Source organism: Glycine max, chromosome 20 (genome assembly GCF_000004515.6).
Source record: "Glycine max cultivar Williams 82 chromosome 20, Glycine_max_v4.0, whole genome shotgun sequence".
In the NCBI taxonomy this organism is placed as follows: Eukaryota; Viridiplantae; Streptophyta; class Magnoliopsida; order Fabales; family Fabaceae; genus Glycine; species Glycine max.
The window spans coordinates 46,438,113-46,510,201 of NC_038256.2; the positions used below are offsets into that span (position 1 = coordinate 46,438,113).

The window sequence follows — 72,089 nt, forward strand, 5'->3', positions numbered from 1 at the left end:
ACGTGATTGATTGATTTACCTTGTGAGAACTTTATTGGTCCCCAAAAATCTGGATCCGTTTCATTGATTATTTTTAGTCTAGAAACAAACACAGATTTGCACATGACAAAATTGGAGTCCAATGCAAAATTTTATTATCTAACCGTATCACTGTCTTGTGAGAAACTCATGTGAAAGAGGACTTGTGCATTTAATAAAATGGATGTTTGATTACTTTAGAATTTAAGTTTCTTTGGATCAAGTCTCGACAGCAGAAGAGGCCAGAGAAATATTTAAACGTACAAAGTAAAAGAAAGAGAGCTAATTGTGGAATAACCAAAGATCAAAGAGATTGTTAAAGGCCACCCGTAACATTTACACGGGGCTTCTGTATTGTTTCGTAACATGAATTATTAACACTAACATTATTACACCCGAAACGTGAAATTAAGAAAAGGGATTGGACTTGTCGTTCAGATCAGAACCCACTTTCAGAATTGATCGCGGAGGAGATATTGGTTCTTCCTCTTGATCCAAAGAAAATGATTTTTGGAAGGACCTGCTCCACTTCCTCTTCAACTTCTTAGGTGGGGGAATCTCTTCCACGTTCTCACTTATGCTTACGGTTTTCTTTATAGACCGCGTTGGTGCCAAACTTGGCGTTGGCAATGTTAATGCAGCATTCTCTCCTTCCATTTTATCAACATTCATGCATGGCTTACTCTTCTCTTCAGCTTGCTGCTGTACAGAAGAAATAGAGTCACCAGGGACACCTTCAGTTGGTGGAAGCTTCTTGCCATCATCAACTTTGCATTGTGTCTCTGACTGTACCTCCTTTTTAGCATTAGAATCCGAACTTCTTACTGCACTTGAGCGTGAACTATCACGTCTTGAACACCCTAAAGTCACTGTCTTCAACGCTTGCGAAGCCAGAGCTTTCGTGAGGAAATGATAGAGCCTGTAACAGATGCCCATAGGTTGAAGATGGAATTCTCTTTTGTCCATCTGCCAAAACTTACCCACAGATAAAGATGTGAAAAGGGTGGAAGAAGAGTTAATCCCACCGTGAACTAGGAATATAGAAGTTTAAATCAGGAAGTAGATATTGAAATATTTGGAAGATATTCTTTGCTTTTCTTAGAAGGGATGTTATCCAAAAAGCTTACAGTCTTTATAAAGTTAATATTGAATCTGAAAGTAGAAAGCAAGAATATAAGAAGGCATTGCTTGATACTGCATCTCCCCCGCTCTGATCAAGTTTAATGCGTAGCAAGAGCACACTTTAGCGATACAATTAATCAGGACTAACACAAATACAAAGATTTATAGGCTTGTTTTAGTGTCTCTTTCCAAATTATTAGCAGGGTTGGAGAATAGAATCACTTTGCCCATTCTTCCACGGTTACTATTTTATTAATATTTTATGTTGGAGAATTCCTTTCCTGCATGGTTTCCATTGATCGATACATTATTTTCCAGTTTGCCAGCAAGAAAGAAACTAATGAGAACGACGGAAGGAAAAAAAAAACCCTCTCCAAATGAGTTTCATTCGAACAACAAAATTTGCATAGGTTTACACCTATATTTGATTTTATTCAGAGGACAAGGCTCCAGTGACAAACAAATGTAAGATTTCAGCTCAACAACATCGGAACATCTAACAATCATAAACTTTGGCTAATAAAAAAAAACAACCATAAACTTTGGTCTCTTTTTTCAAGGAGATAACTGTGATGCTTTTGGTGATATCCGTCCACACAGACGCCAGGTTGCACCAGCATGAAACATAGACTTCTCAAATACCCATATATCACGGACAAGAACCTGGAAATCATAGGAAACTGGCAATCTGGGCATAAGGAAGAAGACATTTATCCAAAATAAAGAGCAATGCACTGAACTTGAGTAAACAATTGATTTTGGAGGTCAAAAGGATGCATGCTTAAAACAGTATGAAGTTCCCTCGGCTAAAGCAGCTTGTCATTTCATAGAAAACGAATGAGTGGCCTACTATATAATTCATGCCACAGAAAATTGATTCCAAACTGTTTCCCTCTATCAATGAGCAAGAAAATAAAAGCCAACGAAGAAAGAAGTGACTATCTTTTCGTTGATGGTTTAATGCATTTTGAAAAATTGGCAGAAAGAAAAAGGAAATGAATATCCAGGAATTCCACAAGAATGGAATGGAAACAGAAATTAAGAGCCTATTTGATTCTCTTATCACTTTTTTTGTTTTATAAACTGTTATCTAAAATGGTTCCCCGCACTAGTCAGCAATTAATTTTTCATCCAAATACTATTAAGCTATGAAAATTGTTTCCAAAATAAGTGTTCTAAAAAAAGCAGAAATAGTTAGGAGATGTTTTCTCATCCTCTTCTGTTTTCTTCAATACTCTTGCTTATGTGCCCTGGAGACAAACTGTTGGAAAACTGAAATATTTTAATGGGACAAACACTTTCAAATGTGTTAAGAGACACATTTTAAAAGACAAAAGCTGTTGTTGAAAGCAATAAAAAAAAGCCCCAACTATCATTACCTCCTTGCTTTTATCTCCAGCTACCACAGAACCTTTTGAGTCATATGCTTCAAATTTCTGCAATTAATATAACATTAATTCACTGTTCTGAGATTTTGAAATTCCTTTTACTCATGAAACCATGGCATAAGTTTTCTGGGATTGGACTAATTTTAATGTTAAGCAAACCTGTTTAGCCAAAATCTCTAGTGTAAGTTGAATAAATGTTTTATTTAGGTCTTTCCGATCAACTCCAATCTGTAATTGAAAAGAAAATCAGCACAAAAATCATTATATTGATAAGCAAATTACTGATTTCAAAATATGTGCACACGTGAGTGCAAAAGAGTGATAGTACAATTCAGCATCATATATTAGCTGCTACAGGACCTGGTCAATTAATACTTCAAGCAAAAAAATATCAATTATATACAATGAAATTGTTTAAATATTTAATCCCAGAAAAGGTCTATGCAGCAGAAACTATGAAAAAGCTTCAAAATTAAGCTTTTGTTCATGGTGCCTACAAGACATAACCGGTAACTCCAGGGAGATGTCCAGAGAAACTTTACAAAGATACCAACAACCAAAAAGAAATTAACTTCAAAATTTTCACTTGTAAAATGGTCAGAACACCTCCAACAATACATCCTACCAAAGCAAATATTATTCCTACTTGATCCAATGGGACCAGATTTTGATCAGTTTTTTTTTTTTTGATCAGCAAAATAAATGTATTATATATATATATATATAAAATTGAAACAGTACCAGAGGTACCAATACAAAAGGGATATACAGTCCTTATATCTAGACACCAGAGATGAATGGTATTCTAGATATTAGGAGAACATCTAGTTTGTTCTATTTGTATCACCCATTACATAAACAAAACCCTGTCTAATATTGCTTGACCAGATTTTGATCAGTGATGCCTCAATGTTAGCAAGTTGACATGTCAGCTCTTTGATGTGACCCAAATGCCAGTAAAGGCAGATGTTCTTTCTCTTATTTCATATTTGTGCTACATTTTGAGTTGTCACATCATATCTTGACCAAAGTATAAACACAGTGCAGAAGAATACTAACCAGACGTGCACGCAAAGTCCGAATCTTAACAACAGGCTCAACCATTTCCCAATATACCCTGCTCCATGCAGTTTCTCTTTGTTTAATTTCATTCTTAAGTGCCTTGGACAAGAAAATGAAACACAAGATCTCATAAATTAAACTACATTCTCTTTAGAAATTATTGATGCAAAAACTGTACAAAACTGTATCAGAGCTCAGATTCACTAATAAAATCACGTAAAGGAACTGAAGCATACAGAAAACATATTCTCAGTAACTGCTTTCCTTAATGTTCTTTTGTCACCTTTAGCTATTAGAGTGTTTATCTGAGAAAAAGAAAAAGGAAACATCAGCATTGGGGCAAAAAAGACATCCCCACTGAAATCAAGGAGAAGAAATTCAAAACAGAACAAAACACATACTACAATGCAAAATAAAGAAACTGCCAGGAAATAGTGAAGATAAATGGTCGTTGCAGGTGAAAATTCGAAACACATCAAAAGGTCAGAGATCAATGTCTTCTGTTCTGCCCTTAATTTCTTCAAGGCATTTCTTTAAATTGATTCCCCCGAACACTATGTAAAGTGACAATATCACTACAAAACGGCCTCCCTTCAATTTCTTTCACAATGCACTCTCCTAATCTATTAAATTATAACAATCATGCATCTACATTCTGTCAAAGAAACTGCATGCATTGAATCCCGGTATTCACAAGGTGTGGCAGAGGTGCAGAGACACAAAATAGATGAAGTAAATTTGTTTCTTAAGAAAGGCATCAAATGCCATTTAGATATATTCTTTACCAGGCAGATAATCTGTTCAATTACACTGATGGATGACAAATGAGAAAATCAAGTACGTAAGAATTTGAAATCATCACAATAGTAACTCAACAACCAAAAGAGATTTCAAGTTTATATAAAGACTGAATGTTCTGAGCAAAGTATTCATCATTAATTATTTTTACTAATTTTCATCACTTGTATCAAATTAAATTAATTAAAAATTGATCCCTCTAGTTTTCAACAAATTGATGTAAAGTAGACCCATGTCATATGACACTCTTGTTGATTTGGAACTGATCCACATCATCACCATTGTCAGTAGAGATAGTGCAACACCAGCAAACATGAGCCCCAGAAGCAAAGATGTTGGCATGCCAGCTAGTTTTGCAAATGTGACACTATCTTTGCTGACATAGAAATAATGGGGCACATGGAAGACTGAATTTATTTATATCAATTTGCATTTTGAAAAATATGAGAGTAATACTATTGAAGTTGGAACTAGGGGGACCAAAATAGAACTTGTTTGAAGCTAGAGGGACCAAAAGTGTAATTAATGCACTATTTTTTCCTCTTCATAATTCCTTTTAGTTCTACAGTAGTACTGTGTAGCTTAAACTAATAAGAGGCAATTGATAAAAGATCATTATCAAATGGAAGAAGGAGTCGTAAGACAGAAAAAAAAATAGTGTAGTTTGATTTATTTAGCTGATACCACTTAGTGGGAAAATACTTCGTTGGTTGGTTGTTGTTTGATGTTGTCACTATGAATTTTTTTTTAAAAAAATCTTAGTAAAGGCTACAGATTACAGAATACAACAGGTACAAACCTCCTTGTACATATTGGCAGCCTCATTGTAGAACTGATTTTTTGAATATCCCGTTTTTCTTAACTTTGCAATAGCATAGGCACTTTTGAGCTGCAACAGAGCAAAAAACAAAGCTTGATTAAGGTTATTGATAGCATCCATTAAAATAAAATGGTCCAGGTTCAGTACTTTCAGTGTGATTTTATTTTTTTTTTCCTTTCCTAATCTCTCATAAAAGAGATATTTAGGAGAGAATGGACATCAAAAAGAGGAAAGGAATTCCTCCTTAAAAGAAAGCAACAATCTGCTGTAATTCTCCAAGATTGGGGTAAAAGAAAAGAATGGAAAAGAACAATTTCGATCAACAAAAATTATTACATTATAGTTAGGCCCTATTCTCTAAATCCGGGGGAATAGTGCAAACCAAACTTAAAATAAGTTATATACATCATCACCTCAAGAATGATGTCATTTTTTGTTCTTCTCAAACCACTTCTAGTGAACCATCTGATACATCAGAGAAATTATACATAAGATCATGATACATAATTATAATAGTTTATAAGGAAATATAATGCTATACACAGGTTGAAGGCACATCAAATTGGTGAAACAAAATACATAGAAAAAGGTGTAACAAATTCTTGGTTAAATATGTTTTGGTCCCTGCAAAAATTTTGAAATTCAGTTTTGGATCCTCTAAAAAAATTTGTCCGTTTTTTGTCCCTCTAATTTTGAAACGCACAACCTTTTGGTCTTCAAAGTGGTTTAGATAGAGCTTAATAGAGGGATGAAAAGTGGTTTAGATAGTGCTTGAGGAACAAAAGTGGTGAATTTCAAAATTAGAAGGACGAAAAATAGACAAAAAAATTTAGAGGGACTGAAACCAAACTTCGATATTTTTAGAGGGACCAAAGACATATTTTACCCAAAATTCTAAATGTTAAAACAAACCCATAAATAGCTATGCAAATTTTAGAGAGTATGCTAGTGATAAAAAGCCATGTATAAACCATGGAGATTTAAAACCAGAGATCTAACCTCTTCCAAAATGGGATTTTATCACGAGGTTCATAAGGTTCATAGATAAATCCAGGACTTGATAGGGATATTTGTTGTCCCTGCATCAATGATATGTCAGCAAAGCATCAAAGTTATTATCTGATCTGCAAAATAATGCCTTGTTTGATATCTGTTTCTGTTTTCAATTTTTAAAACTGTTTTGAAATTTGTTTAAGATCAATTTTTTAAAACTAGCTAAATTAATGCTCAATTTTTTGTTGTTCTTTTATCTTTAAAACTGAAAACAGAAATGGAACAATCTCTAAATGACCACAGACTGTCATCATAGATCAAATTTGGTTACATTATCCTTTTAAGAGTACTATAATGACAGATTTTGTTAAGTAGATAAATGCAAATTCAAATAAGAGGGTAACCTGAAATCCATCTAATCATCAACTCTCTAGGTGACTGTTTTAGAGAACAACACACAAACTAGGTGCATGTTCTTATATCTAGCATATCCAAGTTGTTAATGATGGACGGTTCTCATGTGGTCTGCCAATTGAAATGCTAATTTGCTTTGAATGTTGCAAAAATATTCTGAATTTACAAATGATCAAAATCTTTTTAATGCCTTAGCTATAGCCATAAACTGCATGTCTTAGGTTCCACTCATCATCCCATCGAAGAGTAGAAAAAACAGTTTTTTGAAGAATCCCTTTACATCAATTGGTATTTTTTTTCATAGAAAGGAAACATGAGATAATAAATCCAGTAATTCAATTCAAATAGTCAAATAAATGGCTATATAGCCCAGCATAAAAGAAGGGAATAAATGAGAGAGACAATAACAATTCAATTAAAAACACCAGAACATCAGAAGCTCCATAACTAAAGACTATACCTGAAAGATAAAGGAAACAGGTACTTTACTTCATACAACAAAACTCATCAAGTAAATTTTATAAATCCAATACAATAAGTATACATTGGACAATGCTAGTATATATCATATACCATGAAGAATAGCAGAAAATGCTTGAGTGTCATAAAAACGAAGAAGACACTTAAGAGAGAATTACCACTTGTCGCGCTTGTGCTGAGGCTTTGACTTGAGTACTTAACATCCTCCTATTGTTCATGAAAATGGACAACTCAGCAGCCTAAGAAATGTTAGAAAAGAAACACATAGAAAAAGACACAAGAAATTTAGGAACTCAAATCCCAAAAATCACTGTCTTGATAAGATAACACGTTCAAGAATATTTACCATTGTAGATCGAAGCGTCAAAGATTTTACACCAGCAAAGGGAAAACCATCTTGGCCCTTTAACAAATGGGAATGGAAGCTCCTGAAATTACCCTCAGAACCTGATCAAGCAAAAAAAAAACTCGTACTGTCAACAAATTGAAGCTCAAAAACCAATTCTGAATCATACGCATAAATCTCTCTTATAAAATCCCTTTCGCACCCAAACGAAACAACAACAAAATGTTAAAAGAGATTATTACCGTTTGATAGAGCAGAGGAATAACTCTTGCAGCTGCCGAGCCTGAAAATTCAAACACACCGAAATCATAGAAAAAACTGCATAATGACATTCATTTCAAGCTGAAAACAACCGTTTGGCTTTCATGAAGAAGATGTATTTTTCTCAGAAAGCATGGAAAGTAGTGTTACTCACAGATACGACGAAGATTCTCCAATCTGAGATGAACGATAGAGTGTCCGAACTAAGTGTAAGCGTTTGAACGGCGTCATCATTTTCAGCTTCGATTCAGAAACATTACAGTCACAGTTACACCTTTTTATTCACAGATGAATGATCGATCGATCTATGCTAGATTGAACCACAACACAGGTCTCTCTGGTTTTTCAAGGGTTTAAGCCTTTAACTTGATTAAAAAAAATAGTAGAAAACTAGAATTTACTCAGAATGAATTCGAGTGGGCCAATAGAATAGTATACCCATTTATCCTCAGGTTGGGCCTGTCCAGGAGGCTCCAATTTGAGTATTTTAGGCCTGGGCTGTGGTTGGACATTGGCACTTACTATTTACACTCCTGCTTCGCTAAGTACACCCAAATCTCCCTTTTTTACATCTTAATTATCCATTATACCCTTTTTACTTGCAGGATTATACCCTGAGAACCCATTTTCCTTTCCGGAAGTTCCTTTCTAAAATATTATATATCTATTCTGGAAATATATTTTTGGAACTAGTTCTAGAAATACATTTTCAGAATAGGTATATGATATTCTAGAAAGACATTTCTTGTAATAATAAATTTAAGATTGTTGAAGTTGTAAATGCTTATCTTACATCTTTATATTTGTTAGTCTTATTTTCATCTTATCATTAGTGTTCTTTAAATCCTATTTAAAATATTATTTTTGTTCTTTAAATGGGTTCTAAGGGGTGTACTCCTTTAAGTAAAAAGGGTATAATGGATAATTAAGATGTAAAAAGGGGGATTGGGGGTGTACTTAGAAAAAAAGGGGGGTATACTCCTTCACGTGAGGTCCAGTCCGTTTATTAATTGTTCAAAATCATCATCATCATAAAGTCATTTTGATAAAATTAATTTGTATCTTTTAATATTGGCACAAGACTTTGTTTTTTCTTCAAAAGAATCTGTTAAATAATTCACGAATCTAATTTTGCTGCTGGTTTGGCACATTAGCTCATGGGTAGCCCAAACAAGAAATAATTAAATAAAAGGATCAATATGTTCACACATCACAGCATATAACACAAACCGAGAAATGTGGACTTTGTTAATGCTAATGCATCTGTCTTTTCACTCTCATTGGATTGCATGGACACAGTTGTGATTGCTAAGTGTAAAGGCTCACGGAATCCATAGTGTTGAAGCAATATTGTCTCGTGGAGATGCTAGTTAAGACAAATTACACGCATCCAAATGCAAGACAAACCATCTCTTAAGTCTTAAACTTATGCAATAGTCTTTCAACAGTGCAATACCTAAGTCTGGTTTTCTTGAACGGTATAAGGATAGTAACATGGCAATGCAAAGCAAAAGGAACGGTTTCCTTTTGGATTCAGTTGCTTTCTTACTATCATAAGCAAGCTTTTCCTTTGTTATCGGGACTTTACTTTGAAGCAACCGATTCTGGGTGTGCAATGCAATGCATGCATAAAGCTAGCTATAATCGGTATTCGTCTACCTATGTTATAGGTGTTTGGCACAAATAAAGTGAGAGTTGCCATGGATTCTAAGAATGTTGTTGCTTTTCAAGTTGTCACATTTTGTATATGCTTGGCTGTGGCAAATTCAGTTGACTTTGGTTACCCAGCAGTTTTCAACTTTGGTGATTCAAACTCAGACACAGGTGAACTGGCTGCAGGAATGGGATTTCTAGTTGTCCCGCCTTATGGACAAAATTACTTCGAAACCCCATCTGGGTCATAGTTGACTTCCTAAGTAAGTTTCTAATCTTTCATGAATTTGTCTTATACTTATTTCAATAATCTTGATTAGTCTTAATGCTCACATTTATTTCACCTTTTAATATTCCTTCTCTAAAATTTAGGACCTTACATCTAATGCGTTAATGTACAAGAAAGTCCTAAGGCCAGTTAGGAACTCAAGAAATTTTAGTAAGCTCTTCTATGCATGATCTGATGTGACCAAGGGGAATCACACCCTATTTTTTTTTACTGTGCTTTCTAGATTCCACTATATTGGGCCCAAGGATCATAAGCGTACCCCTCTTCAATCGGACGGTCCTAAGCCCCTCAAGTGTCAAAGCCAAAAAGACGGGGGCGCTTGTTCGGACGATCCATAATCGGTTGGTCCATAATGTAACTTTGAGAGGGCATGTTACTGGCAATGCTCCTCACTGATTATTTTAAGATTATACATCGAATTAAGTTAATTATTGATATAATATATCAATGGTTCACTTCCATAATAAGTATATGACTTGCCAGACAAACCATCTAATGTTACATATGTGAGGTACCTAAGCCATAAGCATATGTAACAAGTGTTTTGGAACAAGAGGAAACTCTAGAAGGCTTGAAAATCATCCATGCTATGATGAACATGAAGCCATGTCCACCACCACCACATGTATCATTTGCATTGACATGATAGTTCCATGTGTTTTTGGTTGATCATTGCAGTGGATTCGATGAAATTTCCATTCTTAAATGCCTACATGGATTCAGTGGGTTTGCCAAATTTTCAGCATGGATGCAACTTTGCAGCAGCAGGTTCAACTATCCTTCCAGCCACTGCCACATCCATCAGCTCGTTTGGATTTGAGGTTCAGGTATTTCAGTTTCTGAGATTCAGAGCTCAGTCTCTTCAATTTCTTCAAGGTATATGACAAATAAATCAAGTGTCTTCTCATTACTTTGGTTTCAAAATCTAGTTTGCTGTTTATGACATTCATTCATTTAAAGGAAAATTATCACAATAAAGTTTCAGGAAAGAAATTTGATCAGTACGTCCCAACTGAAGACTATTTTGAGAAGGGATTATACATGTTTGACATAGGCCAGAACGATCTTGATGGTGCATTTTATTCAAAAACATTGGACCAAATACTTGCCTCAATTCCAACAATCTATTGGAATTTGAAACTGGAATAAAGGTTGGTTTCATTGTGTCTAATAAAATATGAATTAGTGCATTTTTATTCAAATTATTTCCTAAAAGTTTCTTTACTTCCAAAGTATAAAATAGTTCTACTGAGATTAGCATTCACTCTCTGATTTGTGTGCTAGAAACTGTATGACAGCGGGGCTAGGAATTTCTGGATACATAACACGGGTCCACTCGGATGCTTGCCTCAGGTTGTTGCCAAATTTGGCACTAATCCTTCAAAGCTTGATGAACTAGGATGTGTTAGTTCACCCAATAAAGCGGCCAAATACACAGCTTCAAGCTTTTCGTAGTAAATTTAAGGGCCAGTATCCAGATGCAAATGTTACACGTTGATGTTTTTACCATAAAATCAAACCTCATTGCAAACTATTCTAAATATGGTGAGAGTAACTTAAAACATTTATTGTTGCCTCATCTTAATTCCATTTTACTCTTGATTTTGCTATATAGTTTTGGATGATGATTGTTTCCTAGAGATTTTGATGTTTATTTTTATAGATTTTAAATTCCTCATATCATATTGTGATATGGCCTTGGCATCGTGTGATGTGCCCCATGCAGCAGCAACTTCTGTTTTACTCATACTTCTTACTATAGTCTTTTAATTACTCATCACTGTGACATGATTTGACAATGGAAGAATATAAAAGAACGACTTGCACATACACTACATAACACTCCATGGGAATTCATTTTCTTCTTCTTTTGAGCTTTGTTTTCTCCCGAGTCTCCTTCCTCTTTTTACCCTGTAATCATTGTGATTGCAGCACTTGTTTACAATCCTTAAAATGCTAGAAGTGTGTCCAAGTCAGTGGTCAATATAGGAATCAGGATAAACCTGGCATAGTTTCTTTTGTAACACATAAGTATTTGTTGGGGCAAACATTGAACTTTGACAGTCAAGCTTCATGCGGGCTAGCAAAGATCTTGGATGGAACCACAATAACAGCAAAAGGTTGCAATGACAGCAGTGTGTATGTAATCTGGGACGGGACTCATTACATTGAGGCTGCAAATCAATATGTGGCATCACAAATTCTCACAGGAAACTACTCCAACACTCTTTTGGGAGGCAAATTGCCCTTCCTTCTCTAGCTCAAGTTCTAAATCCCTATCCGTTTACTGTTATAATAGTTTTATTCTTTCTGTGCTGGTTAGTGAAACTACCAGCTGATTGTAACCTTGATTGACAGTTAAGGTCTTACAAACATATATGATTTAAGACTGATTCAACTCACTTTGTGACATAGTCAGTGAAAGAGTTTCTATGGAGCTTACTTGGACTTATCATAAAAGTATTTAAACTAAAAATTGAAAGTGTTTGGTTAAAATTAAGGAATCTCCCAAGTCCTGTAAGTTCATAATATTATGAGGCGGCATTAAAGTATATACATTAATGCAATGTACAAAGCTAGGAATTAGGAACCCCAGTTCTATATTAGATTTATTGAAGAAAAAAAGTACACTCAACAGGAAACTGAAAGAGGAGCAGGGAACTATAACTCGTTCTACCTGACTTAAGATCGCCAACCAGCATATAAAAATGGTCAAATGCATATATACTTCAGAATAGCATTTACAAGCAAAAACTGCCATCTTATTCTTCAGCTTTCGCAAACTCAATTGTGACATGAGCATGGTTACAACTGTACATTATACATCTGAATTTGAACAGTGAAAATTTGAAAAAGAGATCTAGTAATATTATCTTATTTTTTGGATACATAGGCATAGTACTGTGCCATAGGAACAACGAATGCAATGACCAACAAACCTCCAACTACAAGAGTGAATTGTCCACGCTTCTCTTCTGTCTCTTCCTTGGTTTTGAAATTAGACTCACGTTTGTTGTCTTTAACTGTTGGCCCACCAGGATCTGGAAGCCCATCAATGGCAGCAGCTAGCCGTTTAGCAGTGCTAAAAATAGCTTCATTGTACTTCTCATCCGTAGCCAATACTGCATATATAAACCAGACATAGGTAGTTTTGTACCCCTTCAAAAAGTAAAAATGATTATAGCTGTTCCTTACTGAGTAAAGCTTCAGAAGATCAACAAGTTTTATAAATAGAAATTAATTAGAAAACATTCACAATATAAAGGTTTTTATATTTTCGTTCAATCATATACTGTCATGATATATTGTAAAATTGTCATGGCACATGACTTTTGATCTCTATACCTGGATAATTTTTATGTTTTACACCTAGAAATTACTTGTTTTAATATCTACACATACACTTTTTAATCTCTTTTAGTTCCTATCCAAAATAGTATGTACTAAAATGGATTAAAAAGTATATGCATAGGGACTAAAACAAGTACTCCCTCCAGACTCATATATAAGCAAAAGAGTAATCTTATATGTTGAACTTAAATATAAGTAAATCTAACTAATTTTGTCATATTTAATGTTATCATTTTTAAAATACTTTTCATTTAATTCTAATTCTATTTTCAATGACTCTTTTTTATTCATGATAGTAAGTTTCAATGAAGAACATTATAGAAATAACTTTATTTTTTACTTAAGATTAAGAAAATTAAATCATGTCAACTAACTTTCTTAATTAGTGTGAAATTAATTATTTTTGTTTATATATGAGGCTAGAGGGAGCATGTCTTAGGTGTAGGACTAAAACAAGTAGCTTCTAGTGAAGAGACTAAAATGTAAATATTTGCATGTATAAGAATCAAATTAGTAATTAAGCCTAATTACTTTAAAAGTCGTAGATTCCTAATCCTATAGTATATTATAGAAATCTTTGTACTATGACAATTAAACTCTTGTAAATAATACAAACTTGCAAGTACCAGGAAGGTTCTCTGAGACGGTAGCATCAAGGATCTTTTCCCCCACAGCTTCAACAAAAGCCGGGCCACCAGTGACTGCTCCTTCTTTCTGACTCGTGACAAGCACCACAATACCCTTCTTGTTCCCTTCTTCTACAGAAGGGTACCAACGCTCCAAGACTTGGTCAGCATACTCAAATGCATCAGCTTTGCTCTGCATTCAACCACATTATACTATCAAAACATTTCATTTAGCATTTAGCATTTTGTTTGGTCCTTTCATGCTTCACTTTAGTTGCATGGCAGAGAACATGAACAAGTTTGCACAACAAGCTCAATGCTTCTTCACAGCACATCATGTGGAAACATATGAAAGAAAGTTTCATAATTCATTATTTAAGCACATAGTTGTGTAACTAACCGTGAGCTTTCGAACAGTTATAAAATTGATCCGGAAGTTCTTCCTTGATTCCAAATCAGACAACAACTGCTTCAAATCGGACCTGGTTACCCTACTAAGCACTCCTGCATCATCAAACACATAAGAATCTTTGGGTGGACCCTCGTTAAGTACATCAAACTCAGATGCCAGTGCATTGCCATTGAACAAAACTGGGCTAAAGTTGAGTGCCAAGGAGATAGCCAAAGCTGCTAGGCCTTGTTGAGCATGAGCCAACCAGCTTGTGCCTGATGAAGGTTTAGGAGATAAAGTTTGGTTCTTTCTGAGACTAGAAACAATGGGTTTCGAGCAAAAGAGAGAATTTGACTTGGGTTGCGGAGAGGGAGCCAAGAGAATTCTTGAGGGTGAAGGTTTGATGTTGAGGAGTGGAGAGAGAGAGTGAGGAGGAAAAATAGTTCCCATGATGGGGATCAGCAAGGATTCAACTTCAAGTGCAGAAGTGTGCTTCTTCTCTTCCACATCATTCCTTGTCCTATGATTTGGTTCGGATTTCGGGTGGTCTGGATTGGTTGGCTGTGTCTGAAAGCGGATAACGTCTATTAGCCATGTGGATCTTTTGGTCCACAACTATAAATTTTCCATTTTTCTTTCTATTTTCCCCCTAGTGAGCCTGCGTTTGTAGATAGATAAATATAAATAAATCTATGCTAAACTTTTGATATATTATTTTGCATGATTCATGAATAAAACTTATTATCACATATTACATAGATCAACCCATATATAGTTGTTTTAGTTTAACTAGAATCTCTCTCAAATTAGAATCTAAAATGTATTTTGATAAATACTCAAAAGAAAAAATATTTTGTCATATACAATAATTCTTTTATAATATTTTTTTTTTCTTTAGATGGGACAATCTCATTTGAATTGGATAAAATCAATTAAAGTTTTGTGAAGTGTTGAACATTAGTATGTTTTTGGTGGAGATCTCTAATTAAACTTGACAATCTCACGCTAGTGGATTCAGGTGTATAATTGTGCCTCATGGAAATGATGGAAGATACAAGAATTCCTAAAAAGAAATAAATAAAATTTACTTATTACAGTGACTTTAAGTGCCCCTGAATTGAGAAAATTTCAAAAGCAATTTATTTTAGCTGAAACTGATGATAACTGTCTCCATGCACTTTCTTTCATGGCCGTTCTTTTCTCCAATCTCATCAGCATCACCAACAACACCAAACCTCGCTTCCCTTTCAGCTCAAAACCCATAATTTGTGGGGCCAAACGGAACCTCATCCTTCAAACTCCTCTCGTCTGCATTGGCATTGGCCTAACTCCTCAAGTCTCAGTTGCGCAATCTTCACCTCAAGAGTCGTCGCCGTCCAAATCGCTTCTTTCTAGCTTTGAAAACACGACATCTTGGTTTCAGTTCTACGGTGATGGGTTTGCCATTCGAGTCCCACCAGAGTTTAAGGATATCATGGAACCTGAGGTGCACTTAACTACTTTTCTCTCTCAATTTTTAATTGTAATTTCCTAAATGACTCAAAAGTAGATTAATTCTTTATTAGTCATTTTTTTTATTGTTGAACTTGGTAAATTGTAATTTAGAAAATTACAATTGGAAAATGATTGCAAAATGTGTTAATAGAAACTTTAAGTTGCCTATAACTTTTACTAATGACAGGTTTGTGTAACTCAGCTGAATCCAGTTTCGGTTAGTTGAAGTTTGATGTAATAGTTAATTAAGTCACCTTTTTTGGTTGAAGACAGTTCAATAAGATAGACTTATTAGTTAAATAAGGTGTCTATAATGCACGATGCACCACTGTAATATTAATTTTCCAGAACCTGCATCTTAACAACAAAGCATTGAAACATTATGAAATTTTCAGTTGAATGAGCTAGGCTTCCATTTGCTTGCAGGATTTCGATGCTGGACAGTCTCTTTATGGGGACAAGGCAAAGACAGACTTTTTCAGCACGGTTTGCATCTTCCGATGGGTATTTTTTATATCAAACTCCCAACTCCCTATTTTCTTTGCACTGGTGTATTTTTAGAAGGAAACATGATCATCTTGTCTGTGATTGAAACAGATCAGAGATTCTAAGTGTTGTTACTCGGCCAGCCAATCAACTTAAAATCACCTTCTTACAGGTAATTGGACAGTCAATGACATTTTATTATACACATACACACACGGCATAAAATTTTCACAATGGTTGAGTAATTAGTAACAGACAAGCAAGGCATTTTGCTATCTGTACATCAGAAACCCTTGTTTGCCTTTTGCCATTTGGTTCCTTTCTAGTTCAATGCTGAGTTAGCATTAGACTCTTTCTTATTGCAAGTTTTTCCTTTTTATGAACTAGGACTAAAATTAGGAACTTTTTGCTACTGATAATAGTTTCATAAAGGATGGAGAAACTGATCTAATCCTTGTAATTTATTATCACTTTACTTCGACATGATTTCAACTATCAGAAGCTCTCATTAATGTCTTTGTCCTAAGAGAACACATGCACTAATGTACAGTACAGTATATCAGCCATCAGGCTTTTGTGCCTGTGTTATGACAAGTCACTGTTAACTGAGATTAGATCTACTCCTATTTTTTATTATTGATGTGAATTCCTCAAGGAACTTACATATTCGTCACTGATTGGAACAGGCTCAGAATATAACTGATTTAGGTTCTCTGAAGGAAGCAGCAAAAATTTTTGTTCCAGGTACAATTTTTTAAAACGTATACATGTTTTTGTAGGTTCAGAAAGAAGTTGACTTTGTTCTAAGTTTATCTTTATGTTACAGATTGTTATATCCTAACATTTAGTTATTTGAATGATATGATGTGCTTCGTCACTCTTTCTGTTTACTCAGTTCTTGGTTTTAGTATTTCATTTTGCTCATGATGTGAATGCAGGAGGCTCAAAAATTTATTCTGCAAGATCAATAAAAATAAAGGAAGATGAGGGTTTTACGTAAGTTCATTTTCAACTTACTGGAACTATATACACCAAAGGCTCCCTCCTTATTTAGGATAAAATACATGAATTAGTTCTTTTTTAGTTCTATATTGTTATTTAAAAAAAAAAAAGATTATCATAGAACAGAAGGCTATAAATATACAGCATTGATACCCTTTCTCCCATTGTTTGATTGGATACTCAAAATGCTAGTGAAGAAAACTCTGGATGTGTGATTTAATCCTTTAAGCCATTTTTATTTCATCTGGAACCAGTCCTATTTATGTGTCTACTCTCTATACCATTGATTTTTTTTTTATTGCATCAAATTCCAATGCATTATTGACTTTTATAATTTCAGGACTTACTATTTCTATGAATTTGGTAGAGATAACCAACACGTAGCATTGATGACAGGCATCAGCAGTGGAAAGGTTTGTTACTACAAGCATTTTAATGATATAACTAACCCATCCACATATACTTGATTGGGTATGCAATGGCAGGAGTATCATTGGTCATCAACTTTTGCTAGTTGACCCAGTGCCAATAGAGAACATTCCCATTATTCCCTCCGGTCTCAAATGTAAGCAACAAAAAATCCATATATTTTGGTCTCAAATATCAGCAAGTCCCAACTAATTTTACTATATTTAATGAGATCATCTCCAAGATGTCCTTTATTTAATTGGGATTCTATTTACAATGATCATTTTCTTGATATCAACTTCCAATCAAAGATAGTTTGGGAAGAAAACTTATTTTGTTAGTGGGATTAACAAAATTAAATGATGATAACTAATTTTCTTAATTAGTGTGAACTGTGAAGTTAGTTAGTTTTTTTTTTTTTTTGCTTATAATTGAGACTAGAAGGAGTAATTCTTTGCTGTTGCACGTCAATCACTTTTATATTTTCACCAACATAAATTACAGAAAAGTAAGACATCAGGTCCTTATATTCTGTAGGCTTTTATTGCTGGAGCAACTGCACCACAGTCCAAGTGGGACAGTGATGGTGTAAAACTTCGTTCTGCTGCAATATCATTAAAACTTCTGTGGCCATGTGCTGAATTTTTTTAGCTGGGTATGTCAACTCATTATTTCAACACTTCAGTGATATGGTTTTTAATATTTTCATGTAGACAAGTAGTGTAATTCTGTCTTCTATTTTAAGTCAAGATTTTTATATAAACTTCATAGAGTATTAAAGACCAGTCGTTTCCCTGTTTCATAGTCTAAATTTGTGTTTGAAGCTGAAGCCTGGGGTAAAGTAATGTTTAATCCAGCTGCTGAGAACTGAGGTTGTTATAGTATTATACAGAAAATCACAACTATGGCTAGAACAATGACTTCTTGTACTACTTTTAACTGCTTCTGTACGACTCTTTCTAGCTTCCAAATTAATGGTTTATTATTTTGATTTGAAGCAGTTCTCTACTTGTCCCCTGCATGATTGCAGACTGCAGTAATCTTGACACACGATTCAATTTCATTGGGTGCTCAGCTGCCTGTCAAAGTTGAAAAGTAGTTAACAATGCATTGGACATCAAATTAATATTCTGTTGAATGTTGTGAGGCTACTGCTTTTACTGATTACTGAATTTTTGATTTAAGTATTGACATTTAATTGGATAAAATGCATTTACTATTTTTATGAGTTACTAAGGTATGATTCTATTCTTACTTATTGGTCGTCAAATGAGAAGTGTAATAAGTTATTTCTCTTACCAATTTTGTATCATAACCCATAAGCTTTACCTTCCTAATTCTTTCATTTGATGATGTATATCAAGCGTTTCATATGAAAGTGTACTGAAGTTTTGCGAGTGAGGGGAGAGATCAGTGGACATCAAATGCATACATAATACTCAGTAAAGAATAATTAACCAATCTGACTAAAAACAATATTAATGAACACTCGGCTTAGACTACTTTTTCTAAATGAACTGGTTGGTTGCTCAGCATGAACGAGTATTTTACTATTTTTAAGTTGCCTAATCTCTTATCTCTTATTTAGCATAAATGCAGCACCAAGATTTAGAAAGCACAAATGCGACCCAAAACATAAATATGATATCATACGGGCATGAACTTAGAGATACACAACACAAGCTTAAAATATGCACAACAAAATTAGCATAAATTGCATTAATCAAACTGAGAGAGAATCATTATTTTAAAAGTGTGCATGAGTTAATATGGACATAAAGTTATAATTCATATAAACATTATTGAAAAAAAATAGGTGTTGAGATAAGGTTAAGATAAAATATACAAGTGAAGAAATCTTAATTTTATGAATTAACTTTTGAGGTTGAGTTAAACTTTAATCCAAATCCTAGTATGATATCAGAGCCTAAAAAATAGGATAATCCTCATTTTTTGAGCTTACTAATAGATTTGAATTACACTCAAACTCACTTTCTAATAAAAAAATATCTTGGTATTGATATATACATATTACTATAAAGATTTAAATAAGAAAATAAAAATATAAGATGCATATAGCAGTACCTCAGAGTGCATTTTTATTTTAGATTTTGGTGGAATTGATTTTAAAAAAATGATTTGTGTTTGGGTATAATATTTTTAAAATGCATTTAGAATAACTGATTTTGAGCCTCTTTGTACGTACTACCAAATTCCGTTTCGCTGGCAAAGTGCCTTTTTTTTGGCTTTAAGAAAAGTGTCTTAGTTTTGAGATCAAGATTATATTTGTTATAATTAGAAAAAAAAGATGTTCCTCTTTTTATATATATAAAGGATCAGAGGTAGTAATATAGGAGTGGCAAGGAAATATAGACAGCTAGTCAATTTATTGCGTGAAGGTTAGGTTTCTCTCATTATTCAGAAATAATTCTGAAAAAAAAAATATGACTTGCAGTTTGTTGTCACACTCAAGTCAACGTTACCTGCCAATAGGTGCCATCCTCCACGTTGTGACTTGTCATAATTCTGAAACGTGTTTAATATTTATGTTGGTGTATAGAACCAAGCTAACCAAGTTGTTTATAACTCTCCCTTTCGTCCTCTAACTAATCCAAAACAATGTGTTTGTTTCCTCAGTGATCATCACCACTTTCAGAAAGAACAACAAGTACTTAACCTGAATGCTCACGATGGCTTTGGTACAGTATATAGACTCAACTCATTCTTCTAGTCTCCACGTACAATTCTACGTTGTCGTAAATTTTGCTTGGTTTGGTTAAATCATTACAGGGGCTGTGTTCTGGAATGGTGGTGTTGTTGGTGACCAAGTTTCATAGTGCTGAGATTTTAATATTCAGTGAAGACTTGTTCTTTCTTTACTTGCTTCCCCCAATCACTTTCAATGCCGGGTAAGTATGTATGTTTATCACTTATCATCTTTCTCTATCTGTCTATTATTTCTCTATCAATTAGTCTATTTATTATCTTATTTTCAAATGGCATGTTAGTTCCAAGTCAAGAAGAAACAGTTCTTCAAGAATTTCACAACTATACTGCTCTTTGGAGTCGTTGGAACAGTTGTTTCATTCTGTCTGATATCTGTTGGTAAGATCTCCTTTATTTTTTGTTCTAATTTCAGAGCTGAACCTTTTGTTGAATACCAATGATAAAGAGTTGCTTTCATGGTCAATTACACAATCTATGTGGAATGAAGTTAAGGAACTGAATAAAGACTCAATATAATTTCTTCTGCACAACTTCTCTAGGTGCCCTTCTGCTTATTCAGAGGATTGGCATATCTAACCTTGACATAAAAGATTACCTAGGTGAGAAATAGTTTTTGGTTTACAGAAATCTCACTCTCTGTCTCTTAATCTAATCATCACTTTTCCTTCTACATGTGAAGCAATCGGTGTCATATTGTCAGCAACGGACTCAGTTTGTACACTGCAGGTGCAAGTATACAAATATGTATTTCAAATTTACTATACCAGAGAATAGTCTATACACTAATAATGTAAAAGGTTTTTATATTGTCATATGTGATATCATTTAATCCGATATACATATTTATATAATAAAAAACATGAAAATACATAATTATATAAAATAATTTTATTCAATAAAAATAAAAGAACTCACATGAGTAAAAGATTCACATTTGTGTTAATCACCAAATTAAAAACTTATCAATTAAAGGTATGAAAAGATTTTCGACTCAAAACAAGGTTGTTCAAGTTTACAAAAGAACTCAAGTTAAGTAGTAGAATAAAATAAAATAAAATGGCATGTTTAGAGTTAAAACAGAAACTCATGTCCAATGTCACATCCTATAAGATCATTGTGTCTCGACATCTTCTACCACAAGGTTCTTTAAAGTAATTCAGTTAGTCATCTATTCTCATGAATACAAAGATTCGAGATCATCACACTATCCAAACACAAACAACACACGAAAAGTAAATTATCACGTTCCTAAACAAATAAAAATAAACAAAAAACACTTATATATAATATAAGTATAACAAGCTAAATTTAGTACAATTTGAATCATTTTACCACTCATTGTATGACATCACCAAAGATTTAATCACAAAATCACATTCCACACATTTACATTAATCACGTGTTAAGAACAACAAATCTCAAGTAAAACACAATATTTCACACTCACAGAATTCATTACCCACTATCACGTAACAAGTCACAATGATGATTATAGAGTAATGTATCAATATTAATTTTTCTCTCACTATTAAGTAGGGAGACATAGAAACATATGTTACGAAATCATTATATTAGTTATTGTATTATTTTAAGATATTTCAACTAGCGCATTAATCAAAGTAATGAAAATATATAGCATCTAGATAGGTGTATGCTAATTTATTTATTTTCTAAACTTTGTTCTGTAGGAAATATTATAAGATATAATAATAGAGAGCATAATACAAAAAAAAATATAATATTTGAAAACTAAAAAATATAATTCAAATAATTGATGTACAAATATAAAAATTCAACAGTTTAAAACTAATTTAAAAACTAAAAAATATAATTACTCCAAAATATTTCTACCAATAAAATAAATTAAAATTTATATAAAAATATCATGTAATCATTTATATACTTGTCATTCTATATTTATTAAATACTTTCGTAAGTAGTTTTATCAACGAATTATTATTTAATAAGTTAGTTTAATAATTTTTAAGCTATTTTTTTACCGAACATAATAATATAAAATTAGTCATTTGATTTAGTAATTTGAGTCCGACTTGATAAGCTCATCTAAACAACCCTAATTAGGGTTGAGATGGATTCCTCATGTAACAAATAAAAAACAAACAAAATGATAGGCACGTCTAGCTTGGCTCATTTAATCATGTTTAATTTATTTATTTTTTCAAATTTCTATACATTTATTAGAATTTTGCACAATGTTTAATCTTATTTATTTTTAAATAGGTTTAATTCGGCCTCTTAGTCCACATTTTATAAAGAAGTTTGATTGCAATCTAAATGTGAGTTGCAAGGTGGGCAGGGGCAAAAAGCCTAAATTAAAAACATTATTTGTAATTGCTTTTTGGAGGGCGACGGAGACGCGGGCCTAGGATCTACCGGCTACTGCGGTGAGGACAGAGGAAGGGAGGGCTTTTTTTTTTTGAATTTTCCATATGGGTGTAAGTTTTAAATTAATGACTAAAAGGAGGTAACTGCAACAATGTGGGATGACTTCTAAGTTTGAGGTTATAAAGCTTTAAATTTTTTTTAACTAAAGTCGTTATGATTTTAGTTAATTTTTTTTACAATCGTAATCCATTTTTTATTTTTATTTTTTCCTTTTAAAACTTTAAAGTGGTATTTTTTTTGTATTATGACTTTAATTTTTTGAAAAAAGTTATAATGTTTTAGTAAAAGTTTTTTATTTTAATTTTTAAGGTTATTTTATTTTGTTTTCTAATTTTTTAAAATTATAAAAAATTTATTTACTTAATTATCGAATAAAAAATTTTAATTTTACTTGTTAACAGTTTTATTTAATATGGTGTATATTTTTTATGGTTTTATTTTATATTTTATATATTTTTTTAATGTTTTATTATTTAAAATATATTATATTTTTTTAATGTTGTTTTATTTTATTTTTTTATTTAAAATTTAGATAACCTATTAATAAAAATACATACTAAAATTAAAAATAAAATAATACATTAATATAAAATGAACAATACAAATTAAAGCGAAACATAAAAAGTAAAAACTATATTAGTTATCTACTTGTTTGTTTAAATAGTTAGTAGGATTATGTCGTACACAATAAGCATTTTCTAGCCATCTAGGCAATTCCTTGTCTAGAAGTGAATGGAATAAGCGTATTAATTGTCCATACAAACAAATAGATATCTAATATAGTTTCTACTTTTTATGTTTTTTTTTAATTTATATTATTCATTTTATATTAATGTATTATATTATTTTTAATTTTAGTATGTATTTTTATTAATAGATTATTTAAATTTTAAATAAGCAAAAAAATTTAAATAAAACAATATTAGAAAAATATAATATATTTTAAATAATAAAACATTAAAAAAAAATATAACATAAAATAAAACCATAAAAAATATATACTATATTAAATAAAACTGTTAATAAGTAAAATTAAAACTATTTATTTGATAATTAAATAAATAAATTTGTTTAAAATTTTTAAAAATTAGAAAACAAAACAAAACAAAATAACCATAAAAAATTTAAAACTTTTATAAAAAAAATTTTACAGAAACATTTATAACTTTTTTTAAAAAGGTATTATGACTTTGAAGTTATAATAACAAAAAAATAAAATAAAAAATTATGATTTTAAAGTCGTAAAAGCAAAAAAAAAAATAGTTTTCAACTTTAAAGTTGTAAAAAAAATTGTATTAAAGTCATAAAATTGTTTATGACTTTATTTAAAAAAAATTTAAAGTCATAAAGGTGTAACGATTTCTGACTCAGAAATCATAACATTTATTACAACTTACTCCCTTTTGGTAATTAATTTAAAATCAACCCCCATATGAAAAAATTCAAAAAAAAAAAATTGCACCTTTATGGTAAAAAAGCCGGGAGGGAGCTGTGCTAGGGTTTGAGTGGGGATGGGGTACCTTGCGAGTGAGTAACAGAGGTGAGGGTAGTTTCGTATGTTTGAGTCTTTTTTTAGGTGCAGGAAGCAAAGAAGGGGTACATTAAGTAAAAGCTATCATTAAGTTATTTGGGCCCAATTGATTTTTGGCTAAAAAATTTTGAGCATTTTAATAAATTAAAAAAAACATATGAATGAACTAATCCGTATGAGTTATATCAAAATTAATTATTATAAAATTAATTATTTAAATTTACATATACATTAAATATATATTAGACATTTTAGTATTATATATAGTAATATTATTTATTTTATAAAATAATTAGTTTATTAGTTAAGTTGGTTAGAATGCCGTACTAATAACATAAAACTCACATATTTGATTCCTACTTAGATTATTAATTTTAAATTAATCCGAAAAATATATTTTTTAAAAAAATTGAAAAAAACACTTACAGACGTAATTCATGTTCGGGAATCGGGAAATGTACGTGTTTGGGCAAGCCTCTCGGGCTCTCGGCCACCCTTACACTTCTGACTTCACTATGGATTGGTGATAGAAGAACAGCTCTTTAAGTGAAACATCTCCTTGCCTTTATTTTATATTATTGGTATGGATGACTAAGGATAGATTAGGTTCGTTAAAAAATGCTCTTTTTTTTTACATTAACAATAATAAAAAAATATATACATTTTAATTTATTTCTTATTTTTAAAGATTTATATAAAAAATAAGACTTAATTATCAATTTAGTCTATAAATTAGTCAATTTGGTCCCAAATTTTAAAAAAATTTAATTTAATCATCAAATTCTTAAAAATAAACCAATTTGATTTTTAAAAGGTTTAATTTGATTCTCAAGTTTTTAGAAAATGAATTAATTTGATTTTTGAATTATTTTAAATGATCCAACTTGATCCTCAAGTTTTTAAAAATTTAAGATCAAACCAATTCATTTTTAAGATTTTAAAAAATAATTTAAATCTTTTAAAAACTTAAAGATGAAATTAAATCATTTAAAATAATGTTAGGGACCAAACTGATCATCAAGCGTAAAGTATAATAAAAATCATTTTGTTGGGTTGAGAAGCATTTTGTATAAGTTATTTTTATTAGGCTTTATATAAATCTTTAAAAAATAAAATGAGATTTTTATGATCATTAATAACAAAAAAGATTTAATTACAGTTTGCAAAAGATACTCCTTTTATATCCTTGTGTTGAGAAGCGGATGATGATATGAGTAGTTAGACAATTTGAAAAGCCTTTGAGCAGTGTCTCATGCGGACCAACATTGAGTATATTCGCTATCACTTGGGTTCTTTTCCTCCAATTATTAGTGTTTTCTTTCTATATCATTTCCTTTATTGGGGTGATTGTCATTGTTTATTTTACTCTCTTTATACTGTTTGATCAAAGGAAGGAAGTCACCTTATCTAGTCTTGGCACTATTTCTTGATTAATTCAACTGTATGTATGTATGTTATACGTTGTTGCCATCGAGAAAACTATTCTTATTGCATCTCTTTTTATGTGCTTATGTCTAAGAGCTGCAATCCAAGCCTAATCTTCGTGTCTTGGTATAAGTGGCACTTAACAAAACTTTTGCTTCAACCTCTCTTCCTTTTTTAACAAGTAAACTTTGAAATAATACAAGAGAGAGGGTTGGAATCTATGAACGCCACATTCCCCCACAAGAGAACAAGAAGGTAAAAACAAACAGGTGTCAAGAGTTGGAATTTTCCAATTAAATTAAATACAACCCCTGGAGCTTCAACAACAACCAATGAATTTACATGCATATTATTATTATCTTTTTGCTTAGTTGCACAAACGGACGCTGTGACCCCTGTAGGGTTGTAGATCGATTCATGTGGAATCTGACATTATAAAAACATAGGGGAAGAGAGAAAGCCAAATGGAAAAGGTCGAGGTGTCTAACATGTATTTCGAAGGACAATTGAAACTGAAAAATGGGTTGTTGATTTTTAGAGTATATATCTAAATTTTCTAAAATTAAGTGAAATTTTGGATTCTTGTATAGAAAAAAAAAATATTGCTGGGGCAAGCAGTCTTATTATGTCGTGGATGTATCCAATCCAAACGAAATTGACATCTTCAACGAAAAATATCTAGATTAAAAATAAATCGGAAAATGTCACAAATATCCTCTCACTAGTTTTTTTATTATGTTTGTATCTTTAGGCATACTTAGATCAGATAGAAGAGAAATTTATTAACTTCATCAGTACTGAATATACTGATTAATGACAAATGAGATTGATCGGATCGATCTTGTTCTTGCTTAACTCCAGTGTATGAAATTCTTCTGACATTGTTTTGTCATTATAGAAATTGAAAGTCTCACAAGATTGAGGGAAGATATAGCTTTTACTGAATGAGATTCATTCGAAACTAACTAAATTTCCGTTTGATTGAGATACTTGCTTAAGTCTGTTCATGAGTTGACTGCCTCTTCCCCTTTTCTTTGTTTACCATGATTTGAATTTAAAGATTCATCACGATAACTGCCTCAATATAAAACATGCTTGCAAAGTTTTTTTTCTTCTTCTCATGAATTTTTACATGTAGTTATTACAACAAATTGTATCAACTAATGAATAATATTTGTTAGTTTTGTAGTAGAAAAATATAATAAACAAAGAAGAAGAGAGACAATACAATGTGGAGAAAATATAATGATTTTTTCTTAATCAAATTGTTCAGAGCAACAATACAATATACAATAAAACAGAAATTAATCACTTATTAATTTCAGGAAAACTAAAAATTAAAAGTGACTTACTCCTAAAGTATAGGAATCACTTATTGATTAGGTTAATCCATAACTGAAACAAATAAAAATAAAATATGCAGTTACAAAAATAATTTAAAGAAATTTAAACACTCCTCCTTACTTTAGGAACTGCAAACTTCAATTCTTTGCCTAAATAGTTCAAATTTGTTGATAGGCAGTGACTTTATAAACATGTTAGTCAGTTGATCTTTAGACTTGTAGTAAATTAAGTTCACTTCTCCACTTTGCTGCATCTCTCTCAAAAAATAGAGTTTGATGTTGAAATGTTTAGTCTTTCCATGACACACTGAATTGTTTGCAATAGCAATGGTTGTCTGATTGTCAACAAAAAATTTAGTTTTGTTTTTGTGTATCATAGACATCTCTCGTTCCATTGCAATTTTCCATGTTGGATCTTTTAGTGCTTCCTCACAGCTAGCAGGTTCATAAATTGCTACATTACATCTTTGATAGATGTCGGACAACAACCCTTTTTCCTTTGATTGGAAGGTCATCTTTTAATTCATTCTGCATAAGCTCTGTTGTTTGCTTTCCGGGATTATTGTCTCCACTGTTGAGGAAAAACCCAACTATTTGCGAGTTGTTCCAATCCCATTTCTGACCTTCATTGAAGTGCACATCTCTAGTGACTATCATCTTTTTAGTTTGAGGATCATAGACTTTGTAGGCTTTTGAAACTAAACTGTAGCCCACAAAAATGCCCAAAATTGTTTTCTTGTCAAGTTTGTCATGCTTAACTTGTGGAACATGAGCAAAACAAACACAACCAAACACTTTAAGAAAGGTTAGTGAAGGCTTAAACTCATACCAAGCCTCAAATGGAGTTTTATCATCCAAAGCCTTGGTTGGAAGCCGATTTTGCATGAAAACAATTGTAATAGCTGTCTCTGCCCAAAATGTTTTAGGCAGCTCCATCTTATGCAACATGCACCTAGCCATCTCCATCACGGTTCTGTTTCTCCTTTCACTAACTCCATTTTGCTCTAGAGTGTATAGAGTTGTGAGTTGATGTTCAATGCCAGCTTCTTCACATAATTGATTAAACTTTGCTTAAGTATACTCTTTCCAATTGTCTGATCTTCGAAATTGAATATTGCAGCCACTTTGGGTTTCTACCATATTCTTGAACTTCATAAATACTCCAGCCACTTTATGCTTGAATTTTAAGAAAAAAAATCCAGCACATTCTTGTAAAGTCATCTATGAAATGAACAAAGTAGAGACTACCTTTTAGTGATGGTGTTCTTTGAGGTCCTGCAACATCAGTATGAATTAGCTGCAACTTTTGAGAGACTCTCCAAGCTGATTTTGAGAATGACTTTTTGATTTGTTTACCAAATTGACAAGCATTACAATTTGGTAAATTATCAGAAAATTCTGGTAAGCCTTTTGCTAAGTCCTTTTTTTCATATCTAGCATTCTTTCAAGAAGGAAATGACCCAGTCTCTTGTGCCAGAGTTTTGTGGGACTGACTTGAGTGTAATAAGCTGCATATTCCTCATTTGTTGGATCAAACGAGAAGCTTATATTTCTCATTTTAACCCTTAGAACATTCCGGTCAGCAATGTCACAAATAAGACAATGTTTATGCTCAAAGAACAATTTAAATCCCTTTTCAAGCAACTGACCTACACTTAGCAAGTTTTGGTCAATTTCAAGTACATAAAGAACATCTGAGATAAGTTTTGCACCTGAACTTGTTGAAATTGATATAGTTCTTTTCCTTTTGCTTGAATATAATCGCCGTTCCCAATCTTGATCTTCAGACATCAATAGGCTTCAAATCCTTGAAAGCAGACTTGTCATATATCATGTGATTTGTACAACCGCTATCAATCAACCAACACTCTGAATTACTCGCCATAGGAAAACACGTTGCAGCAAAAATGTGATCTTCTTCATCTTGCTCCATAACTTGGGCATTGGCTTCAGGTTGCTGAAATTTGCTTTTACAAATTACAGCTTCGTGTCCAAGCTGATTGCACTTACTGCACTTTGCATCTAGTCTTCTCCAACACTTGAATGGTGGGTGACCCATTTTTTCCGCAATGCTGACAAGGTGGGTAATTTTTCTTTTTTCCCTTACCTTTGTTTTGGTTGTTTACACCATTTTTGTTGCATGATGGCTGGTTCTTCTTGAAATTTTTCTTTCTGCTGTTCCCAGAGTCATGATGCTTGGCTTGAAGTGCACCTTCAACCGCACGATCTTCTCTCATCAGCCTTCACTTTTCTTGGGCTTGCAAGGCATGTACCACTTTTGCCAATGTGATCTTAGATAGATCCTTTGTGTTCTCCAATGAGACTATAGATGCTTCATACCTCTCCGGCACCGTTACCAAAAAAATTTCAACTATTCTGGAATCAGCAAAATCACCACCCAACAACCTTATCTTGTTGGCAATACCGAACAATTTGTCTGTGTAATCCTTGACTGCCTCAGACTCTTTCATTCTTTGCAACTCAAATTCCCTCATCAGATTAAACACCTGCATGCTACGTATTCTTTCATCTCTAGCATATTCCTTCTCCAGGTAATCCCAAATTGCTTTTGCTGATTTGAGAGCCATGATTCTTGTGAAAATGGTTTGAGAGACACCGACAAATAGACACGACTTTGCCTTTGCCTTTTTTGTTTTTTTTCTCCTTGTGAATTCTGATCTGGTTCATAGTAGGATCATCTGACAATGAAAGTACGTCATAATCCTCTTCAACAGCTTCTCAAAGATCTAAGGCCTTCAGGTAAGTCTTCATTCTGACTGCCTAGAGATCATAACTTTTCCCAGTAAAGACGGAAAGAATGACTTAGGAAAAACTTATTTCAGGATCCATCAAAAATCAAAACACACAAACTCCTTAAGAAGAGACTCTGATACCAATTGTTAGTTTTGAGGCAGAAAAATATAATAAACAAAGAAGAAGAGAGACAATACAATGTTGATGAAATATAATAATTGTTCTGGGCAGCAATACAATATATAGCAAAACAGAAATTAATCACTTATTAATTTCAGGAAAATTAGAAATTAAAAATGACTTGCTCCTAAAGTATAGAAATCACTTATTGACTAGGTTAATGCATAACTGAAACAAATAAAAACAAAATATACAATCACAAAAATAATTTAAAATGATTTAAGCAATATTGGAGTAGACTATATACTATTGGAAAAGGTGGCTGTTGAATTTATCATGAATGTAGGTAGGTTAATCGGTGTTTTCAACGGCTTTTCATGCAAATATCCTGTCATTCTGAATAATATTTCTTACAGCTTATCACAAAATGTATTTATTTCTGGTGCAGATTGAAGGTAACAAAGCAAACGCAGATGATGCGATCAAGCTTGACAGAGAGGGTTATGTATCTGAAACCAATGCAACAAACATGGTATGCTGTCAACTTTGCCTTTAACTGTTAGAAGTGTTTTTCTCTATTTTGCTAGTATGCTAGGGATACTTGATATAAAGGAATTAGTCCTACAAGTTTTTTTTCAATGAAATTGTCTTTAATGAAAAAAATTAGTCCTACAAGTGTTTTTAAAATGTCTTTAATGTCACTTTTATGTGTAATTTTTAATGTTATATGTTATGAGTTTTGATATTTATATAATTGACATTTTTAACCTTAATAATTCATATAACTATCAATTATTATTTCTTAATGTTGACTCCTTTTTATTCAAACACATTAACCGTTTTTAAAATGTTTAAATACCTTTTTAATTAGCTCTTATAATTTAATATTTTTTTTATTTTTAGTCCTTACAAATTATTTGTTTTATTTTTAATCCTTTGAGTAACACTTTGAATATTATAAAAAATATTATCTAAAATGTTATAAAGACAAAAAATAAAATAAATATAATTTGTTATGATTAAAAAAATAATTTTACAAGAATGAAAAATAAAAAAATATATTAAATTATAATGACTAAAAAGGTATTTAAACATTTTTAAAACAAGTGTTTCTCAAAGAATTAGTTAAACGGGTTGAATTGATTTTTGCCAAATTACCTAGTTAAAGACTAATTTTACAGATTTTTATTTGATTCTTTTATGGGACAATATGGTTCCATTAGATAAGATATCACGATCATTCCTAGTCCAACACTGACAAGTTCGGTTTGATTTTGATAATCATGGCTATTTCAATGAATAGTACATACATCCAATTAAAAGGTTAAATTCAATGTGTTGTGAAAATTCTTATGTACTCAAAATTACTTTAATACATTTAACCACATTGATAAATTTTATTACGTTTAATTAAATAAATGTTACTTGTTAACTTTAACTTTTTTAGGGGTGCTTACTTTAACTTAACTACTGAATTATTTCATCTATTTCTTTTTGGCTATTCACTTTTAAAAGAAAATTTTGTTTTTGTTTATTTCTATTTTTTATAAAATTTATTTATCTATTTAAAAGTTCAAGATAAAATTAATTATTGTCTTTTCAATTGATGTTCTTTTTTAGTATAAATCTCAAGTATCCTTCCTAAGAAGTCAACCAGAGTTGGGATAAATGCATTAGAATTTGATCCTTGTTGCCATCATTATATATACTTAAAAAATACTCTGAAAATAATCTGGCTTGAGTTGCCTACAATTGTTACGAGGGATGAAGTTCTCTCCCTGAGTCAAAATAGTAACAAATAAAAAATCCAAACATATATTATAAATTAAAAAATAATAGTAATAGTCAAATATATGGTTTATTCTAAAATAATTCCATTTTTGCGGGATGGAACAGATACCTATTTTGGTTCTGACTTCTGAGGGCTGCAATTTTGTTGCAGGCAGGGACACCGTTGGGTATATAAGGATTTTCTAGTGCTTTAATATCTTTTCCTTGTAATAATAATCACCCATAGAGATTTAGTGGACTAACGCAGCATTATGGAGAGGTTTTTATACTTGCATAGGACTTTTCTTTTTACCAGAGATTAGGAGTAGCAGAATTCACTTTTCTGTAACTTTTGCCTACCTTTGTTGGTTGGTGGTACTGCTAGTTCAAAAGAAACACATATTCAAATACTTACTCCTAAGATAGTTGAAGTAATTGAGGACATCCTTATAAAATTGGAAAGTATTCCATGAATCTGTTAATTACTGTTTAGGATTTGACCCAAGGGAGAATTTTTACTCAATGGGGGAACAGAACAAGCTTTTAAATTTGAGAAAAGATCACAGAATGAGATCATGGTTGTTGAATGGCCACTACTTAAAAAGTCATACAGTTCACTACTACTCGAGAATCATCATGAAAACTCAAACCTCCGATGCATACAAAAAGTTTGAGTACAAAATAAAGTATAGTATCAATGAAGGGAAAGCTTTTTCACCTAGACAAGTTACTCTATTTGCTCTCGAATCACTCAATAACACACACCTCCATTCAACAAGTTAACCGCAAAAAAGGACTTCGCTTTTGGCAATAGTTTATCTTACATTACATATGTAACTTTATTCTTTTCATTCTTCTCTTGAGATCCCACCACCTCAAACCAACCATCTTTTATTTTTATTTTACCTAGGGATTCGTCTTTGAACATAGTACAACTTCATGGGGCCATTATTTTCCCTTCAATGGGCTAATCATTTGCATTTTTTTTCCAAGTTATAAAATAATTATAGACGCAGAAAGTGGAGTAAGAGTCCGTGATATATAATACATATACGTACACTTAAACACATGCATCCTGGATTCAGTATAGCAATCTTGATGGTGATGATAAGGATGGACCCTTTATTTTTTGGTTGTGTGATACACAATGTACAGAGAAAGGTGAACCCTTTTGAAGATGTGCTCCGCAGCCTTCCCCTGAATTGCAACTCTACTTTAGTACTTACTTGGTACAGACTACGGTGTAGGTGGGGGTCTCTTTTGACAGTTAGAACCTTTTGCTACAAATCCGGAACAGAAAATAATGCACAACTTTGATTACTATCTCCATTTAATCAAATTTTACATAAATAACTTCCATTGTAGTGCTTGAGTCCAATCATCAGAAGAGAACCTCTGGATACATAAGTGTAAGTTAGTTAATGGTGATAATTATCTTGGAAAATATAGAATCAATTAAAAGTGGAGTTTTAAGCCTCTTCCATTCCTTGCATTGGTATCTGATGACATATAGAAGGCATTGATGAATATTGAGCTGGTATTTTTGGTATTCCAGAACCAATTTATTAACTTATGACAACCAAATAAAAAACAACATGGGCTATTAAATTATATGTGACAATTGCCAAAAATCTTCGGCTCTCATTTTCATTCAATTTTATTTTTGAGATGTTCTCAATTTCAGCTTGACAAATTAATGGCTTTGGCTTATGGTTGAGGTAGACAAGACCTACCAATTTCAAAGCTAGGTAGGCAAAATTGACCAAGCACTAGAATATGTCTCGAGCAATATAATACACAGCCTTCTCCACCCCCTACCCCAGAGAAAAAGAGAAGAGAGAGATAGAGAGAGATTAAAAGGAGCTCGTGAGCTACACAGACATACACAAGAAGGAATAAACCAAAAAACTTCCTCCAAGGAGCCCACATCAAGGCACCATCAGTAGATTAACAAAGGGTGAAGTGAACAGAAGTTGCAATAATTAGGTACATCTTGAAAGAGAAAAATAGCGAGAGACAATGATCCACCATGAAGTAAGGTGTTGACATGAGGTTAAAAACCAAGTGGGGCAAGGCAAATTTGGTCAAGGTTTGATCTTAATTCAACATTGCCTCTTGCTGAATTTTATCTAGCATCTGGTACACAGCTGCAGCTATATCATCAACTGATCCCAACTTGCAATCATCTTCTACCTGCAACAAAATTTTCAACACGTTTTCACTTTGGAGAAGAAAAAAAAAATTAACCAAAAATATCTAAAGTCTAATAAGGCACCAGCATGGACAAACCTTAACACTAAGAGAGTAGAGAACAACTTCACCGGTGGTAGTAACATTTAGGTGCAAGATTGTGAGGCGCATGGTATGCAAACCAGAAACCAACTTCAAGAGCTGCTTGGGGCGCTTCTTGGATCTTATTTTGAGATTTGCATGGCTTTCCACCATGGTCACTTCTATGTCAGCAATGCCACACTTAACCTCACCCACGTCTTCACCTACGGCTGCAGAATTATCAGAGCAACCACCACCACCACTAGTTGAATACTGAGGAAAGGTGAAGAACTCAGAAAAGGGCATGTTTGTTGCACCACCAGCCTCAGATTTCCCCTCTCCTTCTTTCTGAGCACCAAGAAAATGCATCCTCTGCTCAAGCTCTTTGACAAAGTTAATAGCACCTCCAATTATAGAAGCTTGATCACCCTTCAATATTCACCAACCAAACCAAACAAACAAACAAAATCAGCAAAACCCTTTTATTTTTGTAGCAAGCAAGCAAAGAAACAAACAAGTAAGAAATAAGAATGAAGTGAAGTGAAGTACCCTTTGGATATAAGAGTCTGGCATAAGAGAGCGAAGAACAGAAAGATACTCATTCATCTGCTTTCTTCTATTGCGTTCCACAGCAATGTGAGTCATTCTTTGGTTCTCAATTTCTTCTTTGTTCTTTCTGCTTTTGGCTCTGCGCCTCTTGGGACGAGTGTTTAAGCTATCTAAGGTGTTACTGGGGTCAGTAGTAGTGGTTTCTTGAAGTTCATTGTTGAAGTGGGGTAACATAGATGAGGAGGAGCTGGTCCAATTTCCATAAGGGTAATTACTCTCTGGTTGAAAAGTGGAGATAGAAGCACCACCTTGTTCTTCTTCTTTGTTGATGTTGATGTGTTGCTCATAGTCCCCCCATGAGTTGGGTGAAGTAGCAGCCAACAAGGTGCAGTTGTAGAAGTCCTTATTATTCACTGATCCGTAACCACTACCACCAAAAGGGTCTTGTGATTGTGGAAATACCACTGCCTCTAGTGCCATGGCTCTCTCTCTCCCTCTGGCAAACACATAACAAAACAACTTCAATACCTTCAAGAGGAAGACGATGAAGGGAAAAAACCACACTAGTAGTGTTGTGTTGGGTCCTCTTTGGAACCAGTTTTTGCCTTATAAATCCCCTCTAAAATCGACACTGCTTTGCACGTGAAATACAATTAATTGAATGTTAGATTGAGTAACTTTTCTTTACACAGTAAAAAAAAAAACTTATCTAGATGGAAAAGTGTTTTTTTTTTTTTATTTTTGATAAATCAAAGTAATAAGGGATTTTTTTTAGAGTTTTTCGTGTAAATATAAGATTAAATTTAGACAGACAAAATATAGAGAGAAAAAAATGTTGTTTTTGGTGTCTAAGGTTTCCAATCACCAAAAAAACTAATATGTTGAAATACAAAAATTTATTTAAGAGATTGACTTATTTTAATAGATGTTCTTCTAGTTATAAAAACTTTAATTTTATCACAAATTTAAGAAATATAATTATTCATTAATCACACATAATATTACCGTGGAAGTCATAAGGTGGTTTGATGATTGAGAAAAGGGATATAAGTGTTGAAGTGTTAAAAAAGATTATAGGTTCAAATTTTCCACTAATATGACATACTAATTAATACGTTGATAAAAAAAATCATAATATCATGTTGATAAAATATAAGAGAAATGATAGTTGTACAACAAAAAGGGAGAAGGGAGAAAAGTGAGAAGAGATAGAAAATTTTGAAATGTAATAAATGATGAGATAAAAAGAGATAGACACATAAAATAGTATTGTATAAATTATTATACATGTATCATATTTCAAATATATATATATATATATATATATATATATATAACCCAAATTATTGATGTAATGGTGCATTTTTTGTTCTAATTATAAGAAATATAAGATCATTTTATTGATAAATTTCCTTTTTAATTTTTAATTAATTTTAAGGTATATTAATGATTACTCTTTTTTCTTAAGAAAAGTGGATACATTTATTGAGTTATCAATGAAAAATAAACATATCTTAAATTATTTAATGTCATGGTTGGGTAATCTTAAAATAAAATTAAAATTTATAATAAATTAACTATTTTTATTGGTCTTGATAAATTAAATAATTATTATATATATATATATGGGATGTTTCAAATGAAAAATGAGAAAAATTGTGAATTTTTAATCTCAACTCTTAATTTTTTTAATTATAATCTGACAATTAAAATTGTCTTTTTCATTTGAAACATCTCATTTATATATATATATATATATGTGTGGAATGTTTCAAGTGAGAAATGAGAAAAAAATGTGAGTTTTTAATCTCAACTCTTAGTTTTTTTAATTATAATCTGACAATTAAAATTATTTTTTTCATTTGAAACATCTTTTATATATATATATATATATATATGATGAAAGATAGTGTTATGAATAGTTTTAACATTTAGAATTTTTTTATATATAATTATTTGGATCTTTTCTTCCGTAAGACGACCTCCGCGTATTATTCAATAACGCCAAACAAAAAATCCAAACCAAATTGAATTGCTTTAGTCACTTTAGTTGGAGTTCAGGTAATTGAGCATGAGTGTTATATCTTGAAACCTTTGTCATTACAACGTGACAAAGACATAACATTGAGAATGAGTAAACATCACAAATTAAGATGGGTTAAAAGAAATAAAATGAAACAAAGTTACTTCCATATTATTTCAATGATTAATAAGAAAATGGAATAGATGTAATTCTATCACCTATTATGAGAGTTAAATTATAAAGTAATGAAACAAAATTCTTGTAATTGTTCTTTTGTTCCTTACGTTAAAGTTATGATCAAATACTAGATATAAGTGTCTTTCTCAATATAATTTCCAATCATTGCTCGTCATTTTATAAAAAATTAGTCCTTACTATGATTTTTTTTAATCTCTATTATACTTTAATTTTGGGAGAATAAAAAATTATTCTTAATCTGAGGAAAATAAAGGCAGAAAAGATCATATGCCCTAGACTTAGTACTTAGTAATTTGTTTTCCTTCCTATTTAATTTTAAACTTATAAGAAGTTTTGTTCACCTTCTCTTTATTTCATTTCCAATATTGCTTCCGTTGCCTATCCTTCAAACACAAGGTTAGGAAAAAATATAAATAAATAAGCACCCCATATTATAAACACTCATTTGATCACATTCTTTATTTTTCTCTATATCTCTCTATGATATATCATATCACTTGTTATATTTATTTATATTTCTCATTTTTTTATCTCTTTCTTTCCAAGTGCCAAATAGCATAAAGTGACCATGTATAATTTTCCTTGGGAAAAATAATGGTTGTACACTCACGTGCTAACTTCTAGAATGACAAATATATAGATAAAAGAGAGGAAAATATAACATGAAAGGTGATATGATAAAATAGGGAAAAAATATAAAAAAGAAGAGTGTTCATATCATTATTCTTAATATATATATATATATATATATATATATATATATATATATATATATATATATATATATATATATATGTAAAAGTAGGTAAGAAGATAATGATAAATGAAGGAATTGTGGTGGCAATGTGGTGTGGTAGGTGTATATGAACTGAACTTGTAATAAAACAATATAATCAACGTCAAAATAAATAATAAATAAAAACATACTCGGCACTTTTACAACAATTGCGGTCATGTCTGTATTTGTATGAAAATGATATGTCAAAAAACATAATGAGTTAAGTTTCCCTATACACGAAAAAATGTTGGGATTGATGATTGGGTTCAAATTCTGCATGTAGCTAGCTATAGCTCCATTTTAGTAAATAAATTTTTGTTTTTATTTTTAAAATTATTCAAATAAATTATTATATTTTTTTATTTACTTAAAAAATACAAGTTCTTTGCTTTTATTATCATGCCATTCTATTAATAATGATCGATCCCATATTCATTTAATAAAAACAATAAAAGTGAAGATGAAATTAAAAAAGAGTAATTAATTATATCTTAAATTTATTAAATGATGATTAGTTTTAAAAAATAAAACTCATGAAGTCCTAATTGTTTTAAACGAGATAAACTAAATATCACTGTTGCTTGTGTATTTTTTTTTAATATCACTATAATACCTTTTTATCTTGTTCTAAAATTTCTTTCAAATGCATAAAGCAATGTATGCATGGTTTTCACTTTTTTTTTTTTTTACTGAAAATGCATGGTTTTCAATTTTCATGAAGTTTATAATTATGTGTTTGTTTTACAATGTGTTTAACATAAAATTGCTTATAAAAAACATTAATTTAACGTAAATTTTACTTTTAATTACATGTCATCTGTTCATTAGAATGAAACATGCATTCAAACACAATCTAATATTTACATTTCTCATATTGAGAAGTGTTAATAAATATAATTTTTCCCCCGTTGTTGTATCCATCCACTATTTTTTTTCAGAAGTTATCTTTTAATTTTAGTATTTGTCCATTCATAATTAATGAAAATAGAAAACACTAAAAGATTGAGTTCTAATTACTTTACCCTATGATTGTCTGCAGAACATCAACTATCTAAACGTATTATTATAAATTATATGCGAATGAAAATTCTAAACAAATTATTCTCTCCACTTATAATAATTTAACACGTCGTAAAAAGACTGGAGTATTTATTGTACTCCTGTTTTAATAATTATCTATGTTTATAAAAAATAATTTAACATATTGTTTTTGAAATTTAAAAATACAAATGCCTAAATATTTTAAGGGGATTACCGCATAAACATGTGGATGGAAATTGTTTGTCACTACATTGAAAAAATGAATTAGTGATGAAAATTAAAAGCTTTATATTGTCTTTAATGAAATTAGAGATAAATTTTATGTGTGTTCCATCTCTAAAATTCGTCACTAATTCATTCTTGTTTAGTACGTAGTGTGAGAATCATAGATTGAATCCCGTGTGACTTCATAATATATATAAACATTCAAGGTATCTAAAAATGCTATAATTTATGATAAACCATAATAATAAATCTTTCTACCTAGTCCGCTGGTTACTATTATAGGTAATGGTTACATCAATCATGCACAATAAATCAAAAGAATAAATAGTCTATACGTTGAGAGTATAAATAATTTTATATTTTTTTCGATCATAAATTATTATATATAATTATTATCTTAAAAATTATATCAATAATAATTTTATATTAGTTGATGTATAAATTTTTGTACACTGACACTGACAGACAATGTATAAAATTTACGCTCGAATTAATTAAAAGTGTGCATGATCTATAAATAAATAATATCAATAAAAAATACTATTGATTAAAAATTAAAATTCTAATATATGACTCACACAATTGGGTGACTATATATCAATACAAGCATGCATGGAGCGACACTCGATTAAAATATATAGCTCCAACGAATTTTTTGTTGAATTTTTATAACAAATATATATATTATCCAAAAATAATTTTTATGAACAGGTCACGTGTCTAATAACATAAGAACTCTATTTATTCAAAATTTTCCTTTCACTTTAAATTCATAACTCTCTTATTATATGAGTTGAATAGATGTACTAACGGGATAAAACATTCATTCACAATTTAAGTTTACATGACTTTTAAAATAATTTTATAAAAATCAACAAACTTACTATAAATATATGATAGATTATAGATAATTGATTGAATAATAATATTAAATTATTAAATTTTTTATTTTTTTATTTTTTTCATCTACTATATACGTTTTTTCAGAATAAATGACCAAATTTAGTATCTAAAATTCTGAATCATCCCAGTTTAGTCATTAAATTTAACAAAATATCAAAAAAGTCTCCAATGAAAACTATTATTTAACCACTTTTATGAAGTAAAAAAATTAGCCATTTTTATTTTGATCCTAAATATATGTTAATACTATCATTTAATTTAAGTGTACAGGTACTAAACTAATGCAAGTAGAAAATTACAGATTTGGGAACTTTTTGAAGTCACATGTCCAAGTAGAAAATTTAAGTCACATGTCCAAAGACTAAGGACATAACGTCCACTAACTTCGGGAACAAGTAATTGTTTACTCTATTATTTACTTTTAAAGGTGAGACTGAAAAAAAAAAAAGGTGCTGTAGCATGTGAATGAGCAACTAGCCCAGCTAACACTCTCCTTAGGTTGACATGGAAAAACATGCCTAATACTAATGTAAGCTGCAACAACTTATTGAATATCATGCATCATAAGAAATTATATATATTCCCACCTGAAACCGTGAAAATTGAGAGATATAAAAATGTTGAGCTTCCAATATCCTTGGTTTCATGCGACCGTGCACAGTGTGAAGTGTGAACCACTAGTTTTATCACTTTATGGAGTGTGATCGAGCACATGGGCTTTCGTCCAACACTTTGATTTGTGGGGGATCACTTCAATTTTCAATACAAAAAAGAGAAATGGCTTTCTCATTAATTTGGGAATAACGCGGTCAGAAGATCAACGTTTATAGATGGAACGAAACAAAATGTTTAAAGAAAAGAAAGGATGACACATTTTACCGATGGATTTATTCAAAACTTAAGGATCCGTTGTTTGTTGAAAGAAGACGGAAAAAAATTAACAAGTAAAATGAGATGAAATTTATACTTTAATTAAAAAATTTATTTTTCATTTTTTTCACTCTATCAGATTCCGAGAGAGAGCAATACACTTTCAGTTCCATCGTCAGGATTTTGCAGAGAGACCATGTGCTTCACAGCTTCCAACCAAAAATACTCAAATGGGGAAAGAAAACTATATTTGGGCTAGCTTTTCTATTTTTGGTTACATGTAACCTAGCTATGATGCTACAACAAATTACTGTGTTGAATTTCGTAACACATAAACTTGGTTAGTGATGATGGTCCCGTTAATTGCCCAGATCCTTGGAACGGGAGGCGCCATTCGTTTTTTTTTTAGCTACTTAATGCTCAAGATTGAAAGTGCATGCAAACTTTCTTAGCCAAATTGCTGACACGAATTGCACATAAACTTAAAACCCAGCCTGCAGATTAACCCGAAACATGCCAATAGAGGCAATTAGTATATTTCGAAGTTAGAAAAGAAGTGGCATCTCCACACCCAGTTAATTAATTAATGTAGAGTATTATTAGTTAATTAATTAGCACTTTTAATATTGGCCAACCTATAGAACCATTAAAAGAAATGTTAGACCCAACTGGCACTCGCTTGAATGATTCAAAAGTATTGTTACATAAATAGATACGTTGAAAATGAAGAGTGCTAATTTACAATTAATTCCAATGGATTAACCCGATTTGTTTATTTTGTCTCATGCGTACAATAGCAATTACTATTACGTTAATATATTATATATAAACATCTTGTCAGTTGTCATCACTAATACATTGATCATGTGGTTAAGATGCTTCTAACAAAGGGAACTGTAGTAACAAGAAATTAGGCAATCCTGACATTTTTTTTGTCATTTTAGTGGGGGCCTCTCTTAATTTAGTGTGGATTTATTAATTATTATTTTAAATTTTAATTAATAGCCATTAGTAGACAGTACAGTACGTTTATGGCTTGTTCTGGTTGTTTTCATGCATAAAAACAACAATAGGAGCATATATATGTAATGTATACATTAATGTGTGACTGCTTCTGCATGTGTAAGGTGGAACTGCGAAGACGTATTATCACAAAAATAAGAAAATAAATAAACAGAGGCGCGTTGTCGAAATCTACTTTACTTTTGACTAGCGAGGTTATCTACAGACAGTGGGCAGATACAAAGAACTTTTTTTAAAAAAAAAATTACTTTCTAATTTTAAGATTCTTACTTTTTTAGTTTATGTGATTTTTTTAGTTTTATAATTTATATTTTAATCTTTTTTAAATTCCTATAGTTTAAAAATATTTTTTTTAGTTCTTATAGTTTATATTTTAATTCTTTTTTAGTCTTTATAGTTTGAAAGTAATTTTTTTAATTCTTATTATTTATATTTTAATTACTTTTAATCCTTACTAAAAATATATATATAAATAATTAACTATAAATTAGTTATAAATTATTAATTATTTTTTATTATAAATTATCTTACAATAAATTAGTTATAAATTACTTGTTAATATTTTTGTAGTTAATTATAATTGATAATATTACTTATATTTTGATGGTAAGGATTAAAAGAAAATTAAAATATAAAATATAGGGACTAAAAAGATTACTTTCAAACTATAGTGATTAAAAAGAAATTAAAATATAAATTATAAAGACTAAAAAAATCACTTTCAAATTACATGGACTAAAAGAGAATTAAAATATAAATTATAAGGATTAAAAAATCACTTTCAAATTATAGGAATTAAAAAATAAAAATCATGAAACAAGTGACGGACCTACATTGCTTTGAGGGTGTGCACTTGCACCCCTCATTTTTTTAAATTCACCAAATTTATAAAAAATTTTATATTTTTATATTTTATTTTATTTATATTTATATAATTAAACTCACTGATTTTATTTTTTATAATTTACACCGACTGACTTAGGGTCTTAGATCTACCACCGCATAAAATTATAGATATCAAATAAATAATTTAATATTTTTGTATTGATTAATTTTCATGTTAAGGCCGCAAAATATGCATTAAACACCCAATTGATAATACGACAAAATAAACAATGATAAGTTCATATTATATACTATCTCTAAAACAAATTATGCACATGAAATTAACTTAAATTAATTTTAATTAAAACGTAAATAAGAAGAAACTAAATCATTTTTCGGAATCTAATATAGGTCTACCTACGTACCAGCTTTTTTGAAAGCGTGTGTGTACATATTGCTAATAATTAATGAATATAGAATCTATGGGATTAGATAATCTATATTTTAATCCTTATATCACGTTGTCATGTAAATCGAGTAAAACATCCGACTAAATTAGTGGATTAGTCTGGTTAGTTCGAATAAGTTTTCTTCTTCCTCTTTTCGACTCTGTACACAAAGCTATACTTGTCGTTTTGTACATGGTGATAAATTCGTGCTTGAAACAAAACAAAGTGGCCGGAATGGATAATAAATTGGCATTGCTGGCGTCGTAAGTCATGACTTATGTATATCAACATTTTTTTAAAATATTATAATTGGTGACTTCAAAGTTGAAACCTCACTTCAATATTATTTTTGACTTTTAATGCATGAAAAATGGATGTTATTATTACAAACGCAAATTAATCAAGTATCAATATATGTATATAACACTGTACGTAGAATAAGAGTAAATGGCAACCCACGTACTTTAGGCATACATTAAATTACTTAGGTTGCAATGCTACCCTGCTAGGGCAAAAAAGAAAATCTTATTTATATATGATTAATTAGCGGTGTCTAGCAAGCACCGTCCATTAGAAATTCAACCCAGAGATCAAAGAAATGAGATATTGATTAGGTAAATCCACACTAAATTACAACCATTATTAATTAAAAGTGGATGTGGTTAGGGCTATGAAAGATTATTTAGGTATTAGGCCGGTTTGATCCAGAAGCCGGAGACTTATTTATACAGGTCAATTCATTTGAAACAAGGCATGGAAGCAATGGTGATGATTTATACACATATATTAACTTCATTGGGCATGTATATATATATATATATATATTGATTTCTTTAATTTAATCTTACTGGAGACAAAAGTGAAATATCAAGCAAGGTAACCAATTAGCAAGGTTTTGTCATGCATGTTGGGCAGATACAACACACACACACATATATATATATATATGAGGTGAATTCTTGGTTTGGTTAACTCTAGGGTTTAATTTGGATATATACACTGGATTAGTTTTGAGCAAATGCATGCATGCCGCGTCTACGATATGGAGTGGGTAAGATTATCAAATTTGGGCGTAGTTAATTTAAATCTTACACTTTCACCGTTGGTTCACAATCACTTAGATAGGGTTGACTGAAGACTAATTAAGAATCAATGAAAGGTTTGGAATTGGTTCATTGGTCGAATCTAACTAAAGATACCGGAAAATTTGACCGTATTGAGCATTAGATGTTTGGACGGAAACAAACAGAGGTTTAATTTCAAGGATTCAGATTTTGTTGTTGCCGAAGAAGGACGAATCACACATGCCTGCTGGTCTACACTGGCCTTTGTCCCTAATAAATGACATCCTATATGTGTTAAAATTACATGCATGGTCATCCATAAATATTTAATTAATCACATATTTAATCATCACCAGATTCACCACTCCTATTTTTCCCATTAACTAATATATTTAGCTGATAAAAAAAAATCACCATCCACTCCTATTTCTCCTAATGTACAACAGCTCATCCTTATGTCATTGCTTATGAAAGAAGTATATTAATTAGTTTTTTGATCTCTGTACACCGAAAGAAAGAAATATTCAAGTTAAGCCAATAATAACAAGACTGTGTGTATTATATTTGAGATCTATTAATTGTCCGAGTTTCTTTTTCAAGTCAATTATTTAAATCAAACTGACGAGGTGTGTTCCAAGATTTTAGGATGTTTTTAGTACACCCTTGTCTTTGTGCAATTAGTGACACTGTTCTGGCTCTAACATGTTATTAGTTTTTATTGTGTGTGTGTGTGTGTGTGTTGAAATAAAAACGTAGTAGTTGTAGGCTTGTAGCAACCAGCGATGCAAAATGGAGCTGACCAAAAACAAGATAATTCAATTCACCATTAAAGTGACCCGTTGCCTATGTAACAATTTAAATATTATACTTCATTAATTAGAATATGGAAGAAAGAGATGGGCGAAAAAGGGTTTTAACTGTTTGAAAAGAAGGTTGAATTGATTTGTTTTTCAAAACACGTACAAATTCGATCAGCACGGGCATTGTATTGTTGAGCGTGAATATAGCTATAGCGCAGAAATTAACTCATGCAGTGAATCGGAAGAGTGAATTTACTGGATCCTTTTTGTCCTATAGCTGGCTGTCAATATTAATGCATAGAATAAAGTGCAGAAGAGGATTCAAAATGGCAAGTTATTTGAGAGAAAAGTCGTTGCTTTATTCTCACTTAACTAACACACTGTGTCGTCTGTGTGAACTGTGTGGAAGCACACAAAAGCATTTTATCGATAGAGTTGATCAATGATCAGGGACAAAACATTATTACCCCTTTAATCCTTTCATCACACACCTTGTTGTGGGTCCTAATAATCAATTAATATTGCTTTATTCCCTCAAATCCAACTCGGCTCTTTCAATATATGCACACACAAAAAGTGAAGTGAGTATATTAATTATTGAGTAAGCTCATATACACAGTTTCATCCAAAAAGAAATTTAATTAATTGATTCAATTCAACTCTGCCAATGAATCAGATCCACATTGGTCAAATTCAGAAGCCAGTTCAGCAAGGAAATCAATCACAAATGGTAAACACTTTCTTCCACAAACGTATATATATCCTAACGTACAGGGCAAAATCAATTTCAATTTGGTCTGCCAAAGAAAAAAGAAAACGCTTTACTATAATTCTTGGACCGCCCACATTCCTTACCTACCTTCTTTACGTCTCCATCCAAAATACCTTTGAATAATTATTGTGATTCTAATAGTGGAAAGTTCATTCATATCCAATCAAAATTCTTCTCAAGGCTTATGGTGTCTCCAGGTGATAGGAAGCTTTCTTCAGTTTTCTAAAACATATCATTATACGTAGTGGAATTGTCAATTTGAGTTATGGACTATAATTAACTTCTTTGATTATATGCACACACTGTGAGCACACGTGCTACAAGCAAAAACATGGTTGGTATCCTTGTTGGTTTCACTATACCTTACCTAACATTATAAATTGTGTTATATAACTAGGGAACTATATATGCGTTTAAAAGTCTATCAAAATTGAATGTGAAGAAAACGACACAATAGAAGAGAACAAATTAACAAATTATGATCATTCTTTATTAATGAACCCTCCCACACTAAGGAAGAGGTTCTACTGCTACCTTTATTTTGAGGAATGAATACACTTATTCACATATATAGCCCTATGTTCCCCTACATATGATATGTGTCATGCATGCATCATTGGTTTCTTGGAGATAATAGAACCTTCCGATATATATATATATATATATATATATATATATATATATATATATATATATATATATATATATAATATAGATGAGCCAATTAAACCAATCAAGACCCGGACCCTAGAATGCAAGCATGCAATTATTTGTTTATTTTTTTGTCGAAATGCATGCTTAAGCTTTGGAAACACACATATATATAGATATAAAAGGTAGTGGTACTAGTGTTTGGCCCCCATGCAGACCAAACATATCTTAACCTCATTTGTATTGCTCTGGGGCTGTTTGATTGGACATAAAGGAACTTGTCATTGTGAATTAGAATAGCACATGATGGATCCATCATGGACCATATATACAAAATATTTCCCCAGTTGTGATGCAACTGCACCCTACTACTACATACATCACTATACAGTTCCCTCATGCATCGAGCAGGGGCAGGGACAAGAATCATCAAAACAACGGCTAAGGAGAAAAAAAACCACTTTGCCAAAGTAGAAAGCGGTTTCGACCACAAACAAGACAAACAAACACGTTCACTCCTCTTCCCCTTTGAGTTTGACATTGACATCGGTAAGGATGTTTCAGAAAAATTTATTTAGATGTGGCGGAATTTAATCACATAAACGAGAAAAGCTACTACTATATATCAGTACCGATGGCAACAACAACTATATATATACAGGCCCTTAACTCAAGTGTCCATAGCTATATATGATCGCCATAATATTTTACCAAATCTTATACTCCAAAATACATACATATATATAGTAAAAGAACATTGTTTTCAACGACAATGATCAAAAAGCTATTCAAAACAATATTAGTTAAAGTTTTAATTATCATAATTTATGAAGCTGATTAATTGTTTGGAATAATTTAATTGTCGCAAAAAATTGTAACGATCGATGTATAATTTTTTATACATATATGCTAGATTTCAGTAAAAATAGAACAAAAAATGTTTTATTAATTTGTGTTATTTTACCTCCAGGTATGCAGATGAATTAAAATGATTTCTAAAATTATAATTGACAACCTTTTTGTCAAGAAATATATCGTAGTACACCTTACAAAAAGAATGAGAAAAGAGAGATGAAGTATAAGGTGGTAGATCAAATTCACACACTGATCACAGTTAATGCTCATGTTTTGCAACTTAACCAATTGAGGATCAGGCATAATTTTTAATTTTTTATGAATTTAATTAAAATGTGTTAATAGTGTAAAAAAATATTATCATATAATTACATATTGATATGCCTTAAAAAAATTACATGTTGATATTTATATATATAGTGCTTACTTTGAAACTTATCCTTAAGATGATTTTTATTAGTTGACAATTATATAAATGAAAATTATAATTATTTTTTATTTGCTCAAATATGAATTATTTTTTATGATAATAAAGTAAATATAATTCTACATGATATGTTTTTAAAAAATAAAATTCAGTTATGTCCAAAACAATTTTTTAAGAAATTATTTTTATACACAATCATGGTGAAAAAAAAAGGCGCGTGACACGTGGTAGTTAGAGATATGTGATGGCTATTATGGCTTTGGGGCGATTGGACTTTCCCGTTTTCCTTTTAAAGTCTATACTAAATGAGATATTGCTAATTAATAACCTTATCTGGGTAGCATGAAAGAATATGTTTAATTTATTGTTTGTCTACTCGTTTTGCTATAAAAGTTGTAATTTTTGACAAATATTATGAAAATATATTTAAACTTAAGCAAATAAATTAAACACGAAATAAATATATTGAAATTAAAGTTAAATTATTTGAGTACTAATTAAATTTGATTTTTTACCGAAATAATTATTTATTTGATTTTATTTTATTTTTTTAGTCCAACTTCAAATTAATTATATTTTTTTTCTTTTAATGAATGAGAAGGTTATGAAAAAAAATTAACAAAATAATAATAACTAATCTGAAATTTATCAGCAAGAATAATTGAAAGATTCTGAGAGAAAGTGGGGTGGAGACAGTGTTGGCGACACTGATCAATAAATAGGTGCGGCCGAGGACAACTGTCGGAACTGGCTTGCATTGCAATAATGGTGCTCGAAAGTTTGTGGCGACGACAATATCGCCGTTACTTACACCCACAATTAATTCCTGTCAACAACTGTTGCTAAAAGAGAAAAATGTACGATTTCATTATTTTATGAAATGAATTTATTTAACCTTACAAAAACCATTTTAAAATAAATGATTTTATATAAGTTTTTTTTAAGAAATAGATAGAATTTATTTCTTAATATAAATAAAAAAGTTATTTTTAAAACAAAATAATTTAAATAAATACACTAAAAAAAGAAAGTTATTTATTTTATTAAAATAAATATTTATTTCATAAGTTTAAGAAAAAAAAGATAATAAATTGATTCATTATCTATTTGGAACAACAAAAAAGCACAACAAGAAAGAAAATTTAAATTTTAAGCTTAAGCTAAAGTAAAAGAAAATAAAAATATTTAATTTTTGTGTCTATAAATCAACTTGGTTGTGAGTTTTGATATTTAATTTTCAAAATAAAAACTCTTTGATAAAAATGAAGTTAACTCAATTTTAAAATGGTTTTACATTCATTTTAAAATCAATAAATTGTTAAATTTAAGATAAATACTCTTAAATCTTATTACTATCACCAGTACACTATCAATTCGTTACTATCATTATTACTATCACTATTGTCACTACTTCTATCATCACTCTCACCATGTTACCTTCTTCGTTACACATGTCATCATCACCATTATTTTTTATAATAAAATGATATAAAATAGAACAACTAATTCATTTTATTCATCATCAATTTGCACAAAAAAAAAATTAAAAACTAAAAACAAAAATATAAACTGAAACTCAAACTTTAAAACTAAATTTGGTTTAAATTTTTTTAATTCTCACAAATAGAAAATGAAAAATCACCCTAAACAAGGATCTTAGTTTTTCTTATCTTATTTTCTAGTTTAATTTGGTCTTCATCTTTTAAAAAAATTATTTTAATTCTTTATCTTATTTAAAATATTTAAAATGATTCTTTATCTTTTAAAATATCACTTTGAAAACACATCTTATTTAAAAGATTCAAAATGATCATTCTAGTATTTAAATATATTCAAAATCGTCATTTATCTATATTATTCAAATGATAAAATAAAATACATTTAAATAGTTGAAGAACTATTTTGAACCTTTAAAATAAGATGGGTATTAAAGTAATTTTTTTAAAGATAAATAATTATTTTAAACATTCTAAATAAGAAAAAGGACCACAATAAATTTTTTAAAAGATAAAAGATGATTTTGAATGAAATAAATAAGATAAATAACCAAATGATCATTTGGCTTGAAAGAAAACACCTTTTGAAAAAATATATTTCATTCTCTATATTATTTTCTTTTCTTTTTTGTCCTTCTATTCTAACGTAACATTAATCAAGGATTAGGTTCAACTTTAGGCTTAAAAATAGAGTTATAATTAGGACTTATTTAGATGCACGACGGTAGAAGATCTTATAAAAAAAACTTATTTAAGAAATTATTATTTGAAAAGTTACTTTTACATAAGTTAATTTGATATTTGGATGATAAACTTTTAATTGCTTATTTAAAATAATATGATGTTTGAATGAAATTGTAAAAGGTATTTTACATAATTAAAATTATCAAAAATGGTATTATATGCTTAGACATTATTAAAACTAATATTTAAATGCTTCTCCTGGATGTGATTAAAATTTCTTTCTCTAGAAAAAGGTTAACCAAAATTTAATAAGCAAAAACTCTTAAAAAATAAAAATGACCTTTTTCTAGTAGATAAGATGCTAGAAGGTCTTTTGGACTCGGCCCTTAGAGATATTATTTTACCTCAAACTAAAATAAGGAGAGTGGTAGGAAGGAATTATTTAAGTGCTAGGTCTCAAATACCGATTGATAATACAAAACAAAAAAAATATTGTTAACAGATTATTTTTAATAAAATTTTATACTTAATTAAAATATATTTGAAATTTTCATTTCTTATTTAATGAATATCACTTCAAAATTTTTATAATCTCAAACACATTTTTAAAATTTATAAGAATTAAAGTCCAACATATATTTATAAAATTTAAGTTAAATTCCCCTTGAATCAACTCAAACACATTTCTTATACTTTACGAGCAACTTTTAATAGAATAATTTTGTTTGTTAACTTTATTTCCATTAGATATAATAAAATTTAATTTATTAAATAAAAATTAGTTACTTATGAGAATAAGATATAGTCTCAGTCATGAGCCGAACAGTTTCAAACTTGCGAGCCCACACAAATTGGATTTTCCATATTCATCTCCAAACCCAAATATTACCTTTCCTCTCTTCAAGAAAGCGGTATTTTGTAGTTTATTTATTTATAAAAGAAAACGGTATTTATAACAAGGCTCCGAACCCAACCAAAATTATAACTGAATTGCCTCAATAATTCTGTTTATACTTTATCCATCACTTGGACGACATAAAATTACTCACTTTTTTCTTTATTCGCACATTAATACCACACTCGAAACTAATAGAGACTACCTTTAAATTTTCACGTAAATAAATAGATGACTTTCTAACGGAGAGATGGGAAGGCTTCTATTTTTTTTTTGTTTACGTGAGAGTAGAAGGTTCAAGTAGTGATACCAATGACTTAATAACGACGAAAATGGTTGAGTTATGGATTTTTTTTATTCACACGAAAAAAATAGATATGTAGAAGTTCGATCTCCATCAATAATAAAGTCATTTATTAGTTCCACTTATTTAATAAGTGTTTGTTTGATTTAGAGTTTAGTAAAAATGATTTTAATGAAACTAATTTTAAAACGTTATATATATTTAGAATGTATATTTAAATTAATTGCATATCTATATTAGGAAATTAATCTAAATATATCGATAATTTTATAATGTCTTTTAATTATAAAATGACATATATAATAAGATTAATGACTTTGGTACCATTAACCCCATGAATCAAATTACGTGAAATTATTCTAACTTAATTAATAATTTTTAGTTTAACTTTTTTGCATTAAGTATTTGAAGGAAAATTGTTGCATATAATATTTTCATATGGCTTGAGCATAATTGTTTCCTATAAATGAATGATACAAGTGATATGTATAGAAAAGCAATTCACTTAAAACGTGTTTCCATTAGGAGTGTTTTTGGGAAAAAATAACAAAAACAATATGGGGTTAAAAGGACAACACACACACACAGAGGTTGGGAATAGCAAAATCCTTATTTGCATAGGAGTAAATGCGTAATTGTCCGCAAACCGGAAATTCAAGCTGCATGTCAATGAAGGAACACCATGATCCATTGACCCAAACCTAATTTGGACACTTCGTGGACTCAACAATCAACGCTGGACAGTTCTTCCTGCACCTCATCTTTGCTACTTGCGCCTCCTTTAACTTTATAAGTTTTACATAATTCCAAAACTACCCTGCAGCTCCCCTTTGTCTGCCTTCTGAAATAACTATTCTAGGATACTATTTTTGGTTTCCAGAAAAAATAATTCAGAACAATCTCAATACTTTTGAAAAATAGAATATGAAAAAAAATTATGAACCGACGACAGTCTGGTAGAATAAAATAACTTGGGCGAAAATCAAAGATTAGCAAATCGTACAGTCAGGATCTACTTATCTGCAGCAAAGGAGATGCTACCCAAGTTCCTTCATATAAGCAGGACACTTCATTAATTGCAATTTGTTTATACTACAATTGAGATTGCGATACAAAATCTAAGGTGCATGTGATTCACCTCCGCAGACTAAGCTATTCTATTGATAATTTGTCTCAAGTAAACTGGTGCCTTGAGATCCTAAACAAATATAGAAAGTTACAAATATTACAATACTAATATCATAAATTTATGAATCGTGTGTGTATGGTGAAGCGGTCAGGAACTAGTAGACAATTAAAAATGGAGAAGACACACTGAGTAACTGTGGACGATGACACTCTTGCATCGCCTATTCTACGGCAAACGCACTTGCAACAGTAATGGTAATGTTGGGATTTTCAAAATTACAGGGTGCAGTTAGCAAAACATGGAGTGCAAGGTAGCAACTGCTGTTGCATCAATAAGGTTCATCCCGTGTACTCACGACAAAATAAAAATAAAAAGGCCATATGGTGTTGTAGCAAATGAAAGATTTTGACAATGACAAAAATCAAGAAGCAAAATACGTTTCATGACGTCTTTAACTAAAAAAAATCATACATTTAAATTAGTTTATTTTATTCCAATAACAACTTGTAATTAAAAGTGACTTAAAATAGTTTGAAGAAGAACAATTTTACTCCAATAGTAACCGGTCTACTTTACGTTCATAAGCTAATAAGACTAAAATATTTTCTCTAAACTCATATATAAACAAAAAAATAATTTTGTTCGTTGGACTTACACAAAAATAAATTTAATTAATTTTTGTCCTACTTAATGCTATCAATCATTCTTAAAACACTTTTATTTAATTCTTTCTATTTTTAATAATTTTTTTTATTCATGATAACAAATTTTAACGAAAGATATTTTAGAAATAATTTCATTTTTTACTTGAGATTATTAAAATTAAATGATGTCTATTAGATTTCTTAATTAGTATGAAATTAGTTATATGTGTTTATATATAAATCTAGAGGGAGTATAATATAAGAGTTTGATAAAAAAAAAATCAATAAAGATACAATATGCGATATAGTCTTAAAAAAAGATACAATGTGGCTTTTTATATTATTCAATGTTTGATACACTAAATAATTTCTTTGAAATTTCATATCTTATCATAATTTATGTTTGAGATGGATCAAAATAATATCATAATATGATTTTTGTGACAATATTATTATTTTATTATAATTGCGTGATATTTTTTAATTAATTTCCTAATAATCTTGTTCGACATTTAATACACTTTTTTATTCTTTAAATAATATTTTTTCATAACATTTATCTTTAATATTTTGGCATGAATTATATATATTATTTCATTTTGTTAAAATTGTAAAAATTATAAAAAAAAACTAACTAAAAGATCAATGAGACAGTGATAATTGTAAAAATTATCAATGATAATTATAGAATAACAATTCTAAACCTTCTTACGACGCGCTTTTTTAACTCTCTTGCTTTCTTTATATGATAAATATTAAATATTTTTTATATTCGTAAGACTTTAATACATATACATTTTCTTTAATACTTTTTTTTATATAATATTACGTTTTGATTATATATATAAGAGAAAAATACTTATTTCATTAAACAAATAAAGATAGTTAAATTAGTTAAATTTAGTAAATAATTTGTTATAAATTTAAATTTTATTTAAAAATATTCATATATTTAAATTATTTAAGTAATGATTATATTTAATGACACCATTTATATGAGGAATATTTCTTTGGGTGTCACTTATATTATGAGTAGTCAAATGAATGCATTTACTTTCGTGAAAAATGAAAAATGAGTTAATGTTTCAATTATAAACTTAGAATAAATTATTGGCATAAAAAACAATAATTAATTAGTAAACCTACGATAAATTAATGGTATGAAAAAAGTCAATAATTAATAATTTAAAAGTGGTCTATATTTCTTATGATTAGAGGAAAAAATATTTTCATATATATAGTGGAAAAAATAACACTAGTAGTACAAGAGGATTTGTATATACGATTATATAGCATTGATCATTTTATAATGGATGATTGCAATGCAACCATGGAATGGGCGGTAGACGAAACATAGGAATCATGTCATTATTGTTGTTGAGCTCTATGCCGTGAACAATTTTGGTAAAGGATTACTACAAGCATCAATATTCAAGTATACAAGCGCACCATAATTGAAGTATGAAGATAACTTCTTAATTCTTTTTTCAGACACATATATCAAATCAATGTAGCCACATGGGGGACCTTAACCATAGGATGCATAATATAAGGGCAAAAGAAGTCTACACTCGATGACTTAAATGTATTATTATTAATAGAAAGAAAGCACCATTATGGTAACCAAGCCAGGAATAAGTTGAACACGGACATCCTTCTGATCATCATGCCCACATCATTCATGTGCAGTATAATTAATTATTACCACGTAGAATAACCATCATTCACGCCAAGTGAATACTATTATACTATTTAAGAACTTATATATGCATTGTTGAGTATAGCTAGGTAAAGAAAAAAAATGGAACTGAATGATGATTGAAAGTGGATATTAAAAGAAGAAAATATTAGGGTAAATATAGAATCGAACCAATTGATACAAAACAAAAATGAATATAAAATATTAACCACATTAGAGTCGGGGAAAGGACTTTATATGAAAAAAATATTAAATTATAAAAATATTAATGGTTGCGTCAAATCCTGTCTATGATAGTTGTTGTGTCAACATAAACGGTACTATATAGCAGCCGCCAACAAAATTAGCTTCCAAGGTTTTAGAGTTCACGTGGTACTCGACACAAATCCCACCACGCTTAAGAGTTGATTTTCCTCTTTTTAGAGTTAACTTTTGGGTGACGCTAACGCACTGGTTTTTTTTTTTTTTGTAGTGTTCTCTTGAAATTATTGGTCACGTGAGAGGATTTCCCTTGGAATAAGATCATGCATGCATTTGACCTTATGGTTGGTTTTGAACAAACTGAAAATAATAAAATAAATAACCGTTGAAAAAACATAATAAAAAGGACATTCTATTATTATTTTTTATTTATAGTTTAAAAATATAATCAATATATGATTTTTAAGGAAAAAAACAATATATTTGTAATTCGTTTTGTTTATGCCTTTTGTAATTGGAAAGTTAAAATCAATAATATTTATTTAAAATTACTATTAATTCAAGCAAAAATGTGAAGGACTTCTCTTGCATACATCAAATTTATGTCTTTTAAATATTCAATTTTTTAAAACTTTACTTATTTGATATCTATTAAAAAATAATAAAAAGAACATAAGCTAAATAAGAAAGAACTCATTTATGATAAGAAAAACGTTAGCAACACATTTTTTTTAATTGATTAAAATTTACAAAATTAGAAGAAAAAAATATTAAATGTGATGTAAAATTCAATTAATTTTATTACTTTTAATAAATTTTAATCAATTAGAGACTGTATCCAAAAGAGTGTATTTATAACATTTTCCTTTTGATAAATATAGTGGTGAAAGACAATAATAAATTATATTGTAATTTATATAAATCATTGTTTTAATAAAATTTAATGAAAGTATACAGGTGGAACTTTTAGTAAAGATTGCACGTTTCATTACAAGAAAGTTAAACATGATTGTATGCATAACTTATATGCACCCCCACTCTCTCACTTGGTCCACTGATGAATTACTCAAACCGAAATGGAGGAATTTGTATCCTTCTCTTTCTCTTCCTCCTTCCTTTTGCTGCGGCACAACATGGCAACCAAAACGAATCGTATTACAACAAGTTCAGCCCTTCCATGGCGATCATAATCGTGATCCTCATCGCCGCGCTGTTTCTAATGGGCTTCTTCTCCATCTACATCCGCCACTGCTCCGGCTCCCCCTCCGCCAGCATCCGCAACCTCCCTGCCGCCTCCGGGAGGTCGCGGCGCGGCTCGCGCGGGCTCGACCAGGCGGTGATCGACACGTTCCCGACGCTGGAGTACTCGACGGTGAATATCCACAAGCTGGGAAAGGGGACGCTGGAGTGTGCGGTGTGCTTGAACGAGTTTGAGGACACCGAAACGCTGCGTTTGATCCCCAAGTGCGACCACGTGTTCCACCCCGAGTGCATCGACGAGTGGCTAGCTTCCCACACCACTTGCCCCGTGTGCCGCGCCAACCTCGTCCCCCAGCCCGGCGACTCCGTCCACGGAATCCCCATCCTCGACGCTCCTCAAGGCATCGAGGCCCAACAGCAACAAGACCCCAAGGCCGAACCTCAAGTGCTGACACTAAACCAGACGCTGAACCGGAACCGCACCAGAGGCTCCCAGTCGGGCCGGCCCCGGCGGTTCCCGCGCTCACACTCGACCGGCCATTCTTTGGTCCAACCTGGCGAGGATACTGAACGGTTCACTCTGAGGCTTCCCCAGAAAGTTAGAAAGCAGATACTGCAGAAGCCGGAACTGCATCGCGCGAGAAGCTTGGTTATCTTACCGAGAGAAGGTAGTTCGCGGCGGGGATATCGAACCGGTGAGGGAAGTAGCAGAGGGAGGTCCTCGAGGCGGTTGGACCGGTGGGTTTTCAGCATGGCGCCGGCTTTCTTTGTGAGAGCGTCGTCGATTAGGTCGCCCAGGGTGGCCAATAACGGCGCCGACGGAACTTCCGCTACTGCGCCTTTGCCGCCTGCTGTGGAGTCTGTTTGATTTCAATATTTTATTGTATTTATCGATTTTTCTTACTATAGAATTTGTAAGATGTGTATAATATTTGGCACACGTTGAAGATAAACAACTGAAATTCTATTCTGGATCACGATAGTTTCCTAAGTCGTAATCTTGGTCATCAGTTCAGATATCAGAAATATATAAAAACGGAATGCGCAACCAGAAATTGGGGGTAGATATACAGAACTGATTCCTGTTCGAAAGGGTGGGGAAGGGATGTTTTCTTGTTTGGTTGATGGCGCAGGACATTGAATCCACAATTATGGGAATTATTAGCATGTTTATAAATTAGGACGTTGATGTTGATGCTATGTTAAAAAACTCTGCATCACTTTATACTACTTTGTTATTTTTGTTTTACTAAGAAAAAGAATATATTTTCTTGTTAACTCTTGGTCTTCTTCGCCCCGAGAATTTTGCATGCACATTGGACAAGGAAGTTTCTTCCTAATAAAAATTTAAACTTTCATAAAGCGAAATTATCGGCTCTACAAAGGCTGAATTCTTTTTATATTTTTTCCCAACTAGACTCATACTTGAATAAAAAGAGAGCGTGTCTGTGTTTGTTCTATGATTTTTCTGGGTCCATATATATGTGAGTGTGTGTTGTGAAAGACATGCAAGAGAGACATGCAAGAGAATGAGGTGCCTTCAGCGATAATGCGACTGCGTGCGTAGGAGACAAGAACCAAAACCTCGTTGGTGTTTCTATTACCAAAACCTTCTAAAATTCGCCACATATGCCCAATATTCAGTATTCTTGTTGTGGTACAACCACAACCACTGCTCTCATGTACTCTTTTGCCTTAATTTGTGTCCTCTAAATCGAACTATATGCTATCTCACTTTCTTGCCTAATGGTTGCTCCAAGTCCTCTTTCCTATTTTGCATTACAACGAACTATGCATAATTATATTTTAAAACAAGTTACTGTAGTTCTATATATGCATAAAAAATATTGTTAGGGTGTAAGAACTTAATTATTTAAAACATTTTAAAACCTAGGGTGTGAGTCTGACTACAAATTTTTATAAGTACTTATTTAAAGATTTGATCAAATTATAGAATTTAAAAATAACTTCACTAACTTTTTTTAATCACTTAATAACTTATAAAAAGTCTCTAAAATTTCTCAACATATGTTATTAATGGTAATAAAGGAGTAGAAGCGGATCGGATCCAATCCGCGAATCTGCTAAATCCAATCTAATCCAGTTAAATAGATTTTTATGGGTTAGATTGGGTCATTGAATTGATAGTTTTAGTTTAATAAATTCAATTAAAATTTGATGAGCTTAGAATATTAGATGCAACCAAAGCTTAACTCGATCTGGAGCCCTTACATCCCTATTAGGCAGCAAGCACCATATTAACACCTCGTTATAAAATCCATATTTTAGCCCTCTAATTGGAACTGGATTTAAAAGTCTTAATCCTTTCCTAAACTCTGTTCAAAGCATAGTCTTGTTACTCGTCGTGGGTGATTACGACTTCCTTGAATGAATATGTATTCTTTTCTATGAAAGTGTTTTCGTTCTGTTCGAAGTTTCGAAGGTATTTCGGCCCCACTTAGTCACCTACCCTTAGTGGTTGTGTCTGTTGCAAAGAAACGTTCAACAAATGTGGCTGTTAACTACTAACTAGCTGCCAAGTAGGACACTGCATAGCGAAACGAATTTCAATGCCTCTCAATTATTTATGCTTGGTAGCTAATGTAAGGGGGCCAATTCTAGCAATTGTAGTAGTGCTTAAAGTAGTACTAGTAATTAATTGGACAGAAGGGGCACGTTGAATCAGTGAGTTTGGTGAACGCTTCTGTCTTAATTAATGGACTGTAGTACTAGCAATTAAATACAGCACTAGTATCTTTAATTATTAATTGATGGCTTACTTTGTTCCTAATGCTTAATTTCTTGTGTTAACTCAATCAATTTGTCTTCCTAAATGAAGCGAGCCATCAGGAGTCCTTTTTTTAGTTTAATTAGTAATTCAATTCAAAGTTTCCAACTACTTTCCCCACTTTTCACCGGTGTTATTTAAAACTAGTAGTAACTACTTGCACTGTTACACAGCGCACAGAATCCCTGTTTCAACACTTGCTAGCACCCACCCACCTATTGCTTGGTGTTTGCCTTTAATGATGTATCTTTCAATAGCCACCAACCCATGCCACCAATAGGGATAACGTGAAAATCTCCACGAAACTTTTATCTGTTGCTATGTTGTAGCAAACATTTGCACTGCCTTGCATTAATTAATACCACATTAGACTTGGTATAACAAGAGAGTTTTTTTTTTTTTTTCATGGGATGAGATGTGACATTTACAGTTTTGTTCTTGTATAGATAGATCGCTGAAGCTGGGATGGGAAAGAAATCAGATGTTATTTTTTTAGTATAAAAAGTCTTATATAATAAAATGTAAAATAAGTTATTACTAATAAAAAAAAGGGGTTGAAATTTTATAACATAAATAAATACGTGATAAATTATGAATACATAAAAGGATACTCTTAACTTTTCATAAGATATTTACATTTGTGAAAGGAAGGAAAAGAAATAATTTGTTGTTTATGTTGGAGCCTGAAGGAGGAAGCATAGGAAGTGGTTCTTATCTCCTAGCTAGGGTGGGTTGTTCTTCTGAAGATGGTCTCTTTGTTGAAAATATTATAAAACCAGTCCCCATCCGATAGACTTCAGCTACGAGGGGAATAACAAGAACGGGTGTCGTGTTTTGCAAGCTACCTTTCTTTTCTCCCTTTTCTTAGAAAAAGCAACCTACGTCCACAATGACTGAAGGAGAGTCACAGGAGCGTTAGGCATTAGATTCATAAAGAAAACCCACTAACTTCTCCCATAAATAAATTTTATTTAATACAAGATAAATCATACAATCATGATTGACAAATTATCTTATTTCACATAAAATTCTCTCATACGTATCATGTCTGTTATACGGCCCATGGTGTTCGAATGGGCCCATAAGATCTCGTTTTAGAAGGCCCAAACTCGTCAGTAAGGCTCTAACAAGTCCAATGATTATGTAAATCGGAGTAGCCTTTCTATTTTAGCAATGAACAATATAGAGTGCAGCACAAACAACTTAAAGATTTAACAGTAAGAAATCTGGGTAACGCATTTCACGACCTGGGCAAACTGCAAAGTTTTCCATGCATCAATTAAACAAGTTTCACAACTGAGAAAATCCCCCACCCCCAAATAATAACATCTCAAACTGAGTTGTCCAATCCAATGATAAAAGAGATCAGCTAACATTCATTAGAATTTAGAACTGATACTGGAAAAAATGATAGGAGGTGCTTGACATATCTAAAACAATATTTAAGTTAATACCAGTTTCATAAAATAATATACATTAGAATTGGTCTTAATGAAATCACGTTATCTACAACATCTTTTTGAACCAATTTAATAATATTATTAATGTTTAGTCATTCTTGGAGAATATTTTTTTTGAATTTTTAGAAATAATATAAACAAGAGTAAATAATACTTGCACTCCCACTATTTTTTCTAAATTATATCTGACACTCCTCTTTTTTTGCACCCTACAAAAAATTTCATAATTGTTTAGTTCATATTATGCCTAGACTTCCTCCCTTTTAAACACAACATGTTGGTCATATGACTTTTAATAAAAATTTATGTCTAAAATATTCTCACTTCTTCCTCACACTCTCCTAGGATACGTATCCAGCCGTATCCGTGGAGTATCGGTGTCGGATACGGGTGCGACACCGATACTTTTCCTTTTTTCATGTATCCGGGCTTCACAGTATATATATATATATATATATATATATAAAATTTTTCTTGTGCATAATCTTAGGGAAAAAATTGTTCAGTTTTTTTTACATTATTAGTGTATTGTTTTGCAGAAAGGAAATCCCTTGCTAAAACACATTAGGAACGTTAGATGGGCATTTGCTGATGTTGTTTGTGACTACTTGCTTGGCCAAAGCTCCTGTGCTCTGTATCTCAGGTTTTTTTCTCTCTGTTTTTTTTTTTATGCATAAACTTGCTTGTTTCTCTCATCAATTTAGACGTGCTAGGCTGGATGTCCTGGAGTTTGTTGCAGACTTGCAGCCCTTGGTGTCAACATGAATAAGCAGTGCTTTCTATTACAAATTTGTTAGTTAAAATGTGGCTGGAAAAAAACATTGTTGAAAATCCATATCAAATCATCAGTCAACGCTAGATCTCCTCTGTCAGTATTACTATGGCGTGTGTGTAGGATAATTACATGTAATCTCATGATTGGAAAAAATATTCATACCACGTGACTCAATTATGCTTGTGGAGCTGTTTGTTTTTCTAGATTCCTTGTTACCCATGCATGGTTACTTGGATATCTCACAAGTTGTTAATGTTCTGCTGGTTGGGTCACATGTAGTTATATTTATGCATCAACTTGACTTTGGTTGATGGTTTAATGCAGTCTTCGGTATCATCTTCTGCATCCAGACTACTTGTTTTATAGAATAAGGAAGTTGCAGAAGAATTTCAAGCTTCGTGTGGTTTTATGCCATGTTGGTGTGGTCAAGCACTCATTCAACTTCTATATAATCTGTTTTAGTTTCTTTTCCAATGATCTATCTACAAATTTATAATTTAACTATACCTGTTCTGCTATCTACACAAAGTGACATTTCTCTGTTGTTTTCTTATTGATTCCAGGAAGATGTAATAAAGCCTCTTCTTGAAGTTACAAAAACAGCTTTGCTTCATGACTGTACACTCCTATGTGGATGGAGGTGCTATTGACTTTACTTTTAACTGCTTGTGAATTATGCATACTGAAATACCATTTTAACTCTTGGGAGCATGAGTGCTGCTATTATCTACTACACTCTTGTGAATTTCTTATCAAACTCTGATTAGAAAATATCATATGACCATCAAAGTTTGTGGTTGCAACTTGATTAAGATTGTTAACGTGACTATGTATGTTGCAACTGTTTTCTTATGTGACTTGTAGAATATACATCTTGAAAAGGAGAAAAGCGCATTGTAGTTTCTTTTGGAACTTTTGGTTTACAAGAATTTGTACCATTTAAAGGAGCTTGAGATTAATGTAGCATTTATGTGAATTTCAATATCTGTAGTAGCATCTGGCAAGATTCCTCTTACCTGTCTAATTGATTGATTTTATATATTTTTATTCTACTGTTGTTATAGCCTGGAGGAATGTGGCCGTTACTTGGAAACCATAAAAGTCTAAGAAAACAAGCCTGCAGACATTATTCAAGGCCAAATGGATACAGATTATCTATCAAGGGTATGGTTATGTTTTATATGTTTTCTATTCATTAATTTATTATGGGTTTTAATACTTTCAAAAGCAAAGAACTAAGGATGCAGTTCGTAAATTGTTTAAATTCTAAGCATGGCTATCAATTGTGCTAAAGCTATTTTACTTTCAACTGTAGCTAACACATGCCCTTACAACAGTCCGGCATGTTAACAAGACTGATGTAGTCACCCTCGGTACCACATTTGGGGTAAGTTTGTTGTTTTTTAGAGCACATTCAGACTTCAGACACATATATTGATTGACTTTATTCAAAAGCATTTTCATCAAGATGTATTCTTGCCTTTTCAGTATCTTTGTAACATTATGGGTGCATCTATGGAAGATCTAGCTCGTTGCCCTGGCATAGTAGGAGAGCGCAAGGTATATTACCAATGGTGAAAGTGTGATGGGACAAAGATTTGCTCTTATTTTTGTTAGTGTCTGTTGCATGATTTTGAGCCGCAGCACGCCATGATACATTAACCAAAAAAATCTGAATATTTTGTACACTTCCTGATAACAGGTCAAGCGCTTGTTTGACACTTTTCATGAACCCTTCAAGCATGTGGAATCCAGCCGGCAAGCCATTCCAGAGACTTCTGTCCAGAACAAGCCAGCTAGTCCGTCCAGTCTCATCGATCAGGAACAATGCTGAATCTTCCTCCTTGATTGAAGACAAGCATGAGGATGCAGAAGATGTGAGCTAACGTAGGAAGAAAGAACTTGAAGTTACTGTCAAATCTGCCCTTTCTGCAGCTTTTGCCAAATATTCTGGTAGAGTTGGAAAGAGGAAAAGCACTTCACAGGTGGAGGAAAAAGGAGAATCAATTATTTCCAAAGAATCAGAAGCTGAAACATAAAATTACCATGAAGTTTTTCACTGGTTCAATAATTTACCCATAAACAAGATAATCTCATGAGATTAAGAGGCTTCATTTTTAATCTCTATGCATGTAAAGCCATGGAACTCTATTGGGAGTGTAAAGGGGAACATCTCTAACAAATGAAGAGGTAGTTAGTTGTAATATGATAGCTGAACTGTTAGGTAGTTATGAGGCTTTAATCAAATGGGAAGGAAGAGAAAGGAGAGAGGTGGGGTCATATGGTTATAACAACAAATCGAGGGAAGAATGGATTTTCGGTTGTTGAGAATTGAGATAAGTTGGGAGGGAGAGTTAGTACCTTTGAAATTCTTGATTTGAGTGATATTCTTATCTTTGTAAATTCTGTCTACCTCGTTTTCTTGATTCCGAAACCACATTGGGAATTTTTGTTTAATGTTTCTATTAGTTCTAACCTATTTTCCAAGAGACATTATCTATCAAGCTCCTCTTCTAGAAGCAGTCTCTGCCAATTTTTTAATTTTATTTTGGATCTTGCCCTACCTCCGCATACATTATTGGGGATTCTGGAGTAATATAATAATAACTACGTAACGTTTACTTAGCAAAAGAATATACTAAGTTGAGTTATAACCCCACTTAGGAACTTATGATCTATCTCCTAGGTATTTTCTGCTCATGTTTTGGATATTGCATTTTTCCCCATTATATCAGGATGGGGCTAGAAAAGTGATTTTCATCATTTCATGAAAATGAAGAAATATCCACAGATTGTTATGAAGGACATTCAGTTATCCAAGTCTCTACGTTACATCATTCAGAGTTTTGGCTCTTTGTTGTTCGCGTTGGTAATATTAATTTATCTCGATTCTGATATAAAGCTGCAATTAGTTTGCTGATCTTTTTATCATGAAATATCGGTTGATATGACGAGTAGGGTTTCCTGTTGTGCTTACATGCTTTTTGGGGAATCCCTTGCATTCAGCCATACGCCAGTCATGTAAGCCCAACAGGTCAGCATTACTCCATTATCCTTCACGTCTGCATGTTAGCATTTCTCCATATATAATAAAAGTGAATTAGCTTTCAATATAGTTGTCCTATTGCACCTTATGCTAATGGCTAAAATTGAGCTCTCTGCCAATTTCCAGATGGAAAGAAGCTAGATTCCATCGATCTCTATGCAAGGGTCTAAGTGGGGGAGCTCAATATTAAGGTCGTTTTCCGTTGGCCAAAAGTGATTCAGTCTGGTTTGAAGTAAGTCACTAAGTTTGTTTTCACACGGTGAGTTATGGGATATAGCTTTTGAATTTAGAGGAAACAAAACTCTCTTGAAAGAATGGATCTTTAGTTTCATCATATTTTACAGAAGAAATGTTCTGTCCATATATTAGCGACATAATTATTAGAAACTTCAAATTCCTCTTAATTTTGTACCATGTATCTTAGCTAGTATGTCATTACAAAGCCAATCTAAACAAGTATAGATATTAAAATGATATGAAAAAACATCTAGAACTAAACGTGTCCATGACTGCATGCAAATGATTTTATCCTCATTGTCTTTCTGCTTTGCATTTTCTTCCTCCTCTCTTCTCTGTTGTTGAAGACAGTAGGGATGACGCAGTCCTACTGATGAAGGGTGAAATCGCACTTGTTTTTTGGGGCCTAATGTTTGTCCAAGCACTATTTTAGTCCAAGAACGAATAAAACTTTATTTCTTGGCTGCTTCTGCTTCTGCTTCTGCTCCTCTCAAACAGAATGTTGAAGAAACATAATGCTCACCTAATGACTTGGACTTGGCGTTTGTTTCTGAAATCGTAGGGAGCTAGATGAACTAAGAGAGGATTGGTTCCTAACAAGTGGTATCAGTGATTGTACAACATCTGTCATGAGCGGCCTGTAATCAGCTTCTGGCTGTATGCACATTGCTGCAATGGCAGCTATCTGTGAATACCATAGTAGCAGAAATGAGAGCATGAGAATGAGATAACAACAATGACTAAACAAAACCAAATTTGACCTGAATTAAATCCTTCTTTGAGTACTGTCCACGTAGAGCTGGGTCAACCATTTCAATCACCTTTTCTCTGTTTGTCAACCTTGGGAGAGCCTGATGAATAACAAATATCATATGTTACAAAATAAAATATGACAGTCATCGTTACAGCTTAGCTTCCTCACTAATATTTTGGAATGAACACTTAGCATTTTTTCTCCTTTGGTTTTAACATAAACATAAGTTACATAATCTATTTTATTCTTTCAAAAATTGAAGAGTGCTAGTATTACTATTTACTAACCCAAGAGACAAGGACGTGTTCTCCTGGGGCCCGCTTGATATCAACTGGCACACGTCCCGTGAGCAGTTCAAGAAGAACCACACCATAGCTGTAAACATCTGACTTTGTAGTAAGCTTACCCATGGCGTACCTACACCATGCCCAAATTCAAGGGACAAATTAAATATATGCCATAAGTTATGAAGCAAATTATAAATATATCATGAATGGTCCGCAGTATGAAATTTCTATATGCCAAAAATCATAAAATTAAAAAAAATTGCAGCCTGCATGATAGGGACTTGACTGTGACCATGTGCATGTGGTTCTTTTTTTTAACACTGCAAGTTATGTACTGGCAGTGTGGGTTGAGACTGAAGATAAGGCAGGGTACTTCCAAATGACATGAAATGGGGTACTCGTAAATCGTAATACTTACTCTGGTGCCAAATATCCAGTGGTCCCCAACATACGGGTGGAAACCTGACCGTTCCTCTTGTCTGATCCCATCTTAGGCAATCCAAAATCAGACACCTTGGCACGCAAGTTTTGATCCAGTAGAACGTTGTTACTCTTGAAGTCTCTGTGGATCACAGGAGAGACTGCATGTTCATGCAAGAATTCCAGTGCCCTGGCACAATCAAGGGCTATCCTCATCCGGGCCCACCAATCCAACGGCCGAGTTTGATCGTTGAGGGTGTGAAGATGGTAGTGGAGGGTTCCATTGGGCATGTATTCAAAAATCAATAACCTGTGGTGTTGGTCAGCACAATAGCCAAGTAACTCCACCGAATGAGGAGAGTGCAAGCGACTCAGGAGATCGACCTGCAATAAATGTCATTTAGTCTTCACACCCCATGTGCTGGATTTGAATAAAGCTCACAATGTGAGTTGGCAAGTGGGATGGACTCATTGAAAGATAAAAGAGATTTGCATTCCAATTCTTCATGGTCCCAATTTTGGTTGCAAAAGGCCAGAGGCTTTTTTTTTTAAAAAAAATAAAATTGACAGGAAATGTCTTACTGTCTGTATTTTAATGACCTAGGAATAAGTTTTATTAATATTTTGATTCAATAGCAGTGCATAATTCATTAATTCTTGATAACATTCACCAACAAAAAAACTAAACTTGGATAACTTTATTTTTTAGTTTTATGGAGGATTCTTTTAATCATTAACATGCTTTCACAGTTTAAAAAATATTCTAGGTTAGAAGATGCTGAAAAGTTAATAATTTATACCCCTAAGGAATACCAATACTCGAGTCAAATGTCATGCCATGAAGGCATATTAAGGTTTTCACGTGATAGGTTCCTTTCACATTAATATAAAACCGTTCGTTACGACTTATAAATTTTCATAGGCAACCAATACAAGTTTCAGCTTACCAAAAGACAAAAACAAAGTCTCTGAACAAACTGGATCTAATACAAGGAAAGGAGACATAGAGAGAGATGGAGCAAGTAACAACAAGAAATAATTAAATCTTTTGCGTACCAAAAAAGAAGAGGATATAATAAGTAGATCATTAAATGAAGCAGAGTCACTCACCGCTATTCTGAAGGCACGCTCCCCTTGCTTACCCTCAGTGTGAAGCAACTTAATTGCTGCCATAGTGCCATCACTTAGAACACCTCTGTACATCAAACCATGCCCTCCAATTCCATTACTACCAATCACATTTGCTTCGCTGAATCCATCCGTGGCAATTTCTAATTCCCTATAGGTGAACACTTGTACTCCTCTAAATTTAGGTGCTGGGGTCCTGCTCAAATTTCCCCCATTGAGACACCCACTTTTCACATCTACAATTTAATGTATCCAAGCATTCATGTATTAGCTTCTATGAATATTAATTAAAGCCTCACTCTTTACTCCTCAAAGACTAGCAACAAATTTGAATTACTATTAAGAACAATTAATGAATTAATGATATAGTAGGGACAAATTCATGCGATCATCTGCTGCCTGAAAAAATTAAACCGTTGAAATTCCTAGCTAGAAATTCATGGTATCTGTATCTGCTTCACTAATTAAGAAACTGATTCCAATAAATTGATAGCATGTGATGTGTCACTAGTTACCTGGGCTAGAATTCAACGTTGTTGAAGTAATGAGCCTGCTGCTTGTGTCATGAAGCTCTCTGCTGTCTTCTTCGCAAGTTCCATTCTTGCTGAAGGATTTCTGGCGACGGATCAAGAATAAAACAACAAAAATGATAAATAGGACCGTAACTAAGGTGACCAATGCGATGATTATGAGAATGGTTTTGGAGGGGAAATGGCCATGGCTATGGCTATGTCTTTCTGAATGTAAGTGGTGTGGTGTGTAAGAATGGTTCCTAGTTGGTGGACCTGCAGGTACAGTGGTTGTAGTATTAACCTCCATGACAGACAACAGAGAAAAAAAATGAGAGAGAAAAATTAAATGGTTTTTGTTTTGATGTCAGAAAGAAGTTTCGGATGGGAAGGCAGGGAATTAAGAGAGAGTGGGGGAGAGTGGAAGATGGGTTTTGTTTATAATAATAAACAAAACAATGAGGGGTGCGAGTATTTGCAAGTTTTAAGCCTCCTTTCCTAGGAGGGCAAGTCACCTTCTCTCTCTCTCTCTCGTGAATATTAAATCAAGTGGTTTTAGTGTACTTCATTCGTCTCTTCTTTTGTTACTTTCTAAGGAATTGTCTCTTTCTTTGTATAAGAAAATCTTGGAAGCTTTTGCACAATCAATCTTTCACTCATGCTCTCTCTATAATCATTCCCTAATTATAGATTATATACATTCCACTTTGCTGAAACAAGAATGTATTTGTAGCACGTCTTTTTCTCAGTCTTCTTTGGTAAAAGAAAACAAAAAAGATAATTATGGTTTTGGCTGGCTGATCAATCAATTTATACCTGCTGTGGCCGCTGGGAGTGGTCACTGGTCAACCAGTTAGCTCTAGGTGACTGTACCATCTAACCAATTGCCATTTCCACCAGTCACTGCCAATAACAATACTCCAATTGCCACCTGCAGAACTCAAAATTGCAGAATTCAATGCTTAAATTTGTACATGCTTTCTGATTGAGTAAATCATTTTTCATTATGCATCATCCTATATGGTTTAGTTATTTTCATTTGGCTATGAAGGCTAACTGAAGAATGGGACAGAAAGACAAACAAACTTGCTTTTAGATAATGCAATTAGATAATCTAATTAAGAAACTGAAATAAGCCACATACCCCATGCAATTTCCCCATGCTTGCATCTATTTTCAGCATTTTTAATTGGATTGCAGTACTGATATGTAAATCTCCTAGAAGAAAAATGAGATCATAACTTATTGTTTTCACATGAATGAATGAGAACCAAGAAATATAAAATTTGGTATTTGTTTTGGACCCATTAGGGGTTTGCCACGCTACCTGTGGTTCACGGTAACTACTTAAGCACTTCACTCGCCATTTACTGTAATATAAGGCATTTTATGTCTATAGGTATATTTCTAAGCCTCATTTTACACATTTCCTACACTACCTGTCTTGGACGTTGGAATGTCACTATAAGTATTTACAAGTTCTGCTTCTTACCAGAGGTCATTACTACTCGTCAAAGTCGTCTTTGTTGCCTGAAGCATCCACCAAGTTCAGAGATACCAAAATTCCTTCATAGTCCAAACAACATTCATCTAATATAATAGATTAAATTTAAAATTTAGTCCATAACATCATTTTTCGTTTTAATTGCTGTATGAAAAATTTTATATTTTGATTAATTTCAAACTTGAAAAAACATTTACAAATCCATTCCTACTATTTACCAACATTATAACCATGTTAAATTTGTCCGTGTTTAATTTTCGTTTTAATTCTTAGACGAAAAAGCTTTACAATTTGTTTTGATTTTGATTCCTATATTTGACATTTTAATGTTGGTAAAGACCCTACCTAAAAACGAAACTCTAATTACTACGAGTGTCCCGTGGCAAGAAGAAGTCACAGATCCCTGACTGTTACGGAAGATTGGCAATCATAAGGTTGGCAATCACATGCCTTTCTGTCGTCCATAAAGTTAAGTCGTAAAAACACCACAACAGGAAACATTCTCTTTCAAACTTTAAACACATTGCTAATGTTCAATCTTGTTTTGTGATTCGCTGCCACAACCTGGGCCTCACCAGTCACCATTATATATTTATCAAACAAGTTAGAAATTCATCAAATAACATTTGCTAAAAAGGCAATCATCCAATTGGGTATTCCTCACCTACCAATTTAATTTGCATACCTAATCACCACTTTTCCCTCACTTATCACAGGATTGCCCTTATCTTCGCTCAGCTACAGAAAACCTCGTCAATTAAATAAATAACAATACTACATAAAATTATTCCCACTTCCCTAGGTAAGAAAAGTACTATTCGAGGGAAGCAGATTAAGATCACCTGTTTCCAGTGCAAGCGTAAAACTAGAAATTGTTCAGGGAGTTCAATATTTAGGGAGTAATCTCGCATGCATATCTTTGTTTTTGTTTTTTTCCCTAAGAATTCGGGAGTGTAAAACTTCAATACCGGCTAGCTATAAGGTTTTTAAAAACGTTATCCTAATTTGTAGGTAATCCAGCAATTTGAATTCAACTAGAAGATAAATTATTTTGCACTTATGACAAAGGTTCCACTAAACTCTAAAATATATAATGGTGACACAATAATGATTTTTGTAAGCACAATAATGATTCATGACAAAGGTTTCATACCATCGACGTATTTGATGGTAGGTTTCATTTTCAATTAAAATAACACGTGAAATATAAAAAGGTAAAAATAAAGATTATAATTATTATGTACATGATAAAACTTAAATTATAACATAAGAAAAGGAGCATTTGAAACTTTGATTGTAATATATTGTAAAATTTAGTTTAATTGATTGAAATTTACTGATGATTTGTAATATATAATTAAAATTATTAATGAAGAAAATTAAGCCTTCTATATTTCGTGCAATTCGTGTGGTTTTACTTTTGTAATAAATAAATAACATCATTTTTCTTTAAAAATTGAAAAAATATTTTAAATTAATAAGTAACTAATGAAGAAAAAAAATATTAATTTGGCGTAAAAGTTTCGGAGACTCGTGAAAACGAAGTAGCTACAAAGTTTATCTCTTTAAGAATGAAAATTCAAATTTATCATATAAGATTTTCTTGAATATTTCCTAGTGGCTTGGTTGTTGTGGAGGATGTGGTGCCAGAAAATATTAGTATCATTTTCTCAAGTGAGCTTGATCGTAAAATCTTCCAAAATTCATCGCCTTCAACAAGTTGGCAGCCTGTGATAATATTCGTGACACTCATACGACCTTGCTCCCTAACCAAATGCACCCTGCTTCGTTGAACCAATGATATTTCTTTACCCAACTTTGTTCTAAGGGAAAAGGACATCAAATAACATTGGCATGACAGCTAACACTCATGAATTGGAGAGTACATATTGGCCTGTGAGCCCAGATTTTAGATATATTAACCGTTTTATAAGTGTGGATGCTTGCAAATTAAAAGAGACAAGATGCAAAGTGCATACCTTCGCATTATTGATGACAAGTTGACAAGAGAAGCTCATCAAAGGTGGTCTACAATGCTAGATAAAAAAAAAAACTAAAGAATGGACAGCTAATGGGCCAATGAATCTTCTTCTCCTTCGGCCTATAATAAATGCTTAATGATAATTAAGTTATAAAGTATAATATCTACTAATTAAAGCAAAGGAAGCCTTTACAAATATATCATATTTCAATATCTACAGAACAAAATAATAGAATTGTTAATTCTATACTTTAGAAAAATGTTTCAAGCTAGACGAATTTCTCTGCAATTTTCTCCATATGCATGCAACCAAGTGTACGAAGCTCTAAGTACTAGAGTTTACTTTCTATAATTTCATCTGAATAACTTTCTTTGTTTCTTACTTCATTCAGAAAATTATTAAGGAATATTACAATTGATTTTGCATAGCACGTGTCTATTAGAAACAATACACAAAAGAGATAAAGAAAGATGAATTAGCATGGAAAACCTTGACGAGACAAGCAGCTACTACAACACTATTATGTTGTGCCTGACCCAAAAGCATAAAGGTCCATATTAGTGATGGGCTCGGTCTTGGGCGTAATGGGACAAGAACTCCCCTGCTACAACATACTCTAAAATAGTATAAAAAATATTCCTTCATCAAATTGATCTCACTACGACCTTTTTGGTCCATGCCAAATATTTAGGTTAGTCAATGTGTTAATGTAACTTGATTTTTTTTTTAAATCTATAGAACATCCTTTAGCATAAGTTTTTTAAGTAAATTTTTTAATAAGAGGCTAAGTAAATCAAATTGTGGGAAGTGATCCCCTACTTCATAAAACTTGGTGACATTCATTTTGCAATATTACAGATGCAACATAACCTTTTAGGGTTAGCCTATTGGTGGGAGTTTATATAATTATTTCAAAGTCTTATGTTCAAACTTTGTTTTCATCGTCGTAGACAAAAAAAAAAAAAAATAGTAAATGCAATAATTTAGCATATATTTCTAACTAGCATTTGAAGGCAGAGTGTTGAATGAACTGGAACTGGAAGCACTTTCCAAGATTTCTGTTGAAATATTTCCTGACCTTTAACTATCGATTCCATTTTGATGAAACATCACTAGCTTATTTAAATGTGACGTTAATGGTTTAAGAACTAAATTGTATTAATCCAAAAGACCTAGTTAAAAAGGAACTAATGAGACAGAAGTTATAAAGAGACAAAGCAGTGCAGCTACAAAGTGTTCAAAACCACCTCGGTGGGAACACGGGACCCACGATCCATTTGAATTATGAGAAGGTGGGTACATATTTTTGTTCTTGGAATTTTCTGTTCCCCCAAAAACATCAACACAAGTCGTCCCTACGGTCGAAAATCACTTCTGTTGTCTAATGATTTTTTTAATAAGCAAAATTTTATGAATAAGGCTTAAATTCATGAGAACAAGATGTACCCAACTCAAGATCAAAACATTCTGTTGTCTAATGATTCATCAAGACTTTCATGGTTTACCATTTGGTTGAACTTGAATCTTCCTCAAATTCAAAGAGATCTTGTAAATTTGTAGATACCAACACAGAAACTAACATTTTTGATAATCAATGCTAATGTAGGACTATTGGAGTATTGGTGGTATAAAACTGCAGGAGGCTCCCATTGCCAAATGGGTACACGAGTCTAAATGAATAAGAAACTGGGGTCCTGCAATAACACAATAGATGACAAATTAATGTGACAAAAATGTTAAGACAG

At 31.8% G+C, this 72,089-nt stretch overlaps 5 protein-coding genes, 1 long non-coding RNA gene and 3 pseudogenes across 7 annotated transcripts; 5 read left to right on the forward strand and 4 right to left on the reverse strand.

Annotated features, from left to right (window-relative positions):
- Window positions 1-1,541: 1,541 nt before the first annotated feature.
- Window positions 1,542-8,099, reverse strand: LOC100778142 (uncharacterized). Of its 2 annotated transcripts, none has more exons than XM_006606440.4 (12): window positions 7,857-8,099; window positions 7,684-7,724; window positions 7,442-7,542; window positions 7,254-7,334; window positions 6,208-6,287; window positions 5,622-5,673; window positions 5,188-5,277; window positions 3,827-3,895; window positions 3,588-3,689; window positions 2,688-2,756; window positions 2,520-2,576; window positions 1,542-1,803 (listed from the first exon to the last, which is right to left on the reverse strand). In XM_006606440.4, the coding sequence occupies exons 1-12, from the start codon at window positions 7,934-7,936 to the stop codon at window positions 1,696-1,698; spliced, it is 930 nt and encodes a 309-aa protein (XP_006606503.1). In that variant the 5' UTR covers window positions 7,937-8,099; the 3' UTR covers window positions 1,542-1,695. The 2 variants fall into 2 exon arrangements, with proteins under 2 accessions (XP_006606503.1, XP_014628368.1); XM_014772882.3 differs by having other exon boundaries at window positions 1,542-1,820.
- Window positions 8,100-9,090: 991 nt separating this feature from the next.
- Window positions 9,091-11,999, forward strand: LOC100782078 (GDSL esterase/lipase At1g54790-like; annotated as a pseudogene).
- Window positions 12,000-12,384: 385 nt separating this feature from the next.
- Window positions 12,385-14,662, reverse strand: LOC100778682 (UPF0603 protein At1g54780, chloroplastic). Its single transcript, XM_003556451.5, has 3 exons — window positions 14,022-14,662; window positions 13,622-13,814; window positions 12,385-12,766 (listed from the first exon to the last, which is right to left on the reverse strand). The coding sequence occupies exons 1-3, from the start codon at window positions 14,460-14,462 to the stop codon at window positions 12,519-12,521; spliced, it is 882 nt and encodes a 293-aa protein (XP_003556499.1). The 5' UTR covers window positions 14,463-14,662; the 3' UTR covers window positions 12,385-12,518.
- LOC100782616 (uncharacterized) lies at window positions 14,618-18,634 on the forward strand (annotated as a pseudogene).
- A 1,333-nt stretch (window positions 18,635-19,967) lies between these two features.
- LOC102664328 (uncharacterized) lies at window positions 19,968-30,388 on the forward strand. The gene is made up of 4 exons (XR_005890357.1): window positions 19,968-20,101; window positions 20,193-20,311; window positions 20,411-20,507; window positions 30,157-30,388. It is a non-coding gene; the product is annotated as an uncharacterized lncRNA (long non-coding RNA).
- A 2,703-nt stretch (window positions 30,389-33,091) lies between these two features.
- On the reverse strand, window positions 33,092-34,925 carry LOC100779213 (transcription factor bHLH96). The gene is made up of 3 exons (XM_003556452.4): window positions 34,299-34,925; window positions 33,768-34,178; window positions 33,092-33,671 (listed from the first exon to the last, which is right to left on the reverse strand). The coding sequence occupies exons 1-3, from the start codon at window positions 34,776-34,778 to the stop codon at window positions 33,576-33,578; spliced, it is 987 nt and encodes a 328-aa protein (XP_003556500.1). The 5' UTR covers window positions 34,779-34,925; the 3' UTR covers window positions 33,092-33,575.
- A 20,294-nt stretch (window positions 34,926-55,219) lies between these two features.
- On the forward strand, window positions 55,220-56,676 carry LOC100783688 (E3 ubiquitin-protein ligase ATL6). Its single transcript, XM_003555545.5, has one exon. The coding sequence runs from the start codon at window positions 55,312-55,314 to the stop codon at window positions 56,320-56,322; it is 1,011 nt and encodes a 336-aa protein (XP_003555593.1). The 5' UTR covers window positions 55,220-55,311; the 3' UTR covers window positions 56,323-56,676.
- Window positions 56,677-60,120: 3,444 nt separating this feature from the next.
- LOC100784220 (DNA excision repair protein ERCC-1-like) lies at window positions 60,121-63,550 on the forward strand (annotated as a pseudogene).
- Window positions 63,551-64,283: 733 nt separating this feature from the next.
- Window positions 64,284-67,168, reverse strand: LOC100499645 (protein kinase). The gene is made up of 6 exons (NM_001250743.1): window positions 66,865-67,168; window positions 66,332-66,585; window positions 65,220-65,605; window positions 64,802-64,931; window positions 64,522-64,611; window positions 64,284-64,445 (listed from the first exon to the last, which is right to left on the reverse strand). The coding sequence occupies exons 1-6, from the start codon at window positions 67,166-67,168 to the stop codon at window positions 64,284-64,286; spliced, it is 1,326 nt and encodes a 441-aa protein (NP_001237672.1).
- Between the last annotated feature and the right edge of the window lie 4,921 nt (window positions 67,169-72,089).

What these genes read in the sequence shown, in the direction of transcription:
- LOC100783688 (XM_003555545.5), top strand. Translation starts at nt 55,312, where the DNA reads ATGAATTACTCAAACCGAAATGGAGGAATTTGTATCCTTCTCTTTCTC.
- LOC100778142 (XM_014772882.3), bottom strand. Translation starts at nt 7,936, where the DNA reads ATGATGACGCCGTTCAAACGCTTACACTTAGTTCGGACACTCTATCGT. An exon ending in CAGCACAAGCGCGACAAGTG is followed by an intron (nt 6,288 to 7,253) that starts GTAATTCTCTCT and finishes TCATTGATGCAG; the next exon opens with GGACAACAAATATCCCTATC. An exon ending in AAAATGACATCATTCTTGAG is followed by an intron (nt 5,278 to 5,621) that starts GTGATGATGTAT and finishes GCTCTGTTGCAG; the next exon opens with CTCAAAAGTGCCTATGCTAT.
- LOC100499645 (NM_001250743.1), bottom strand. Translation starts at nt 67,168, where the DNA reads ATGGAGGTTAATACTACAACCACTGTACCTGCAGGTCCACCAACTAGG. An exon ending in AACGTTGAATTCTAGCCCAG is followed by an intron (nt 66,586 to 66,864) that starts GTAACTAGTGAC and finishes ATTAAATTGTAG; the next exon opens with ATGTGAAAAGTGGGTGTCTC. An exon ending in ACTGGATATTTGGCACCAGA is followed by an intron (nt 64,932 to 65,219) that starts GTAAGTATTACG and finishes GGCATGGTGTAG; the next exon opens with GTACGCCATGGGTAAGCTTA.
- LOC100778682 (XM_003556451.5), bottom strand. Translation starts at nt 14,462, where the DNA reads ATGGGAACTATTTTTCCTCCTCACTCTCTCTCTCCACTCCTCAACATC. An exon ending in TAACTGTTCGAAAGCTCACG is followed by an intron (nt 13,815 to 14,021) that starts GTTAGTTACACA and finishes GGTTGAATGCAG; the next exon opens with AGCAAAGCTGATGCATTTGA. An exon ending in CGTCTCAGAGAACCTTCCTG is followed by an intron (nt 12,767 to 13,621) that starts GTACTTGCAAGT and finishes TTATATATGCAG; the next exon opens with TATTGGCTACGGATGAGAAG.
- LOC100779213 (XM_003556452.4), bottom strand. Translation starts at nt 34,778, where the DNA reads ATGGCACTAGAGGCAGTGGTATTTCCACAATCACAAGACCCTTTTGGT. An exon ending in CAGACTCTTATATCCAAAGG is followed by an intron (nt 34,179 to 34,298) that starts GTACTTCACTTC and finishes TGAATATTGAAG; the next exon opens with GGTGATCAAGCTTCTATAAT. An exon ending in TCTACTCTCTTAGTGTTAAG is followed by an intron (nt 33,672 to 33,767) that starts GTTTGTCCATGC and finishes ATTTTGTTGCAG; the next exon opens with GTAGAAGATGATTGCAAGTT.